General features: G+C 37.1%; 1 protein-coding gene across 2 annotated transcripts; it reads left to right on the top strand.

The window, feature by feature from the left end:
* Nucleotides 1-18,819: 18,819 nt before the first annotated feature.
* Nucleotides 18,820-70,231, top strand: top3b (DNA topoisomerase III beta). 2 transcript variants are annotated; one of them, XM_028824106.2, is made up of 18 exons: nt 18,820-18,939; nt 21,615-21,757; nt 37,016-37,147; nt 37,236-37,342; nt 39,739-39,813; nt 40,065-40,261; nt 44,047-44,203; nt 44,307-44,420; nt 48,059-48,149; nt 50,729-50,883; nt 53,188-53,293; nt 54,430-54,576; nt 54,879-55,052; nt 57,359-57,487; nt 64,114-64,263; nt 65,395-65,495; nt 67,945-68,146; nt 69,709-70,231. In XM_028824106.2, exons 2-18 carry the CDS (start codon nt 21,688-21,690, stop codon nt 70,188-70,190), a joined length of 2,589 nt encoding a protein of 862 aa, XP_028679939.2. In that variant the 5' UTR covers nt 18,820-18,939; nt 21,615-21,687; the 3' UTR covers nt 70,191-70,231. The 2 variants fall into 2 exon arrangements, with proteins under 2 accessions (XP_028679939.2, XP_028679940.2); XM_028824107.2 differs by lacking the exon at nt 18,820-18,939 and having other exon boundaries at nt 21,629-21,757; nt 37,020-37,147.
* The last annotated feature ends 1,858 nt before the right edge of the window (nt 70,232-72,089 follow it).

Below are 72,089 nucleotides of genomic sequence, written 5' to 3'. Positions count from 1 at the left end.
ATCTGTATCAAAGAATAAATTATATGATGGGCCGTCAACCCCTTTTTCTCTTTTTTATTTTTTAAACGGTTCCAAAGTTTTTATGTGCCATCATACACACACAAGCCACTGTCACTTCTGTGTGGCTCAGCACATACTCATATTTTTCATTTATCGAAATAATGGGCATGTTGACTCTAACCTCTGTAGAGGTCAACCTGGGATCTTCATTGCCATTGAAAGTACACCGAGGTGGGCACTGAGCTTGTTTAATCATTGATGGAATCCGGTGTGCATTTTCATCTTTCCTTTGAAAACAAAAAATAAAAAAAATCAACATTTATCTCTGCATTATTTTAGCAGCCATTCTCTGAAGTTTCAAATAAAACCTAATCCTCAGACACCATCATGATCTGAGCACAAGATACATTTGTAAGTAGTTTCATAATAACATAACATTCTCAAACTCACTTAATCTAATTCAGGGTTACAAGGGTCAAGGGCCAATTTCATCAGCATTAGAAGTAAGGTAGGAAGTGACACTGGATGGGGCTCCAGTTCATCACAAGCTCCGTTTTTGCAAATTTTTAATCCTCATACCCAGAGTGGGCCGATCTGACTGTTCAGTTAGGCTGACATGCATGTCTTTGGGAATACAAGAGGAAAACTGGAGTCCCAAATGAAAAATCCATGCAGACATGGGGAGAACTCCTTACAGACAATGACTGATTGTGGGATTCAAACCAAACACTGCACCTGTATGCCACCCATAATTCTTGCATATTAATTTAAGTTTAGTATTCTGTAAATATAGGTGTAAATATTAAACTGTCTTTTCTCAATGATTCATTTATTAATGAATTCAAAGTGAAGAGTCATTTTTGGTGTGTCATCGCCATGACCAGCATATGGCTACATCACCACTTCAGTACATTAAGTTTAATGGCAGTCTACAAGCTAATCTTTCATCTTGGCTACCTATTTTGAAAAATGATAGGAACAGGAATGAAAATGTGTATATGTGAAGTGACTTACTCATATGTCCATTTAGCTAGTCGCCTGTTCTTATCGTCTCGCAGTATCCTAATACTCATACTGTCAATCCAGTTTCTTACATCTTCAATCACAAATTGTCCATTGCATATCTTGCCATTATTGTTTTGCTGAGGTGCTGCATGTGTCCACAGACTTAGTTTACACAGGAAGGTGCAAGTCACAGTCACAAAGAAAAGCTGCTGAAATGACAAAAAATCAAATCAAAAGCTTATTTACTTTATTTGAATGATAAGTGGATACTGTGACTGCTTAATTCTATTTAAGGCAAGTACTATTTGAATGGTCAGTAATATTTCAAACAATTTGTAATGATTATCTTTGAGATAAAGTTGAGAAGTAAAAAATATTGAAAGATGAGACTTTAAGAAAAGTCAATTATCACAAGTAAACACTACCGAACAGTCTACTGAACAGAAAATCACCTAGCTAGTCCATAAGTAGCAATGCTATGACTGACAAATCCTGGCAGTGGAGAATGTTATTATGTCAAGGGAGAAAAGTTAGAAAAATATTAGAATATACAGTAAAATATTCTTGGTCCAAGTAAAAAAATATGTGAAATAAAGTTCTTCACATTTTCAAAGCTTTCTTTTTCTAATACTGGGTCATAGGGAGGACAGGTCCACTCCCAGAGATACTGCATGTATGTTAAGAACCAACCCCAGTTGGGTTGCCACTTAATCACACTTAATATAAATCAGTATCTTAAATAACTACAGAGATCAATGTAAATAGTCAAAAAAAATATCTGATTAGATATTTTTAAAAATAATAACCTAGTTTTTTTTTTTTTTAAAGTTGACATGTTTCTGCTTCTGGAAATAACTCTCTAAACTATATTTACATTTGAAACTATCAATCTCACCTTGTTTAACTTTCTTAAAAACTGTCGTTTTTATGTTTTTCTGTGTTACCATTTTCAATAATGAGTAATTTCTTCCCTTTACTTACATTATTTCTTCTTGTGAGATAAAAATAACTTATCTATCAAGTTGACTTTGCTGTGAATGCTTGTATCTGCCCTAACATACTTAACTACATCAGTTAAATACGACCCATTTCTTTCCTTCTTCATGCCACTCTCAACAAATTTCACATGATATTGGGTAATGAAGATTAGCTCCACTAGGTGGGTGAAGTCATTAGATCCGTCAGATTTAACAATGGTGCTGCAGTGTAGCAAAAATGGCAAACTGGTGAAATGATAAATGATTATTTGGAAAAATAATCCTACACAAACCATATTAGATGTTTAATGGTTTCATGTAAATAATGCACAGCATTAAAACGGTGAATAGATGCAGCCAGGAACATGTGCCATAAGCAAAATTAGCTTCAATTAAACCACTTTTTTTAAAACTTGGGAACTGATAGGCAAATAAAACGATCTTCCTGTTTATCCTTGACTGAACTATACAGGTATTAACAAATAATGTCCTCCTTCTCTACCAGTTAGTACTTTGCCTTTTTCAGATCTTACTTACTATAGTACAATTAAACGTATAACATTTAACATTTTGCATTCATATAAATCCACTAATTATTTATATGCATAGTTATGAGATGTAAACTACCATAAAAACAAGGAAAGTGCTTGGGAATTTCAGGATTACAGTTTTATAAACTCTAAAAATTAGATTCCCTGCTCTAACTGTAGCAGTAGAGATCAAACATTTGTAAAGAGCTATTGGAAATATTCAATGAAAGTTACAAGAGAAACATTGACATTACCCGAGTCCAAGAAGCCATTGGAGAGATTTTCTTCTTTGAATGATAGTTCAGATGTGAGGGTGTAGGTTAAATGCTGGTAGTCTCTTTATTGAGAGTTCTTATAGCTTCTTTCTGGCATATTTATATACTATTAAAATGGGCAGTGACAGAGGGAGTGGAAATAGGATCTTCTAGTTTTTTTTACTTGTGGCAGAATTTTTTAAATTTCAGTAATTTAGAAACTGACATGTCCTAAAATGCACTGCACATCTCTTCATGGAATACAGTTCAACAGCATTTTCAATATTAAGGGAAACGTTATCTACACAACTTGCTATCAGTTTCATTATAGAAAGAAAAAATATAAAACGCATCAAGAATAACAGGTGATGAAGATTTTTGATATGGAACGAAGGACCCTTATTAAGAAATGCTTACAACTTGAGTGGGATGGCAGCATTACCTGAAACCCTGCCAGCTGTGCATTTCTCTGTAAGTAAAACTGAAAAGCATACCAGTATATCTGTGCAATACTTCCAGTAAGATGCTGGTATGAAAATAAAAAACAAAACAAAAAAAAAAAAAAACACTACGTAACTCCTTTCATCTAACTATGAATGGCTTGGTTGACTTATTTTATTTTGCTTTTCAGTATTTAAATACATTTTTTTTATTTTATAATTTAAGTAAATACTTTTTTTCAATAGCAGTGAGGTAGTAATTAGTGCCACTGTTCCATGGCTCCCTGGACCTGTTTTTGATTTACAGTATAAGGGTAATAAAATGTAATATTATGGTATGTGTGATTGGAGGTACAAGTTAAGGGAGGTTATCCTTAAATCATATAATGTACTTATGAGGCCTCATCTAGAGTACTGTGTGCAGTTTTGGTCTTTTTATTACAAATAAGATGTAGCACCACTAGACAAAGTCCAAAGAAGTGCAATAGACTGATTCCAGGATGTCAAGGTATGAGTTATGGAGAAGGATTGAAAAACTTTTTTGATCAAGCAAATGGAGTTGAAATGACATGTTTGAATTGTTTGAATTATGAAAGGAATTATTACAGTGAATTTAATCTGTTACTTAAAAAAGAGTTCTTCAACAAGAATATAGGGACAAAGGTGGAAACTTCTTTCAATTAATGTCATAATATTTCAATTCACTACAAACGTTGATACTACGATAGCCCCATGTCTCCTGTAACACTTAGGCTCTGAAAATGAATGGATGAATGTCAATGGAATGGATTAAAACTAATTTTACAAGTGTTCTGGTTTGTACCACCCTTAATAAATAATATAAAATTTTGCTTTTTACCTAACATATAATTTAAATTCAAGTCATCTTTTTTTTTAATTCCCGCTGAACAGATTAGAAGTAATCAATGAATTTACAGATATAATCCAAAATCCAAAATTAAACTATTTGAACCAGTGTGACATTTGGTTTTCTGTAAATGAACCTAAGGGGTTTTTAGACTAGGAGGTGGCCGCACAAATGGGGTTTAACCAAAAGCATTGTCAAAAAGGAAGACATTGGTGACATGAGAAGTCGAAATACCATATACTGATAAACAAAGCCAAAATATAAGACAGAAGTTGTAGTCAGAATGGGAGCAAGTCTGTCCAATCTGTAACAAAACAATCTTTGCCCTAACTGAAAAAATGCACTTCTTCACAATAGAATTTTTATTTTATACTCAAAAGTTTGGATACTGTATGCTGCCATCTTTTGTTTACAGGGAGTGCAACCAAAAAAGCAATCTGTTAATAAGATATGTAATGATTTACTTCATGAGGAAGGTGCATGTAATAAACAGGAATAGCTGTGTCATATATTCTAAATATTAAAATACACTATGTGCTTCAATTTAAATGTTTTATGTCTAAATATTCTCAATTGTAATAGAAATTTGACATTTTCACCACCTGAAGAAGTCTATAGAGAGCCAGATCACTAGTAAAGGATCAACAATCAAAAATAACACTGTATCATACTCATAATCACTGACCTTGATATAGTCTAAAGCAATACCCTACGTGCTTATGTTTGAAATTTGTCATTTTTAATCTTCTGGGAGTGGCTTTTGGAGGACTAGGACCACTGGTCATGAAACAAATATCAAAATTATCATATTTGTGATCAGCAACCTCAAAACAGCATAAAACGATACTCCACATGCCTCAAAGTTTTGTGAAAAGGAGTAACATTGACCCCTTATATCCCATTAGGGGATCAACACCTGGGGTTGATTGATGTGGCATGCACATCATATCCTTCTGATTCATTTTGCTGCATACACCTATTAGTTGATTCTTTATCATAAGGGTGTAATTTCCTTCACAAAATATGGTCTAAAATGGCCTAAACATTAGGAGGTTTTAGGTTTTGAAGGCCAAACATGGGGGAAAAAAGCTTGACGTCTTGCATAACCAGACATCAAAATGAGTTGAACAGTATATCATATGTGCGGATTTTCTTGTTCCAGTGAGTCAGCTTCCGGAGAAAAAAAAAATGATTTGATTTCAAAGCGTGCATCAGTAATTCTTATGAGCATAATATCAAAGCAACAATAACACCTAATTTGTGTGTATATATATATATATATATATATATATATATATATATATATATATATATATATATATATATATATATATATATATATATACAGTATATATATATATTCACCGCATACGTACACACATGGTTGAAGTGGAAAAACATAACTGTTATGTTGTTATTGAAACAATTTCAGATAGTGGGTTTGGGGTTCTACATTGAAATTATAGATTCTTGTGCTAAGTACATGTTGATTGTGGGTAGAAGTGCTGCTCCACACCAGTTTTGTGCTGCCTATTTTGGTGTCTTTCCAATTGCACTCTCATGGTACAAATGATATGTTCTCTAGCAGCTCCAGGAGCATGTCAGTTTCGTATATATTGTTCTGCTAAAAATCTTGAGTGCTAGTTCTAAATGAATGCTTGTTCAGAAAATGTTCTTTAAAAATTACAAATGTTTTGTGTGTCTTTACCACATTTCTGTTTTATGTTTTACGATGGATTCAGAAAGTTGTCCCCTTCACTTTCTGCACACTTTATTGTGGTGTAGATTTCATTTTAAATACACAGATTTGCCATTTTTGTTCATCAATCTATACTCAGCAACTAGTAATAGCAAAGTGAAAACAAGTTTTTAAAAAGGTTTGCAAATTTATTAAAAATTAAAAATTGAAATTTCTAATTCATATAAGTATTCAGACCTTTAATTCAATACTTTATAGAAGCTACTTTGGCAGTAATTACTGTTTCAAATCTTCTTGTGTAAGTCTCTACATTGTTTGCACACCTGGATTTGGGACAGTCAAACTTGTCCTGAAGACATTCCAGTATTGTCTTGTCTGGATAGACAGACAGACAGACAGACAGACAGATAGATAGATAGATAGATAGATAGATAGATAGATAGATAGATAGATAGATAGATAGATAGATAGATAGATAGATAGATATTTGGTCATTGTTATGCTGAAAGGTGAATCATCACCCCATCTGACGTTACATGTGTGCTGGAGCAGGTTTTCTTCAATACCCTTTCTGTATTTGGCTTCATTCATCCTCCTTGTCCCAACCACTGAGAATCACCCCCATAGCTGAATACTGCCATCACATTTTACCATAAGGATGGTATTAGGCAGGTGATGACCAGTACCTGGTCTTCAACAGACGTAGAGCTTGGAATTCTGCCCCAAGTGTTCAATTGTTGAAAAAGAATCTTTTTTCTTATGCTCTCGTATTATTTTAAATATCATTTGGCAAACTTCAAGCAAGCTGGCCACTCTGCCATAAATGTCTGACTGATGGAGTGCTGCTGAGGTGATCATCCTCCAGAAAGGTTCTCCCATCTCAGCAGAAGACTTCAAAATCTGTTAAGAGTGATCATTGGGTTCTTGGTTTGGCCAGGGAGAGTCCTGGTGATTCCAAACTTCTTCCATTTCACAATTAGTGAGGACACTGTGCTCCTGGGATCACTCCAGTCTTTAGAAATTATTTTTTTCCCTTTTGCTCTGATCTATGTCTCAGTTTTAGTTCTACAAAGTTCCTTGCCCTTCATGGCTTGGCGTTTGTTCTGACATGCAGTGTAAATTCTGGAATGTTATATACACAAGTATTTTTCTAAATGATGTCCAGTCAATTAATTTTGCCACAGGTGGACTGCAGTCAAGTTTTGGACACACTTCAAGGTGAATTAAAGCAAGCAGAATGCACGTAACAAGAATTTGGAGTGCCACTGGAAAGGGTCTGAATACTTATATAAATGCAAACCTTTCTGAAAATGTGTTTTCACTTTGTCATTATGGGTTATTAAATGTAGATTGATGTAGATTACCATATTTTTAAATGGCAACTGTATCCATCTACAATAAATCTACAACACAATAAAGTGTGCAGAAAGTGAAGAGGTCTGAATATTTTCTAAATTCACTCAATTTTTTAACAGTCAAAAGTTTACAGGGTTCCAAGTAAGTCACACATTTCATGCATGGACTGAAAATTTCATGCCACCCAGATATCTCAGAAATGATAACACAAAGAAAACATAGATGCTGTAATGTGTTTTGGCATCAGTATGTATTTTAATACTAAGAAATCCAATCGACATTCCACAGTTTTCTCCCATCCTCCATTATTCTAATGAATCAATTAGGTCATCTATATTGTTCATTTTGACATTGTGAAGTTTGTTTAATAAACTGCAATAAAATGCAAGAAGGAAAATATTTCCACCTAAATTGTTGAAACTGAATGTATTACTTAACAGTCTCTAATTCTGACATGCATGTGGTTGATGGTTTAGAAATTCAGCACTAGCAACAATATTAGACACATTTTTTAATATAGTTTTACTGAATCAACCTAGACAGACTATTTTGTTTTCAATAACTAAAAAGAGTTAAGTTAATATGTTTCTCTATTATCTCCCTTCTTTGTGGGGCACAGTTATATATAATTATGAATTTGCTGATTTCTTGTAAAATGTAATATCACCACCTTCAATAGTTTCTACTGTTAGAAGAAAATGAATTTAGGATAACATCTAAGTCAAACTGCCTGTACATTATTATACTATAAAATCAGAATATATAAAAGAGCTCTCCTTTCCAATCTTCTACATGAAAGAATCAGTCCCAATGAATAGTTGCTTAAAATTCTGAGTAAGTAAGTAACAACAATAAATACTTTAGTGAAAATCTGGGCAGAAAGTAGAATATTTGGAATTTGAAAATTTTCCATTTTTGTAACAGATAAATCACAGTGTTTAATATAAACTATTTTGACTAAATCATGAAAGGTTACGAACTCAGAGATGTTTGTGATTTTACTATTATTCTTGATCATTTATCACAAAGGTATAAAATTGAATCATTCTCCAACCACTTCCAAGAAAATGTCTGTTATGAAGATCTCCAGGAGTTCATTGGAAATAATAAACATTCAACTTTGCTTATTTTAGTGTGTTTTTCTGAATTTTCTCAAGTCAGTATTGCTGGTTGGTAGCTTTAACCAGATATTTTTTAAGAGTACAGAGCCTAATGGAGATGTTGAAGATGTGGAATTACTGATCGTTTTTTAATTAACATGCTCGTTACTTTATATAATTGAACTTCTATACAATGGTATGTGGTATTTCATTTTGACAAACATCTTTCAGTATCTCAACACGCTGGATTCATGAGAGCTGTCATATCTGATTCCACATTTTCTGTGAAACAATATGAAAAGAAATGCTTTTCAGTAATACGTGGGATACAGTATGTTACTTGGTTGCTAACTTTTAACTGTTAAATCTTTTATTTGCATAGCATTATTTTTGCTGGGAAATGCAAGGCTATAAGTAGGATTAGCAGTTTACATTGATGAATCATTCACTTCATTTACATGTAGCTTATGCTGATTTGAAAGTGATTTTTTTTTGTAGACTGTTTTTGGTTCTGTCATTGTTGATGTTGAAGAACAACTTTCACCTTTTAATAATAAATTCTTCATTTGTTAATTCAAGTTAGTTTGTCATAATTAACTTTATGAATCACTCCAGAAGCGTTCTGAAAGAAACTGTTTAGAGTCAAATGTCTTACCAAATTCATCACTTCCATGATCCCTTCACCGTCCTAACAGGGTCACACAGGTTTTGTCATCAAGCCAATACGTTTCACTGTATACCTCCACATCATTCTGCTTCTGATCACTGACCATTCTGCCTGCGGCATTGAGAGCTAATACTGGTTGAATGGAAAACTCTTCCACCTACACAGCCTTAAAAAAGTGACTAAAACAATAATCATACACCTATGTTATGTAGATGACTATTCCATGGAACAACTCCAGACTACTCAAAATCAGCTTAATTTGCTGTAGCATCCAAAGGTTTAGGACTGTCACTCAGCATCTGGAAAACCAAGATCCTCCACTGAGATAGGTCTAAGATTTCCCTGATCAAGTAACTGAGGCCCCTGCTATCAACATATCAACAGAAGTGTAGAATTTTCTGAATATTTTTAGTGATTGATTGAAAGGCCATCAATTGAGGTCAAAGTTCAAAACCATATCAGATGTGTCAGAATTTTCTTCAGGAAACTGCTCCGTTGGCACAAAAAAATAACAAAAAACCTTCAAATCAATAAAAAAATAGAGTAATGATCTATAAGGCCATTTGTATCATCAGACTGATATGTGGTAGCAAAACCTGGGTTGACTGCTGTTGTCACTTTTAGAAGATTCCATTAAAACTGCCTCCAGATGTTTTTTTGGATCTCTTTGGAGGAATGGCATACCAATTCCAGCATCCTCACTGAGACAACAATGACCAGTGCTGAAGCCATGATTCTGTAGAACCAATTCTGTATGATCAATGCCGCTGCATCAGAATGCCTGAGTCAGTTCTCTCAGAGAAACCATATATAATCATATATAATCAGAAACTTTTCTCTTACCTCAAAACACAGAAGGTAGCTATAAAAAAAGTAATAAACGACTCGATTTCAGAAATGCTAGGCATAAAAATAACATCTTGAAATACAACTGTTACCCTTCATTTCAGAATACTTTGATTTTGGATTCAAAGCTTCAAGAAAACTATAAGTTGGGGAAGAAACTTTTACATATTATAAACATTTGAAAACAACACAGGCATGAGTGTATATTGCTGTGTGTGCATTTTGAATACCAGTTCATCCTGGGCTGTTTCTTTTTTTGTTTTTTAGCTCTGCACTTTGCTGTAATTGAAAATGTGTGTTCAGCAAGTAAATGAATAGATTTTATGACTAGTAGACATATTCATGAGTTATAAATCATACAAGTATGTACTATTTTACATAGTACCTTTCACAGTGAACAGCGTCTCAAAGAATTTTACACTCAGTACAAATGTTTCTAAGTTTACTTGGGTTGACTGGCTCCATTTTTACAAAGTAGATTACTCCTTTTAGTAATTATGCAATCACAAATAGAATTCTTTAAACATTTGCACACCAGGCATCACTAATGCTCAGAGATTTCATATTTTCTGATTAGCTAAGAAAGATTTCTCCAGCCTAAAAAGAAAATAGATGAACACTGGCAGAAATATCAGCTATCCAATAATTTTAAAGTGCTTTTTACAATGGCTCTGCCTTTCAGCAACTTAGCAGTAAAGGCAGAACATCAGCCAGGTAGATAAAACAGCAGCTTTTAAAAGAGGAGGTTGCTGGTTCTGTTCCTGCCTTTGTCTCTGTGAGACTCTGAGCAAATCACTTAACCTTCTTGTGTTCAACTTTATAAACAGTATGTTAAATATACAATAATAATACAGGCATTATTTAAATGGGGTGAATTTAATTTAAAAAAAAAAACAGTCAGTAATTTAGCAAAGCACAGTGATAGAGATTAACTGATCCCACAAAACTGGCACAGTATGACTGTCCTGAACTTACAGATTTAATGTCACATTTGGTTAGCTTAGGTTGAGTTAGGGAGACTTTATTATCACAGAGGGACATTTGTTTGCAGCAGGAAAGTACAAAACATAACACATTGTTACATAGATAAAGGAAATAAGCCAGAACACAACAAATGAAAAGCAGTGTTATCATAAGTACACACAATCAAGATTACTACAAAGAAGAGTAATTACCTTAAGCAGTACCCAAAATATTAATTCAGAATTCAACAGAATACCTATACAAAAATTCAAAATGCCTACAGCTCTGGGAATAAGCAAGTTCTTAAATGTGTTGCTTTTTACCCCCAGGAACCTAAATCTGCAGTCTAATGGCAAAAGTTGAAATTTAGATAAGATATCTACTGTCTGACAGACATCTAACCATTTGTGATGCTGCATCTCAGTGACAGGGGTCTGCTGAAAACCAATAATTTTACTACTAACTTTTACAATGTTACAATTTTACAGTGTTGTTAAGATATTTTCTTAATGCTGAGGTTGCCAAACCAACATATAAAATCAAGCATAACAACAGATTCAATAATAGACTAACAAAAAAAAAAAGTGTCACTATGATTTTGTCCACTTTGTAACGGCTGAGTTTCAAAGAAAGAATAGCCATGTCTTACTCTTACAAATTCCATCTGTGTTAAGGTCAATGTTTTCCTCTTATGAATGACTGCCCCTTGTAGTGCACTGTCTGGAGAGTGAGGAAGGAAATTCTTGAAAACCTACAACCATAGCATTTGTTTTAGGGAATTTTAGCTACAAAAAGGAACACTCACAATATTGAGCAACCTCATCAAAAAAGTCCACGGCTGTCCTCTTTTATCTTGTAGAAGACTTATGGTAGGTTCGCTTACATACACACACTTAACCGGGTTGACTAAACCTATTTAAGGCAGAAACCTGGTTTCTTTAAAAAAAAACAAAAAACGTTTACATGCGCAAGTCCACTTATGAAGTTCTCTTTCGGTAATGATGTCGTGTTACTTTAAAAAGAAATCATACTACATAACGCACGTATAACGCGTTACCCCCAACACTGCTCCCGATATTGTGCTGCTGCCCAGTATATTCAGCCCATCAACATAAATGTATCGATTTCTGAAATACTGAGACAGACGATTTCGGTCAGAAGGAATAATACGATCTCTCAATCATTTTTATCAAGGAAATTGATCTTTCTGGATGTTTTCACTGTTTTCTATCCGTTGCTGCTGGATGCGCGTTTGAAGAAGTTAACATATGCGCATGTTACGAAATTCTCAAGTGTATCTCGGTTAAGGATTTACATACAAAAAAAGCAGAGAAAACCGTGTCTGCTATCCCGGTTTCTCTACTTGGAATAAGGATGAACATGACAGTTTTGCTTTCTGTTAACAACCAGGGGCCTCATGTATAAACGGTGCGTACGCACAGAAATGTTGCGTACGAACCTTTCCACGCTCAAATCGCGATGTATAAAACCTAAACTTTCGTAAAGCCACGCACATTTCCACGGTAACTCATTCCTTGGCGTACGCAATTTATCCGCCCGGTTTTGCAGACTGGCGGCACCCAGTGTCAAAGCAGTGCTACTGTTCCTGTGTGGTTACCCTTTCTTAGATCCACATCCACGGCGGCGGCTTTATCAAATACACTGAAATTAACCGCATATCGTTCATAAATTTAATGCATCTGATTGTAATTAACCTGTAACAATATAATGGTCCACAGAATGGTCAAACTACTGTTCCTGTGTGCTCATCCTTTCTTTCTTAGCTCCACATTCCTGACGCGGCTTTATAAATACACTGAAATTAACTGCATATTGTTTATTAGTGTAATACATCTGATTGTAATTAACCTGCTGCAATATAATGGGCCAGGGAATAGCCATAGTATTCCAAATACCAGAACTGCTTTAGCGTTGTTACTCTCAATGCATCTTGTTTTTCTTTTTGCTGTTCCCGTTAAGGGTTGCCACTGCGGATCATTTTTTCCCACATTACTCTCACTGCACCACTCGGAGTATTTATATCACTGTATCTGAGTGTGAATCACAGCAGCAGATGATCGGAAAGAGAATTATCGGTATACAGTTTCAAGTACACAGTACCTCAACCACGGCAAAAAGCGTCAAAGCCTTTCCTGTACGGACCTCGCGTTTCAGAAACAGTTTCATCCCAAGAACTCTAAACGCACTCAATCACCTCACTGTAAACTTGCACTACAGTTATAATATTGCACAACCTGCGCTACTTTATAAAGCGCGTATGATGACAATATCATTTTTAAGATGAAATGCAGCAAAATATGTTGCTTATAGTATACAGATAAAACTTTAACTTCATTTAAATAATCTGTATTGTTAATAATTAAACATGTGAGGACACGGTGCCGCAGCGTATAGCTAGTTCACGGATAGCTCCTGCCTTGCGCTGTATTCTTGCTGGTGCTGACGCGACACTGGAAGGATAGACGAATAGAATAATTAAACATGTACTACGAAGATATTTCAATGTTCCTTAAAAGTTTTGAAGAATCGGCGTTCTAAGCTTACAAATGGCTTCACGTCTATTACAGAGCTGATTGTGTGGCGATTGGAGAAAGAAAAGTATGGACAGGAATTGGAGGTTAGTACGTTTGAAAGAGACAGTACTTCTGTAATAAATTATTTCATCGAAGGTCGCGCATGGCGCAGCAAGCCTCTTGCGTGAGATTTGAACAATCACTGCGCCACCGTGTTCCCATGTTTAATAACATGCTTTCATTCCTATCATCATGAAAATGATATCACGTATACATCTCAGTATTTTAATTATTCAGAGAGCTGTAATATCACGAATGCAATGCATTCTGTGTCCTGTCGGAGAAAGAGAAAGAACGGAAGCACGTAGTGATTCACACACACAGAGCACATAGAAGATCAAACACAGAAAAAAGCATTTAACATGCTACTTGAGAAACTAGTAAAATAAACGATTTTAAGAAATTTCGAAATTAAAGTTGACATTTCGTGCTTTTTCCCCACTGTGTGCCTATGTTTTTTCTCTGTACCCTAATAAGCTTTCATATGACACTCAGACGGTGGGCTACAACTCGCCTTTTCACAGCGACTTTGATATGTGATTTCTTTTTTATTTTGGGCACTGTGCGACTTTGTGAATTTGATCTTTCGAGTTTTTCCGACACTCTGTCACTCGATCAACTTCCTTTTGTTGATTATACCACTGTTTAAACCAACAAATAGTACGTTTTTCATTTGCCTCCACTTGGTATTCGCTGAAATTCTTATATTTTCTCCCGTGCTTTTCCCATTGTCTTTTCACAGAAGGCTATTTATATTGATTTGCATATTCAAAGAGGCGTAATTCTGGGAGGATTTAGGGCGGGACAGAAGGCGCGTGCACGTGCGTTACTTTTCACGCAAATCGGGATTTATGTAGTAGAAGAACGTGAAAGTATGCGTGCGCACAGATTCCTGCATCTGGATTTTTCTGTGCGTACGCACAATCCCGCTTTTGTGCTTACGCCATGTTATAGTGTGAGTTCTACGCACGGCGTTATACATGAGGCCCCTGATTATAGCGCATATAAACACACTCAATAGCTCATTCAAATGTCAGGGGGGTATTTTTCGTACGTCGCTTAAACCATCCGAGATCAGGTGCCTCATCTTGAATGAGTTAATGCCAGTGAAACTCATCCAGATAAGTCGGTTTTTCAAACGCAGCTGTGTATTAGATTAGCGTAGCTGGATCTAATCATACGAGATGAATGCGCGCGCCCGCGCTGAGTGAAAAGCCCATATATATTGAGTCTAGAAAACATGATCAGCAAGTCTTTGATAGGCTGTAACAAAATGACGAAAGAACGGGCGCATTTTTTTTCACACACGCGGCGCAAGACCTTTTATTCGAAGGACACGAAGAATTTCAAGATTTAATATGCACAAGGGGGTAACCACTGCAAAAGCAGCCCAGACCAGAAAAGACGGCTGGCAAAAAGTGGCCGAAAAAATTAAACGCTAAGTAGTGTACATTGTACTTACTGAATGCAGCGTTTCATTTCCTATGTGTCAGATTAATTATTATTTAATATGTCATAATTCCAGATCAAACGTGAGCACAAGGAGAACATGGGAACAGGTTAAAGTGAAGTACAAGAATATACTTCAAACTGGTAAATATTGGTATATAACTATTTAAAGAATTGTTGACATAAAGAATCATATATAATATAAAAAAATATTAATTTTAAAGCTAATAAGGAGGCAGACAAGCAAAAAACAGGTGGAGGTCCACGCAGTCCAGACCTAACCCCTGCAGAAGAGTTGGCTCTCCAGCAAATGCCCATCGCCCTGGTTTCTGAGGGCATTCCAGGGGGAAGCTCCTCCTCAGAACCAGTGGCAGGATGCAGTGGTCACTTCATTTCAGGTAAAGGATGGTCATTGCATATTTGTCCTCCATGTGTGCTATAGGTATGTTCCATATAGCCCTCTTTTTTGTTGGGCCAGTTGCAGGGAATGTCATATCCCTTGAACCTGTGTCTGACCAACGAGATATTAACGAAGGTCAAATATTTGATGAAGACACTGTGTCTGATTATTCATCAGGAGGAGAGGTACACTTTCCAAATAATGTTTGATCAAACTCAACTCTGATCAGTCCCATGTGCCCCAATCACATTTGGAAATCCTGGTAATGAGAATGTTAGGCTGATTGTGGGATTCTTCGTGGAACTGTGGGTGTTTTAGCCTGTGTATTACCTACCTGCAATGGCATGAAACGCCTCTTTTATTGTCTGCACACGCAGGTGTCCAGGAAACACAATGAAAACCTGAAGGAAATGTTTCAGAGCCAAACAGACTTTACGAATTGCCTGGCAAACTGCACTTTTCGATAGCTGTTCCGCATCGCCTACAGTATATAAAAAAGTGCCGCTTGCAAGAAACCTCAAAGCAATGCCTACTGTCTGTGTGGTTGTGAGAGCCCGGCTTCACCGAGTTTGACTTCGAATATACGGAGCTAATAAATCTTTGAGGTACAATATTCCCCCTCGGCTAAAGCGGTATCTTTCGTACAGAATTTCCTCCGGGGGCAATAAAGGATCTTGCCGATCGCGCAAAACCCTCTTTATATGAAATTCCATCCTTCCATCCATTTTCCAACCCGCTGAATCCGAACACAGGGTACGGGGGTCTGCTGGAGCCAATCCCAGCCAACACAGGGCACAAGGCAGGAAACAATCCTGGGCAGGGTGCCAACCCACCGCAGGACTATATGAAATTCTCTTCCTATAATTTGCACACCAATATCAATTGGTCGCTCATTCATGAACGGCGAAGCCCTGACTGGATGACTTCCACACCGTCACTGATCACGTGTGTAAACTAATCCTTGTTTACGCAGAACAAACCTGCTCCGAGCAGGTTTGCGGATTGGATGTGTTGCTATGACAACACTTCCAGCAAGAGTTTCAAAAAACCGACAGATCCAGGATCAGGCCAAATCGTCAACAATTACATCCGGCTAAGCGAGTAATCCACGTACGAAAAATACCCCCCTGGGGGGTATTTTTCGTACGTCGCTTAAACCATCCGAGATCAGGTGCCTCATCTTGAATGAGTTAATGCCAGTGAAACTCATCCAGATAAGTCGGTTTTTTCAAACGCAGCTGTGTATTAGATTAGCGTAGCTGGATCTAATCATACGAGATGAATGCGCGCGCCCGCGCTGAGTGGAAAAGCCCATATATATTGAGTCTAGAAAAACATGATCAGCAAGTCTTTGATAGGCTGTAACAAAATGACGAAAGACGGGCGCATTTTTTTTCACACACCGCGGCGCAAGACCTTTTATTCGAAGGACATGAAGAATTTCAAGATTTAATATGCACAAGCGGTAACACTGCAAAAGCAGCCCAGACCAGAAAGACGGCTGGCAAAAAAGTGGCCAAAAAAATTAAACGCTAAGTAGTGTACATTGTACTTAGTGAATGCAACGTTTCATTTCCTATGTGTCAGATTAATTATTATTTAATATGTCATAATTCCAGATCAAATGTGAGCACAAGGAGAACATGGGAACAGGTTAAAGTGAAGTACAAGAATATACTTCAAACTGGTAAAATATGGTATATAACTATTTAAAGAATTGTTGACATAAAGAATCATATATAATATAAAAAACATTAATTTTAAAGCTAATAAGGAGGCAGACAAGCAAAAAACAGGTGGAGGTCCACGCGGTCCAGACCTAACCCCTGCAGAAGAGTTGGCTCTCCAGCAAAATGCCCATCGTCCTGTTTCTGTGGGCATTCCAGGGGGAAGCTCCTCTCAGAACCAGTGGCAGGATGCAGTGGTCACTTAATTTCAGGTAAAGGATGGTCATTGCATATTTGTCCTCCATGTGTGCTATAGGTATGTTCCATATAGCCCTCTTTTTCGTTGGGTCAGTTGCAGGGAATGTCATATCCTTTGAACCTGTGTCTGACCAACGAGATATTAACTAAGGTCAAATATTTGATGAAGACACTGTGTCTGATTATTCATCAGGAGGAGAGGTACACTTTCCAAATAATGTTTGATCAAACTCAACTCTGATCAGTCCCATGTGCCCCAATCACATTTGGAAATCCTGGTAATGAGAATGTTAGGCTGATTGTGGGATTCTTCGTGGAACTGTGGGTGTTTTTACCTGTGTATTACCTACATGCAAATGGCATGAAACGCCTCTTTTATTGTCTGCACACGCAGGTGTCCAGGAAAACACAATGAAAACCTGAAGGAAATGTTTCAGAGCCAAACAGACTTTACGAATTGCCTGGAAAACTGCACTTTTCGATCGCTGTTCCGCATCGCCTACAGTATATAAAAAAAGTGCCGCTTGCAAGAAACCTCAAAGCAATGCCTACTGTCTGTGTGGTTGTGAGAGCCTGACTTCGCCGAGTTTGACTTCGAATATACGGAGCTAATAAATCTTTGAGGGTACAATATTCCCCCTCGGCTAAAGCGATATCTTTCGTACAGAATTCCTCCGGGGGCAATAAAGGATCTTACCGATCGCCGCAAAACCCTCTTTATATGAAATTCTCTTCCTATAATTTGCACATCAATATCAATTGGTCGCTCATTCATGAACGGCGAAGCCCTGACTGGATGACTTCCACACCGTCACTGATCACGTGTGTAAACTAATCCTTGTTTACGCAGAACAAACCTGCTCCGAGCAGGTTTGCGGATTTGGATGTGTTGCTATGACAACACTTCCAGCAAGAGTTTCAAAAAACCGACAGATCCAGGATCAGGCCAAATCGTCAACAATTACATCCGGCTAAACGAGTAATCCACGTACGAAAAATACCCCCCAGGTCTGTGAACCTCTAAAATCAATCGTGTATAATATAAACAGAAGAGGAGACAACAGCTGCAGCATTGAGGTGTCACTATGGATTTATCGAGGCCATCAGAAAAACAGCCATTAACACTCACTCTTCCTGAATCCGCAACACCAAGTTAGGGTCCAAACAGAATTTGTCAACTAAAATGTGGGGTTTGATTGTATTAAACCTGACGAGAAATCTACAAGCAGCAATCCTGCGACTTTTATGGCCCTTCCAAGTGCTCATACTGTAAATTCAGGGGTGCTGTTATGCCATCCTCCACTAACCGCTTTCCTCAGTACAGTATGCAAATTGGTAACATTTCAGATAAGCTTAAAAATATAAAAAACATATGACAACCATATCAACATATGTTATGTGGTTACTTTGTTTAGTATTTGCCTTGGATGCCAACTGACAACCTTTATCGATACTGTACAAAAGTAGAAAAAAAAATCGAGTTTCTTGGTCCCTCACATTGACAGATGGGCGCACTACATAATTTACAGTTAAAGCGCTTTCATCTGCTTTCCTTTTCGCTTGGCGAACAGAGTACGTTCATGATGTTTTGTCTTCTACAACCGTTAGCAGAAAAAGTCTATAACTGAAGTTCTGCATAGCCTTAGGATGAGCTGCGTGATCAACGGCGCATCTGTCACCCACAACCAGGCGGACCGCGTGAGAAATTGGGCGCGCAACCACCTCAAGGGCACGCATGACCCGGATGTAGAATCCGGCCCTTCCTGGCTGGCGCTTTCGCGCGATGTAGGTGAGCGTTTGGTGACCAGTGGAGTCTTTGGTACAAAAGGAATGGCTTTATGCACATAATTAGAGATATCCTTTCCGGTAAGAATGTTTTAACTTATTGTTTGCGTGCATGTATGTATATTTGTGTGAATGACTCGAGAAAGAGTTTAAGGAAGGCACAGTTTCGTTATTATTGGGATTAGAATATTGCAGATGTTTCTGTTAGCTGTTTCTCTGCTTCTGACTTGTTCGGTTTCATTTTCGTGTAGACGAACGCTGGGAAAATTGTCTTAAAGAATATTAGCAAGAAGTGAAATGTCAGCATTGGAATCAGAGATTAAGTTGTTGCGTGGTTGACAGAAATACTGTATATTCTAACATATCCTTTTTGAACACCCGAAGTGGTGTGCCAGTCTGTGAGAAGTAACCGTAATTATGGAATTTTATCCATGTTCTAAGCCGTATATCCAAATCTAGTCACATGCTGTGTGTGATGATTGATAGATTATAATCGTAATTGGAGACGCAGACCTACTGTAGACCTACTGTATTCTTGATGAGGGCAGTGCAGGAAAAAAACATAAGAATAGTGAATTACAGTAAGCCAAGGAAGTGCCCCCTAATGACTCGCGCACCCTCCTAAATCTGAATGTACTGTCAGATATTTTTGGAATTGTCCTTAACAAATTAACAATTTGATCACTGTGCATCAGTTTGCTGTGTAAAATAACATTTAGGCCCAACTTCAGACGTGAATTTGGCATCTCCTAATTTTATTAATCATTTTGCAAGGTTTTTTTTTTTATTTAGTCGTGTTTGCGGAAGAAGGCATGAAATTAGCTTTCTCCGTTGCATCCAGTAACAGGCAGAAATAAAATAAACAGAGAAGACAGATTTCCTCATTTGTAAAACAGCGTTTTTTTTCCTCCTACCTACTTTTATCAGTTTAATAGTGCATTTTAACCTACAAGGGTTAAGGGGTACTGTACATATGAAAAACGACACTTCTGGAAATGTTCATTGTCTTCGATATTCCTTATTAAAAAGGCATACAGAAGAAAGGAATTTCTGGAGCGATTTATGTGGGTTTTTAAAGAGACTATGCTTTCTGATTTCCTGAAGCTAAGGCTATCATGTAATGGGTGTCTGTCATCAATCGAGATGATGTCCAATGTTTTCAGCATTGCCTTGTGACGCATACTAAAATTATCTATGTCAGTCCTAATAACTTTAGCTGCATGTCTGGTAATCTGCTGGTACTTTTTCAGATTGTGATTTGTGAGACCAACTAAACCAGGCAATGAAGCCGAAGGGGATGACAGGTTGTATCACGTTTTGATAAAAGGACAACATGAGTTCCTTGTCCACTTTAAACAGTCTGAGTTTACATAGGAGAAATAGGCACATGTTGCATTTAGAATATATATTTTTAGTATTTGTATTCTAGTTAGAGTAGAACCTAAGTATGTACAGTATATCCAGTTACAATTTGTGCCTCCTTCCCCCGAACAATGACACATGCAGATTTAAATTAAGTGTAATTTCTTTTTGACATTCGGAATAAGAGAGTTCTTACTGTACCAGTTTTGTGGTGTTTGTTAAAATTTGTCCTAAAAATCTTTGATTGCAGAAGTGCCCTTCATCAGTTGTTTGTTTAATGGTTATATATTATGTCAAAAAGGTATTTTTTTTGTTACTTTCATTTTCATTAAAAGATTAACAGTGTTCTATAGTATGTTTTTTTTTTCTTGCTAAAAATGTATTTATATTTCAATGCACATTCTGTGGATTCAGTTCAATTCAATTGCTCATTGAAATTTATAAATTTACTTAAGGATTGTTAGGCCCCCAGTGACCACTGGTCTTAATCTTATATGATTTGCTACACATTTTTGTCAGTTTTGACGCTGGTAAAGTTTTATAGAACAAACGGAGTACAACCACACTGAAAATTTATAGGCTAGTTGTTTTATTTGAAAATTTTTGCAAAATGTGCTGTTGGTTTCCTTAACTCTTTGAGGGCTGAATATATTTTCTAAAAAACAGTTTCTGAAAAGTAATGGTTTCACACAGAAATCAACATAAAATGTCTGTTGCTGCATGTTGTGGCAGCCAGTTTAACAAGAATGTGCAGCAGGCTTGCTGCCAAGCTGTCTTCACGTGGCTGAGGCAGCAGCAGCAGCAGCGATCAAGGTTTCTACCTCTTATCATTATTAAGTGGCACTCCTCCCTGGCGAACATAGGCATATCAGCTACATGAACCCATTTATCACCTTGATTAGCTGGGGACCAGTCAGCTGAAGCTGGAACCTCACATTCGTTTTCGATCACTTGTATCAAAATCAGAGTCCAACAAGTCATAGTCCAGTTCAGAGATAATAGACCAAATGTCGTCCACAGAGTAGTTTGCATTATGCATTCACTTTGATCTCTCGCTACATGTCAGTGCCATTTTTGCTGTTGTTTGCGCCTTGCTAGTCACACAAGCGCAGGAAATCTTGGTCAAACCAATGAAGCTAACTTTCCTTCTAGCAAGGAGAGTCTATCTAAAACATAACAGTTGGTTTTGTCACAGTTTACAGTCGATTACCATCGTCAACTCCTCCTTTTGACAAAAGTCAACATCAGCCCTGAAAGAGTTAAAGTCACCAACACATTGCTGTTGGACAGTTTTAAATAAAGAACTAGGAAACTTGGAATTTTTTTTTTTTGGTTAAGGTAATGTATTAAACTCTTTTGGAAATTAAAGGACTTTTATTTTTTTCTGTTTGCAGCCTTCAATAATATTCACAAAGAGGACCACAAACTGGCTCATTTCTTAGCCTGATCAGTGAACTGCTTGATAAAATGAAGACTGTCTTTATGGTAGCAGAAAAGCCATCTTTGGCACAGTCTATTTCTAAAATCCTTTCGCGAGGTAGGGCTGTAAATATTTTCTTTGTGCATTTATTTATTCTGTGTGATATTTGCATGCTGAATCTTGAATTATCATAATTATTTTATTGTGGTGAAAAATGTGTTTATACAATGTTTGATGTGATTTACCAAACCAAAAATATTAAATTTAAAATATAAGCTTCTCTGCAGCTACGCAGAGGAAAACTAAGGGCTAATATATACTGTACACTGTTTCACATTTCCTTGGTCTTCTACAAAATTGGAAAGCCTAGAAATGGACTGGTCAAAAATCCCTCCCAATATAAACTGAAATAAGAACCCAAGAGCGATTCAGGCTAGAACAGGCCCTTCATCTGAACATGGCTTGTAATCTGTATTCGTCTAACTTTGAAAAATGTTGTAAAGTCAAGATTTTCAGATCAAAATATGAGTTCCTAATGTAGAGGAACTACTTGACCAGAGCCTAATCAAATCAAATGATGCATGCACATCTTCACTTTGATCAGCTAGCCCTGATATCATTTGCCCCACCCCAAAGTGCATTAATAGTCCTACTCAAAGAGAAAGGTTAATGATATTTTTTGTACACTAGAGTGTGGGTTTTTGGTTGGTTTATTGACATTATGCATTTCACAACATTTGATGTATTCCAAAAAATGTTAGATATTGTCTTCGACTGGATTGATGCAGTACAATTATGTTTTTAAAATAGCAGAGTAATGGTTTTTGTGTTCAAGACCTTCATGTGGTGTTAATGGTCACATCCCATTCAGGGAGTATATAAAAATGTTACACTCTCACTCCAGAGATTTTCATTTCACCTGTTAAGAGAGTGATGGCAGTATAAGAGTTTTAATAATTGAGTACATACCTGAAATATACAATAACATTTAACAAATGCTGTTTTGCATTGTAGGTTTGAATGCGTGTTTCTACCATCTATCAGCTGTCTAAGTCACCAAAAATGAACTTTTAGTGAACTTGTCATGTATTTTTTATGGTGTGCTTATATGAGATTAAACTGCAGTAGTTTTGCTGTCTTCATAACCAATGAGTGAATGATTAATATTTTTTGATATTATTTTTGACTTTTTACCTTTGGGACAATTCTGTTACTTTTGTCAGTTAAATGAAAATAACCTGATTCTTCATTTGCTATAGTGCAGACAACTAAGCTGTTTGCAGAATATATTTTTTTTGCATTTTGTGACCTAAACTTTTATTTTTGCTCGGTTTTTAATTAGAATCATTTTGAAACTTTTTCTTGACTTCCAGCATCTAGTGATTTAATGAAAAACCAATCCCTTTATAAGGTGTGGTGTTGTATATAACTCATTCTTTGTAATTGGTACTGATAACATATTTCTGGGCAGTCTGTCCAGGAAAGGCATAGTTTGTTGTATTTGTTGTACACTTATAGTGTCTAAGAACAGTTTAAAGGCAGCCATCCTAGATGTGAGGAGGTAACAGATAAAATATCCATGAAAACAAAACAATTACATTATTTTATATAATGGTAAACTGATTTATTCAAGTTATTTTTAGCTTTTTTTAAATACATAAATAATGCTAATATTTCTGTTAAGGTAAATATAAATTCTACATACAGACTGATTCCTTCAATCAATGATACATTTGTACATATAAACAACATAAAGTGAATTAGCTTTTAATACTTAAGTTAAGAAAAAAAAAAGTAACATTTAGTACATCAGTTGGGTAGAAGTTCTAAAGACCCCTAAATACATACTTCTTAGGTTTTTATATTCTCAAATTCTAATTTTATTCAATAAAAAAACTTGTATAAAGCCCTTTCAAGGCTTTAAATCATGCTACTTGTGCAAAACAAACAAGGGATAACCTCATTTTTACATATTTTTTTACATTTTTTTATTCTCTAAACAGTTTACAATAGCTTCTAATCTTTCTTCATTTGGGTTCCTCGGGATTACACAGAGGCAAGCAACTTTCACAGTTTCAAACTCCAGGGTATATTCAACAGACTATGAACTCTTTTTCCTCAGGACAGGTATTTTTGCCTTTATGGGAACTGATTCGAGGCTGTAAAGGCTGCTTGTTTTGTTCTTGGATCTGATCGTGCAGTGGTGGGATGTGCTGCATTGTGCCTCATATATGACCTGTGGCACTCTCTCATTGTCCTGCTTTTTCCTGCAATGATATTATTTGTATTATTTCCATTTTCCACAAAGTTGCTCAGTCCATAAACAGGATATTTTGTCAAGTAAGAAAAACAAATTTAGCCTTATTCTGTTTCACTGTTGCATGCATGGACCAATACATCTTTAACTGGTGTTTATCAAAATGCCATTTGTCCCAAATAATTCAATACTATACAAGGTTTTATTTTGCAAAGAATTACTCCATCAAAGTGTAGACTAAAAGTGCATAAAGAACTACACTAGGTAATTGAATAGACGTAAATGTCACTTACAAATTCAGTTCATATATCTGATCCCAGTTAATGCCACATACAATTCTAAAGCTTTAGACCCTCTGAGTGTGTGTAAAACATTTCTGCGAGGTACAGCAGAAGAAAGCCAGAAGCTTGGTTAGCTTCACAATTATTATTTTTTTCTTTTAAGAATATATAATGAATTTCTTTTGTGTGATACAGTAGTTGTTTGAAATGACATTATGTGTTAAATGTGTACACCATAACTATGAGCTTTCTGAATACAAAGTAAGTATTGTATCCAAGGTAATTTTTTTCAGTCTTGTGCGACATTTTAAGATATTTCTTTTCATATACATTGTACAAAATATTGGTTCTTTGATCTAGTTTGGTTGGAGATGTAAAACAGAAAATGATGACCTTACTGGATGAGCTTTTCAGAAATGTTTTCCTGCATCTGAGCACCTGTGGCATTGTCAGCAGAAGGCAATAATAAAAGTACTTACTCATAAGTCCAGGGAGCCAAACTTCTTTCTTTCAGTAGTAGCTCGCTATTGTAGTCTTGGGATAGCTCTAAACTGAGATTGCCTTTTATTATGTTGATAACTGGATTGCAATTGCATGTGCTGACAATCAGCATTGTAATGCACAATATTTGAATGAACTGGAAGATAAAATGGAAGATATGCTGATTAGAATATTTGGATTTATTTCACAAAACAGTCCCTCAAGTGACTTGTATTTTAATCAGTTCAGTTTGAACATGCTGATTGTCTACCTTTCATAAATAATGTGTTTTAAAATGTTGTGTAAGTGCAGTCAGCTTGTAGTAAGTAGTTGCTTATCTACATTTCACAGAGCCTAGAAACATTGATACATATTATAACCAGCTTTAATATTTTTTTCCATTTGATTTTAACACAAACTCCTTTTTGTCTTTCTGCTCAAATTTTCTTTTTGCTCATTATTAACCTTGAATATATTTTTAAATAGCATTTATTTATTCACAAGAGACTCTTATTTGCTAGACTTAAAGTGTACAGTAGACTTCTTTATTGTTTATTCATTTACCATTTTGATCATCCATGCCCTCTGTTTTTAGAAGTATTTACAGTTTCAGAATGACAGGATTGTAGAATGGTGTTAATTTGATTGAGATCATCCAAGATAATCAACTTGGTGAATTTTAAGGTCCAATCACACCAAAAAACCTGGTTGTTGCTATCATGCTGTTAATGCCAAAAGTTTGAAGATGAAGCTATCCTTGTTCGAAAGTGCTAATGCAAAAGATATGTCAGCTCTCATGTGGCAGGCAAGGGCTAAAATACCAATTCAGAAAAGATGGTTTGCCACTGAGCTGCAAATGAACTTTAACAGATGAGAACTTTAAATTACGTCCATCAAAAGATCAAGGTGTAGAGTACTTTGAAGGTATTGGTCTAGCATCTACAGGCCTCTATTGAGTACTGAAATGAATCAAAGCAGAAGTCAGCCATTACATTCATATTGAACAATAGTGGCCTGCATGGGAGGATACCAAGATGAAAATTGTGGTTGTATAAATGTATATTGTGGTCCTAAATTTTCAAAGAGCACTAGATTTTAATGTGCACAAATGAAGAAAATCAAATTTAATGTTGTAAATAAGAAACATTGGGCTTAGCAAGAACAAAACACTGCATTCAAATAATGAAGAATTATCCCATCTGTGATGCCTGGCTGTGGGAGATGGACGTGTAATAGTTTGGAATCACGAGCGAGCCTAGACAGCTTTCAAACACTGATAAAACAATAAATACAAGAGTGTATGTGAATGCAAAGGCATACATCTATAAGCTGAATCTTAACAGTATATTTTATGTAGAATATCAAAGATGCTAAACACAGAAGTAAATTCATAACTGAAGGGCTATTTGTGACTTATTGACAAGTTCTTATTATTCAAACTTGGGTCAAGATTAAAGCCTATTTTTAATGAAGCTTATTTAGAAATACACAAATCACAAGGTATAATGTATATATGTATATATATATTGTTCATTATCATATGAAGTAAGCATAAGAGTCTGAGCAAGTCGGCAATTATAACCATAAATATTCAGCTCATGAAAGGAAACTCGGTATTGCAATGTACAATATTTCAACAGAATTGCTTACAAATTTGATTTTATTATTTATTATTTCATGCAAATAATGCAATTCAGGTTTCATAAAAATGTAACACATTTTTAGAGATTTTTTTAAATAAATGTTAGATAGAAAAAAATATTTTCAATTTTTTGCATTTCTGAAATAATATAAGTGTCTTACCTTATGGTGAAGCATTTCTCCTCTGCGGTGCCAAGCTCCTAAGTTTGAGAATTCTTGATAGTAAAGTGCTTAGAGTTGCATACTGTGTGTATTTCTGTGCTCATATTTATATAGAGGCAGACACATAAATGGGCTCTCCAGGGAAACATTTTTCATCACGTCACAAATGTGTATTACAAATAAATTCTAGTCTCATTACTAATTTTTTTCACTCACTAGATAGCAGGCTGCATCTTGTCATTCATAGTATGCCTTGTGGGCCTTAGCAAGGAGCTGAACATAAAGCAAACCAGCTAATTGCAAAATAGATATGGCTGCCTCATTCCAAAGTTCTTAAATGAATGCTTTATTTCATGTATATAGTTATTTTGCTTCTCTCTTTATAGCCAATTTACTGTTTTCTTTTGTGCCATTGGGCTTTCGCCTATCTTGCTGCTGACTAACCTGTTAGCACATTATTTTATATGTCTGTTCATTCATTTTCCTTACTCACTTTCTCTAAGTCATTTGGGAGCCACTTCTTTTTTTTTTTGTCAGCAGTGAACTTATACATATTCTTGTCATTTATATTGCACAAATGTACACACCATCATAAATTAACTTGATCATTCCCCAGAAATGTTAATTGACTTGACAGCATTATAGGTTGATAGATAAGAAACCCACAGATTTGTTTAATAATAATAATAATAATACATTTTATTTATACAAGGTGCCTTTCAAGGAACTCAAGGACACCGAACAATAAATAAATAAATAAAAGACACAATTATAAAAACTTAAAACATCAGAAAATCTAGAAATTAAAACCAAACAAAACCACTATAATCGGGAGGAAAAAGAAAAAGCCATTTTAAACAGATGCGTTTTAAGTTTACATTTGAAGGATGAATATGATTTGATATTTCGGAGATCCGCAGGCAATGAATTCCAGAGCTTGGGAGCAGAACGGCTGAAAGCTCTGCTCCCCATGGTGGTTAGACGGGCGGGAGGGACAGTCAGATGGGTGGAGGAAGAGGATCTAAGGTTACGGGATGGAATGGCAACATGAAGAAGGTCAGACAGATATGGAGGGGCGAGGTTATGGATGGCCTTAAATGTTAATAGTAGAATCTTAAAATCAATACGAAACTTGATCGGGAGCCAATGAAGCTGTTGCAAGACCGGAGTAATATGGTGAATAGATGGGATCTGAGTGATGATACGTGCTGCAGAATTCTGGACTAACTGAAGCTTATGAAGAGATTTATTAGGGAGACCAAAGAGGAGTGAATTGCAGTAGTCCAGCCGAGAAGTGACAAGACTATGAACAAGAATGGCAGTAGTATGAGGAGTGAGGGAGGGGCGAATGCGATTAATATTACGTAGGTGGAAGTAAGCAGACCGGGTGATGTTATTAATGTGACATTGGAAAGATAGAGTACTGTCGAGGATGACACCCAGACTCTTGACCTGAGATGATGGGGAAACAACAGAGTTATCAATAATAAGAGAAAGATTATTGGTTTTGGATAATGATGATTTTGAACCAATGAGGAGAAATGTAGTACGTCACATAGAGTACATGGTACCTCATGCCTGATCTAAGCCAGGGACCTGAGCACTGTTAATTGCAAAATTGTTACTACCAAACAATATTGTAATTCATTATGACTGCCTGCATGGATGTTGGGGTTATAATGTCCTACAGCAGTCAGCACTGCTGGGAATGAATCCAGACTTTAATCCAGAGTTTAAATGCTTTTTCCATGTCTGCATAGATTTTCCTTCTGAAAGCGCATTTAAGGTTGACTGGTAACTCAAAATTGTTGCAGTTTGAATGAAGAGGTTTGTGCAGAAGTGTGACTTGTATTGGAGTAGTGCATCATCCAGGTCTGGTTCCCACCTAATAGCGCTGGAATATGCTCTGCCCAAGAGACCCCAGAATTGGATTAGATGGGTTCAGTGACAAGTGAATGTGTGAATATAATAAAGAAATAAAGAATGCTTTAACTGTAGGCTTTGTTTTGTTATCAGTAGCTAAATCTATCCAGACCCATGCAATGCCTTATTTTCAAGTCTATCATTCGGTTTTGAAGGTAACTTTAGAGTTGCCAGTAAATGATACATTCTTTTTGATTCCTGCTTGAAATGAACGCTAACAACAGAAAAAGAGAAGCTCTAATTAGTGTCATGTCTCCAGTGGAGTGATGCATTTTGTCAGTACTAATAGTTCTGTTTTGCAACTCTTTATAAAATCAACTTGACGAAAATAATAATCCTTTGAATTCTGAATTATTATTAAACTGACAAAAAAAATCATTTGTTTAATATTTGCACATATCCTGTTTTTTGTTAGATGTGTACTAAATAAAACATGATGAAAATGGTAAATAAGTTGTCTTGTCCTTTTGGCAGGCAGTGTGACATAACGGTTAAGGCTTCGGACTTCAAACCCTGAGGTTGTGGGTTCAAATGCTGCTATTGAGAATGTGTGACTATGAGCAAGTCACTTAACCTCCCTGTGCTCCAATTAGAAAACCAAAAAGGAATGTAGCCAGTTGTAATAAAAATGTTGTAAGTCGCCTTGGATAAAGGTGTCAGCCAAATAAGTAAATGTAGTGTACCGAAGAAATAACCTTTACATAAAAATAATATATTTATTAAACATTATGCATTTTATTTTGAAGGCAGAATTTAAAAATTAAAATATTCATTGAAATGGTCTTGTAAAAAGGAATCAAGTGTACAAAATTTTATTCAAATTTTGATTTGATTTTGATTCATTAAAGTAGGTACCTTGTGCTTATATAACAGCTAAACACACATGTGACATTCTTTTTGTAAGGAAAATCAAATGTTGGTCAGAAAGATCTACCCAACGCTGTTGCAGAAGTTCCCACAAAAGTATTGCATTTGTATGTTGATTTCCTTTCACCCTTCTGTCCAGTTCATCCCAAACTTACTCAATGTGGTTTAAGTCCGGAGACTGCTAGCTATTCTATGTTTTGAAATGTGCCTTCTTGTTCTTTTCTTTTAACATAGTTCTAACATAGTCTGGAGGTATGACTTATTAGATGCTGACCAGAAGGTTCTGTGTGGTGCTGCAAAATGCTGTGGTAACCCTTTTGATTCAGAATGTAAGTCATCAACTCTGCCTCCAGCAAAAGAACCTAATGCCATCACACTTTCTCCTCCATGTTTAACAGTTTGTGTCACACACTGAGGAGCCATCCTTTCACCAATTCGACTGCGTACAAGCACTCTGTGTGATGAACCAAAGATTTCAATTTTTGATTCATCGGCCCCACAAAACTTTCCTCCAGTCTGCAGTAGTCCACAGCCGATATTTCATGGCCTAGGTAAAGCCTCGCTTTATTTTTCCCTTTAAGAAATGGCTTTCTTTCTGCCACTTGCCCTGTCAAATCTGCAGCACAAAGTCTCCCCTTCACAATAGAAACTAAGACTTTCTGTTTTCGACCATTGTTAAGCTGTGCTTTAAATTGTTGTGCTGCAAGGCACCTGTCATTCAAGCTAGTGACCCTCAGAAGCTTGTCTTCTGACTGGGGTGTGACATTGGGTCTGCCAGATCTCTTCCTATTGGAATTTCTTACAGTTTACAATGGACTGTGTAGGACAACATGCTCACTGACACTTTGATATATATATATATATATATATATATATATATATATATATATATATATATATATATATATATATATATATCAATTTTTCCCCCCAGTTTCTCTAAATGAAAGGCCTACACCTCTAAGGGTTATAATGCTCTGCCTCATGGCATTTGTTAATTGCTGTTTTCTTGCCATTATCACTGGAATATTGTCCAAGTAGTACTTCAGAGCGTGTAGTAACACAGTCTGTTCTAACTCTGCTTTAAGATAGGCAGAGGGTCTTTAAGTTTTCAACAGAATTTGGGACACCTGTGCAAATGATTTGCTTGAAAGGCTTAATTAACATTTATAGCTGCAGAACATCAATAAGTTGTAAACTATTAGTTTTTCCTGAAGAAGGCCCGTTTGTAATATTCTGAAAATTCCTTTTTTATTTGTGGTTTTTGCTAACATAAACTTTAAAGTTAAACCTCTGGCAGCTTACCTTTACACCATTTTAGGTCATTCCTTCAGCTGATTAAATCTGAAGAAAAACTAAGATGTTGTAAAACATTTGACTCTATGTGTGTGTGTGTATGTATGTATGTATGCATGCCCGGCCGGGACGCCTTTTCTACATATGTTTCGGGGGAGCAACCATGGGCGTCTCAGTACCTCCCCCGGTATGCTTGGTGGCAGCCTCCCAGGCTGACGATAGCGCCTCAGTTTCCTGCAGGGCTCCATGGGAGAGGGAGTCCTCAACAGGCTGGTTGCGAGCTGGGGTGGCTGCCAGTGGGTGCTGCATGTATTCCACAGACCAGCTGGACAAATCTTCAGCTCCACCTGGAAGTGCAATTGGAATCAGGTGGTCATGCACCTGGAACACTTCCAGGTGGGCTATAAAAGGGGCCAGCCACCACCACTCAGGGCCAGAATCGGGAGGAAGAGGACGAGGTTTCCTGGGAGGAGTAGTGGTACCAGAAGAAGGGTTGTGTTGTGGTTTAAGTGCTTTGGTACTGTGTATTGCCTGTGGGGTTCACGGGGAAGACGTGCCCCACAGGTGAAGAAAATAAAAGTCTTGTTGTGTTTTTACACGTGCCTCTGTGTAGTCTGTGTTGGGTCGGGCGCTATATATCATCTAATTCACAATATTTGTATGTATATGTATGTATGTGTATATACAGTGCATCCGGAAAGTATTCACAGCGCATCACTTTTTCCACATTTTGTTATGTTACAGCCTTATTCCAAAATTGATTAAATTCATTTTTTTCCTCAGAATTCTACACACAACACCCCATAATGATAACGTGAAAAAGGTTTACTTGAGATTTTTGGAAATTTATTAAAAATAAAAAAAATTGATAAAGCACATGTACATAAGTATTCACAGCCTTTGCCATGAAGCTCAAAATTGAGCTCCGGTGCAACCTGTTTCCCCTGATCATCCTTGAGATGTTTCTGCAGCTTAATTGGAGTCCATTTGTGGTAAATTCAGTTGATTGGACATGATTTGGAAAGGCACACACCTGTCTATATAAGGTCTCACAGTTGACAGTTCATGTCAGAGCACAAACCAAGCATGAAGTCAAAGGAATTGTCTGTAGACCTCCGAGACAGGATTGTCTCAAGGCACAAATCTGGGGAAGGTTACAGAAAAATTTCTGCTGTTTTGAAGGTCCCAATGAGCACAGTGCCCTCCATCATCCGTAAGTGGAAGAAGTTCAAAACCACCAGGACTCTTCCTAGAGCAGGCCGGCCATCTAAACTGTGCGGTCGGGGGAGGAGGGCCTTAGTCAGGGAGGTGACCAAGAACCCGATGGTCACTCTGTCAGAGGTCCTCTGTGGAGAGAGGAGAACCTTCCAGAAGGACAACCATCTCTGCAGCAATCCACCAATCAGGCCTGTATGGTAGAGTGGCCAGACGGAAGCCACTCCTTAGTTAAAGGTACATGGCAGTCCACCTGGAGTTTGCCAAAAGGCACTTGAAGGACTCTCAGACCATGAGAAAAAAAATTCTCTGGTCTGATGAGACAAAGATAGAACTCTTTGTTGTGAATGCCAGGCGTCACGTTTGGAGGAAACCAGGCACCGCTCATCACCAGACCAATACCATCCCTACAGTGAAGCATGGTGGTGGTTTATACCTGCAAATAAATTCTTCAAAAATCAGACAATGTAATTTTCTGGATTTTTTTTTCTCATTTTGTCTCTCATAGTTGAGGTATACCTATGATGAAAATTACAGGCCTCTCTCATCTTTTTAAGTGGGAGAACTTGCACAATTGGTGGCTGACTAAATACTTTTTTGCACCACTGTATATGTATATATATGTGTGTGTGTGTGTGTGTTTTCTTGTTCTTGATTGGCCAGCAAACTCGCCTGACCTTAACCCCATAGAAAATCTATGGGGTATTGTGAAGAGGAAGATGCAATACGCCAGACCCAACAATTCAGAAGAGCTGAAGGCCACTATCGGAGCAACATGTGCTCTCATAACACCTGAGCAGTGCCACAGACTGATCGACTCCATGCCATGCCGCATTGCTGCAGTAATCCAGGCCAAAGGAGCCCCAACTAAATATTGAGTGCTGTACATGCTCATACTTTTCATGTTCATACCTTTCAGTTGGCCAACATTTCTAAAAATCCTTTTTTTGCATTGGTCTTAATTGATATTCTAATTTTCCGAGATACTGAATTTGGGACTTTAATTAATTGTCAGTTATAATCATCAACATTAAAAGAAATAAACATTTGAAATACATCAGTCTGTGTGTAATGAATGAATCTAATATACAAGTTTCACTTTTTGAATGGAATTACTGAAATAAACCAACTTTGTCATGATATTCTAATTTTATGACCAGCACCTGTATATGTATGTATGTATGTATGTATGTATGTATGTGTATATATATATATATATATATATATATATATATATATATATATAATATTAGCAGCTGGAGATCCACAAAGGGAGAAAACGAATCGCGTATCATAAAGTAGTTTTTATTCCTGAGCTTTCAGCCCCTGCCAGGGGTCTTCATCAGAGGATAATGCTTAGACCTACAAGTATCAAAGGCAATATATAGCAAAACATTACGTGGGGGGGGGTATTGGGTGTACAGTTTATTTATTAGGAACATGTTCTTCTTAAGTTTGTCCCAGTTAAATGTATGTCCTGTTGATTTAGTATGCGTGTAGATCAATGGAAGTGAGTCCTTTTTTCTGACGGCGTTGCGATGTTCCTGTATACGTGTTGCAATTCTTTATGAAGTTTGTCCTATGTATACTGCTGAGCAAGAACTGCATGGAATGCTATAAACTGCGTTTCGTGTTTCTGCTATCGATTTCTTGTTTTTAACATTAAACAGGACCGTGCGCAGATTGTTTGTGGGTTTGTGTGCTATTCTGACGCCTGACTTGGCCAGGATGCGCGCTGTACCTTCAGATATATATACACTTATTATTTTTAAAATATGCATTGTTCAGGAAAACATAACCAACAAGATTCCTATCTATTACTGAGTTCTTGACTGTTCAGCTGTGTTAATGTGGTTACATGGCAATGCTGACTGATAGTGATATGTTAAGAAGAGGTTGTCTAGCAGCTGCCTATATCATCATTTTATTCAACTTTTATTTGTAAAATTTGTCCCATAAAAGATGCAGTAACTCAACATAATAGTTTTCTCTGTGCTTACCTCTGTAAACTGCAAGACCTTGGTTATACTATAAAAGAATCTTGTGCTTGACTGTTGGGCTTATCTGTTTGGATGTATGTTCCTTTAAAGGAGCTTCTTGTAAAACCAAAAGTTATCCTGAAAATCATTCTAGTTTGTGTATAAATATGTATTCTAAATCCATGCACAAATATAAAAAATGTATATATTATATGTAAAGTTCCAGTTTGCAGCAAGTGACAATTTTATTTCTGCTATTATTGACTGATGCCTTACACATGTTTTCCCCTGGCTATCTGTTGATGTAATTGTGATACACTTGTACAAGTAAAAATATGCATCAACATTCATGGTATTGATATTGTTGATTGGAAAAGGCAAATTTTAAAAACTGTCAGGGTTTTTTTTTTTTATATATAATGTAAAGTACAAGCACTTGTATGAATAGAAAACATGTTGAATTAAGTTCCTGTGGTATAGTGATTCTTGCTTAAACTGAAAGTCCAGTAGAGAGTCTCCCCTTGCCATTAAAAAAATTGTAGCTTTTGGAGAACCTTCGGGACAGGAAGAGTTAGGAAGGCTTACGTCCTGCACTATAGAAGTTTCTGTGCTGACAGAAATTAAGCAAGAAATTTCATCTGAAAGATGTCATTTATTGATTCCAGTACTTTTCATTGACCTCTGCGTGTTGTTATCCCCAGTCACTGTATGTATTGGTTAATGTAATTTTTAAATAAGCCTTTCTATAAGGTTACTAGTCTGACTTATAAAATTTTTGTTCTTTCTTTTACACTGATATAATTTTAAATAACGTGACCAACTATTGACCAGGGCACATGTCCCTCCTGTTACCTAAGTGGAGATTGTGTGTTCTACCCAAGTCTGAATTGGTTTCATTCAGGTGCTCTGATTTCCTCCCACGCTTCAAAGACAGGCAGGTTAAGTGGATTGACATTTATAAATTGGCAGTGGTGTGTGTTCACCCTGTGATGCAGTGGCAACCTGTCCAGGGATTGTTCCTCTCTTCCACCTGATGCTTGCTGCTTGCGTCATCTGCCCTGTGACCCTGCTCTGGATAAGTAACTGGAAAAATGGACAGGTGACAGACTTTTGAACTTTAGAAATTTTACGCATTTCAAATATATTTTCACTTTTTAAAATGTTTTAAGATGATTAGAAAAAAGAATCATTTTTGTTGAGAAATTGAAACTCATGCAAATATTGTTTTATTCATTGCTAGAAATCATCATACCAGCCCATGTTTTCTTGGTAAAATAAGGCAAGTAAATATTTATGCAAATCTTTTTTAGCTTCATGGAATATGAGAGCAGAGACTTACGACACAGCTGTAATTTGAAAGAGAATCCCGTTTGATGTAATCCACCCACCATGTGAAAGGTGCAGTTATGTTGCTAAAAGGTGTTACGTGTTGTGACTTAGGAGCACACCCATTTTTCCTCTGAGTAAAATGTATGGATTCACTTTTCAATATTGTTTTTTTTTTTGGGGGGGAAACTACATTTTTGCCATGACAAATAACCTGTAATTTCTTGTGCTGGGAATTTCCCAGTTGGCATGGTCCTAACTAAATTAATTGTAAATCTTTACATAAACTGTAGCTTCTCTACAAGATAATTTGAGGTTCATGTGTCCAGCAGGAGCTTTTCCTCCCTAAGAGTCAGTTATTTTAAAATTTCAGTTCATTCTTACAGCAATAAATTCCTTTCCCTTAACACTCCTGCCAACAGTGTCTACATAAGGCACAGAAAGAAAGTTCTTATAACTAGTTTTTAAAGCTGGCTTTTACTATATTTAAATGCAAGTGCTAATCTGTTTTGTCACCAGTAGCTCTTTGTCCATTGCAGCCTCTCATTTCTTTGCTGCTTCGATGCTTGACTGCTATCCTGATTTGGTCATGAACTATGAAGTGTGAGGCCACAGCATATGCCATTCACCTACCTACCTGGAAATAAATCACTTAGAATTACAATTTTAATTAAGCTACCCATTGTTTAAATCAAAGTAGTAAACTTTTGCCAGTCCAACAAACTTCAGATTATTTATAAAATGTTTATTCAACAATTTGAACAAAAAATAAAATTATCAGGGCGGCACGGTGGCGCAGTGGTAGCGCTGTTGCCTCGCAGTTAGGAGACCCGGGTTCGCTTCCCGGGTCCTCCCTGCGTGGAGTTTGCATGTTCTCCCCGTGTCTGCGTGGGTTTCCTCCGGGCACTCCGGTTTCCTCCCACAGTCCAAAGACATGCAGGTTAGGTGGATTGGTGATTCTAAATTGGCCCTAGTGTGTGCTAGGTGTGTGGGTGTGCTTGTGTGTGTCCTGCGGTGGGTTGGCACCCTGCCCGGGATTGGTTCCCTGCCTTGTGCCCTGTGTTGGCTGGGATTGGCTCCAGCAGACCCCCGTGACCCTGTGTTTGGATTCAGCGGGTTGGAAAATGGATGGATGGATGGATAAAATTATCATAAATGATGAACAGTTACAGACAAGTTCAGAGAAGGGTGACAGCAAACAATTACAAAAGCCTAGGTTTGCTGCTGTGACAAGAGTCAGATAATCCCCCTTATTCTATGGTTTATCTCAGTTTAGCTTCAACTATTGCATCAGAAGATTTGAACCTGCTTCTGACAGAAAACATAATTGTTACCTCTAATGACTTTTGCCTGTAATTGCAGCATTTGTATCTACCTTCACCCCAAATTAGGAAAAATGAAATTTGACACAGTGATTTGCAAGTACACACTGTTGAATTTTGAAATGAACTACAAAGCCATTCTGACATTTCACAAGAAAAAAATGTGCTTTATTTGTGTATGTATTTCATTTCAATTTCATTTTAAACATTTTTGGTCCTTTTGTCAACTTCCAAGGGGGGCATGGGTTAAATGTAATGGTAAATCTCATTCGGTTTACATGGTAAAGTAAGCAGTACATGCAACCAGTTTGTTAAAGCTTGTAATTTTTTTCTCAATCAGCTTTAAAAACTTGATATTTGGTTACGTTTTCTAAGCTTTGCATTTGTTGATAGTATCAAAAATTCTGTATTCTTTGTTACTGCCCTGAGTATCCTTTGCATAAAGTGTATTTATTGGTGGTCTATGTTTTAATGGACTATTCTCCAAGAACTAATGGGTATGCATTTGAAATATAGCAGATTACCAGCATTTAAGGATAAAGGTGAAGATTAAGTTTGCACAACAATAGTGTGATATTTTTCACATTTGCACTTTTAATAATGCTGCTGTAATCATTTTTTTAAAGGCAGCTGCACATCTCGCAAAGGATTCAATGGAGCCTGTTCAATTCATGAATACAGTGGAGGATTTTCAGGACAAAATGTGCGCTTTAAGATGACCTCTGTCTGTGGACATGTCATGACTCTGGATTTTATAGGTATTATAATATAAGTTTCAGATGTTAGCAAAAAGACACATTTTTTTAATTTATTTACAAATTTATATTTGCTTGTTTAATTCCAAAGGAAAGTATAATAATTGGGATAAAGTAGACCCTGCTGAGCTTTTCAGCAAAGCACCAACAGAAAAGAAAGAAGCCAACCCCAAGTTAAACATGGTCAAGTTTTTGCAGGTAATTTTTTTAAACTACTAATTTAAAATATTTAGTATCAATTTGGACTGTACATTTGAATCATAATGCATTTATTTCCAGTAATTTAGGGGTGTGGAATCTAAAATAATATTGCTTAATATTTATAAAGATTAATATAAAGATGTAATATTCTGTGCACAATGAATATCATGATTTAAAACAATTATCCCCTGAGAAAGCACTTCACATAATGACTTACAAATATTGTATATTGTGTGTCTAAGTTCATTGTATGTTTTTGAATGCAAAATTAATTTTATAAAAGATCTATGCTTAATAAAATAATTAAAAAACAAAAAATTAACAATCTATGAAACAAAACAGATATGACTACCATATTATTTTAAGCAATTTAAAATTTGTACATGCATACAAGGTTTCAAAATGAGATTTTGTTCTATTTCAGAAAATAATCGTTTTGCCATTGTTAAAATAATTCTGAAGGCAAGAGGTACCACCTCAGTGGTTGAAGTGGGAGATCAAATGTTCTGTTTTTTCTGTTGCATTTCATCAGATGTAGTCAGTAAAAACATACTTAAGCAGACATTTCCATGTCTGCTTTCTAACAGATTTAAGTATGTTTCTGTTCTATACTTGATTTGCTTGTAAATTTGTTTTATGTCAGTAGAAAGGGGACCTGCATCACTGCCACATTAACACTTGAGACAATTAAACATTTGATTTATTTCAAAGATACAGTTAGGTCCATAAATATTTGGACAGAGACAACGTTTTTCTAATTTTGGTTCTGTACATTACCACAATGAATTTTAAATGAAACAACTCAGATGCAGTTGAAGTGCAGACTTTCAGCTTTAATTCAGTGGGGTGAACAAAATGATTGCATAAAAATGTGAGGCAACTAAAGCATTTTTTTTAACACAATCCTTTCATTTCAGGGGCTCAACAGTAATTGGACAAATTAAATAACTGGAAATGAAATGTTCATTTCTAATACTTGGTTAAAAACCCTTTGCTGGCAATGACAGCCTGAAGTCTTGAACTCATGGACATCACCAGATGCTGGGTTTCCTCCTTTTTAATGCTCTTCGAGTCCTTTACTGCAGCGGCTTTCAGTTGCTGTTTGTTTGTGGGCCTTTCTGTCTGAAGTTTAGTCTTCAACAAGTGAAATGCATGCTCAATTGTGTTAAGATCAGTTGACTGACTTGGCCATTCAAGAATTTTCCACTTCTTTGCTTTAATAAACAAACTCTTGGGTTGCTTTGGCTGTATGTTTTGGGTCATTGTCCATCTGTATCATGAAACGCCACCCAATCAATTTGACTGCATTTAGCTGGATCTGAGCAGACAGTATGTCTCTGAACACCTCAGAATTCATTCGGCTGCTTCTGTCCTGTGTCACATCATCAATAAACACTACTGTCCCAGTGCCACTGGCAGCCATGCACGCCCAAGCCATCATACTGCCTCCACCGTATTTTACAGATGATATGGTATGCTTTGGATAATGAACTGTTCCACGCCTTCTCCATACTTTTTTCTTGCCATCATTCTGGTAGAGGTTGATCTTGGTTTCATCTGTCCAAAGAATGTTTTTCCAGAACTGTGCTGGCTTTTTAGATGTTCTTTAGCAAAGTCCAATCTAGCCTTTCTATTCTTGAGGCTTATGAGTGGCTTGCACCTTGCAGTGCACCCTCTGTATTTACTTTCATGCAGTCTTCTCTTTATGGTAGACCTGGATATCGATACACCTACTCCGTGGAGAGTGTTGTTCACTTGGTTGGCTGTTGTGAAGGGGTTTCTCTTCACCATGGAAATGATTCTGCGATCATCCACCACTGTTGTCTTCCGTGGATATCCAGGTCTTTCTGCATTGCTGAGTTCACCAGTGCTTGCTTTCTTTCTCAGGATGTACCAAACTGTAGATTTTGCCACTCGTAATATTATAGCAATTTCTCGGATGGGTTTTTTCTGTTTTCGCAGCTTAAGGATGGCTTCTTTCACCTGCATAGAGAGCTCCTTTGACCGCATGTTGTCTGTTCACAGCAAAATCTTCCACATGCAAGCACCACACCTCAAATCAACTCCAGGACTTTTATCTGCTTAAGTGATAATAACATAACGACGGACTTGCCCACACCTGCCCATGAAATAGCCTTTGAGTCAATTGTCCAATTACTTTTGAGCCCCAGAAATGAAGGGATTGTGTTAAAAAAATGCTTTAGTTGCCTCACATTTTTATGCAAGCGTTTTGTTCACCCCACTGAATTAAAGCTGAAAGTCTGCACTTCAACTGCATCTGAGTTGTTTCATTTAAAATTCATTGTGGTAATGTACAGAACAAATATTAGAAATAAGTTGTCTCTGTCCAAATATTTATGGACCTAACTGTAAATGTGTCTTTACTTCCATAGGCTGAAGCAAGAGGATGCGACTATGTTGTTCTTTGGCTGGACTGTGACAAAGAGGGTGAAAACATTTGTTTTGAGGTATAGTACATGGCAGTTCAATTTACTTCTGTAACTGTTGTTTGAATTTGTGGAAATAGGTTAGTATGCCAGAAATGCAAAGTTGAGTTTTGCTAAACAAAGAATCAGTACAGTTATGAGGAACTGTCTATTTGATAATGTTGAATAATTTTTAGTACAAGAAATATTGTTACATAACAATATAATAAACGTTTTGTGTAAGTGTACCTGTATGTCATTAAATGCACTTGTTGAATGTAACTTACTTACAGGTTCTTGAAGCCATCATGCCTGTCTTGAATAAATCATATGCAAATGAGAAGACAATTTTTCGTGCTAAATTTAGCTCTATCACTGATACAGACATCTGCAATGCAATGAATCGACTTGGTGAGCCAAATCGTAATGAAGCATTGTCTGTTGATGCCCGGCAGGAATTGGATTTGCGCATTGGCTGTGCTTTCACAAGGTAAATAAACCAGTAGAATACTTTAAGTTTCAAGAATTTTGAGTGTCCTTCAATTAGACAAATTTGAAGCAGATAAAAATACTTAGATTTTCAGCTTTCAACTTTTTTGATTAGTCCACACACATTTTTCTTTCTACTTCAAGCACACATTTGGAACTGTACTAACATCTGAAAAATATGTGACACCACTGTGTAACACAGTAGAATATGTCATATGTGCACATCATTTACACAAGTAAGTTAATCATTGTTTGGTTGGATTGCTTCTATTTTCATCAATGAACTGGACAAGATTCTGTACAACAGAACAGAGTGTCCTTTTCTTTTCAAACACAGGATGGTCAGTGCAGTTCTTATTTCAGCTAGTGAAGCTTGCTGGCAGGAGGGGCTTCAACGTCTAAACTTAAGGCTTGCTTAAAAGCCGATGTTTGATTGGTATATCATGACGGGGTGAATCTCATAGCTAAAGCTGTCAGTGAGAATGTCATACTCTTGTGCTATCTGTTTCATTTGCCTGTCACAAGAATGTTGCTAAGAAAAAATGTCTGGAAATACTCCCTTGTAAATTGTCATACACATTACACACAGTTGCATTTGTCCTGGTGCTAGAGTTTAAAACAAAACCACTGCCAGTTCATCTGGTTTGTCAGGTTCATGCAAGAGTTGTAGTATTCACACACATCTTTCAATCAAAAACATTAAAAGCATAAGTTCTTAATCCTTTGCTGATGCTTGAGTTGCAGCTTCAAAAAAAAAAAAAAAAAACAGGCAAGTGTGGGAATTGACAGTTAGATACATTATTTGGTGGTGGTTAAATAACATGGGATTTTTTCCTGTATTGGTTTTGTAAAACTTTAATGATTTATAGTGAAATGTTATATACCACATGCAGGCCCACGCAATTTTACCTCACAAACTTGGAAGTATTCCACTGAGTACATATTTTTAATACAATACTTTCAGATCTTAATTATTGGTTCAAGTGAGTGCCATGCTGTACACAAATCACCTCAGTCCGGAATGAGACAAGGAGCTGCACTATGAAGCAGTAATCCAATTTACTCTGTCGTCATCTCCTGTGTTATTCTTTGTTAAACTAAAAAGGTTTAAACATAGAATAGGACATGTACTGTAGTCAGTTACAGACAGAGCTCCACATTTCTTGGGCCAGTGCTGTGGCCAACAAGGATGGCTTCCTTTAACATAAGAGACAACAAATTGTTTTAAGTAAGAAACAGTTATTCAGTTGTCTTTGCTGATTCATCTAACAAGATTACAGCTAGGCATCAGAAATTGAGAAATGATGGAAATGATTAAAATTTGAAAGAATGAAGTTTATGTTGCACATAAGCTTTTTAAATGTATTAGAAATTTACCTCCTTTAAAAGATGACTAAGAAAAAAATAAAGTCACTAATAACTAGTGGGAGGATCGCCAATTTTGGAAATGTGTAATGATTTTTAACTAACACACCAGCAGTTTATTTTCACAGATGGGCTCTTAAATAAATCAACACAAATACTGAGATGCTTTCGCTTAATTTAGGATGAGCTTGTGAAGCAAATTACTCATGAAATTTATAAGTCATTTAGTAACATTCTGCAAAGCATATTCTTCCTCCCATACTTCTTGCCTTTTTCAAGGGTGCTGGTGTCAAGTAAATGAGTTGATTACGGTCTCAATAAGCCATTTGTGAATTGTAAAGGTATTGTAACTAGATGCTGAGTATTTGGTTAGAGAATTGTTTATCCTCTAATCTCCGAATTCCTGGAACTGTTAGCCTTGCTTTAAAATGTAATAAACAGACTGTGTACAGATCCACTGAGGAGTGGATAGGACATTTCTCATTAATTGGTTTTAGCGTTATTTGAGACATCAAGAGACATATTAACACCTTTAATTTAAAATGGTGATGCAGTAGAATCCCCATCAGTTGGCTAGCATTAAATTATTTAATATAATTCATTACATTGTTTGATTATTTTTTATACAACTGAAAGTTTAAAAACAGCATTTATGTTATTGCATGATTTGAATATAACCTGGATATAGTTATTGGCAGTTTATTTTTGTGCATTTTAGAACAATTCCTGAGAGTACTTAGGTGGCTAAGAACCAAACCTGACTGTTAGCTTGACTTCAAAGTTTGAAAAGGTGGGAATAAAAAAAAGAGTAAAGAGAGCCTGTGAAGAGAAGAGTAAGCAAGTGTATCTTGATCTGCTCTGACAGGATAAACCTCTTTAGTCTTTAATGGAAAAAGTTTTGTGGGACCTACTGTAATCCTGCACTTAGAAATTGTCAAGGGAATCGATAAAATGGATTCAGCAGCATACTTCAATTTTAATAGTGAGTCAAGTACCTGGGGAATGGTCTCCTTTTGTTTGGTAAATGTCTTATGCTTTTGTGTTGTAAAGTGGTTTTTGCAGAATTTTGCTGTACTTGGTGAATTCTACAAAATCCAATGAACTGCATTTTTTGGTTGCAGTACTTTAGATGAGCTTTTTCCAAACATTTTGACAGCACAACCTGCTTTGGGATGAGGATTTATTTCAACTCCCAATCACTAGAATGGTAAGCCTGGTTGAGTTTTAATAGGCATCTCACCATGTATTGCATAATAGTGGAACTTTTATTCTTCCAGCATTATGAATCATGTTTCGTTGCATTGCAGTTCTGGAAATCTGACAGCAAAGTTATATTAGTAGAACATCATGGCAGGGTGGTATTCTTGAGTCAAGTGTACTCATGTGCTTGTAAGTACTCCCAACTTGTTGGAGAGTAGTACTTTGATGGAAAAGTTTTTAACAAGACTATGGGTGGCTTCTATGTCCAAAAGTAATCGGAATAAAAAGCAAAATAGACTTTGCCTACAAGAATGTCTTGAGTGTGGTTTCTCAGTTATTTCTGATAATAAACTGCAGTGTATAGTTTATAGTGAAGTGCTATCACAAGAAAGTATGAAGCCGTCAAAATTACTTCCGACTTTTTTCAAAGCAAAACATCTAAATGAAAAAGACAAGCCTTTAGAATTCTACGAACAATAACAAGAAATCTTCAAAAAGAACAAGTTAATTTTACTTGCCTATCCAGTGTTAGCAAAAAGCTATTATTTGCAAGTTATCAAGTTGCGATACACATTTCAAAAGCCTGTAAGCCACAGGCAATTGGCAAAGATATGATTTTTACTGGCAGCTCTTCACATGGTCCAAATAATGATTGAAGAGAGAGAATCTGACCAGCTCAAGACTATAAATCTCTCGATAAAATTTGATTAAAAACAGAGTATACAAGAATATGCAATAAGATTAGGCAAGAATATTAATGAATAAGTAACAAAAGAAAAAACAAATTGATGTGATCTTATAAAACAGATAGATAATTAGTCGAAGAGTATTGTTCTTATATACAATACAATATTCTTATATTGATGTAAAAGTGTTCTTTTCTCTGTGAAAATAATGGCTGTTTGGGGGCATCTGAAAACAACAACAACATTTATTTATATAGCACATTTTCATACAAAAAAGTAGCTCAAAGTGCTTTACATAATGAAGAAAAATAAAAGACAAAATAAGAAATTAAAATAAGACAACATTAGTTAACATAGAAAAAGAGTAAGGTCCAATGGCCAGGGGGGACAGAAAAAACAAAAAAAACCTCCAGACGGAGAAGTGTTGTTGAGGAGAATTACTGTTTCCCTCCTTTGTTCATCAAGGTGAGACTCAAAATGTATTGATTAAAGTGTACTTTTAAAACCTATTCCACTTTTTTTGTTGTGTTTATAGGTTTCAGACAAAATATTTCCAAGGAAAATATGGTAATCTGGACAGCTCTTTGATATCATTTGGACCTTGTCAGACTCCAACTCTAGGTTTTTGTGTAGAACGTCATGACAAAATTCAGTCTTTCAAACCTGAGCCATATTGGATAATTCAAGCAAAGGTTGGTAGAAATGAGTGAGTACTATTTTAGACAGTGTTAGCTAATGCACCTTTTCTGGGTAATTACTGTATTAATAGATTGCTTACAATACAATTTTCTGCAGGTGTCTAAAGGAAAAGACTTAGCACTGACCCTAGACTGGGACAGGGTGAGGGTTTTTGACAGGGAAGTTGGGCAGATGTTCCTTAATATTGTCAAAACTGCAAGAGAAGCCAAGGTAAGACTATTTAGAGCTTGTTAGTGCATGAGAATATCCCAGTTTTTACTTTGGAATTTTAATACTTGTCTGTGTGACTTAATCTCATTAAATGCCAAAGCCTACCTAATTTGCAGCAGAGTTTGATCACTCGATGACTCTGTAGTTAAGCATTAATATGTGAAAAAGCATTTGAAGTTCAATAATGGCAGTTACAATTAAGACGCACCATTTGTGTGTATGTTTTTATTAGTATTAATTCAATTACAATTTCAGAAAATAAAAATAATGCATACAAATGGATTATCATGCCTAATTTTATAATGCCTTTTCTCAGGAATTAGTTTGGATTAATTGATTAAGGAAATGTTTAAAGCCACTTACAGTAACTACAGTCTACAAGTCTGTATCGGAGGCATCTGGGTATATTCTTTCTGGATACCTGTCAAAATATAAGATTGTTGTAAACTTGTAAGAGCAGTACTAGATTGCACACTGTTTTATTTTGTTATTTAAGATTAAGGTTCAGGGAGCTGAACCTTGTACATTGTGTATTTTGGTTTTGCTGCTTTTTTTAAGGTTTACCTTCCTGGTTTCAGTGTGAATTTACCTTAACCTGCATTTTGACTTCAGATCATGAGGTGGCCTTAATCTGCTTGGCTACAGATCTCCCCAGACTTAGTCTCTTACACCAGACATACTTGACTTAAGCATGTCAAGCATAAGTGAAAAGTTCCTAAATTAAAGAACAAGCCATATAATAATTCAGTGCAGAATTTGATGATCCATCTTAGGTTACTGAAAACTGATCCTTTGCTTTCACATCATGAATTTTTTTTTCTTCCCTATACCTGCAAATGGTTAAATATGTACAGTTTTGAAATTGGTCAATCAAAGTGCAGATGTAAACACCATTGAGATGTTCTGGCATGATTCAAAAAGTACTCATGGTCAAAAACCCTCAAAAGTCCCTTAGTTGAAGCGGTTTTACAAGTGCTGTTAGGGACTGATCATTAATTATAGGACATGTCAAGCTGTAGTTATTGCTGCTAAAAGTGGCAAAACTACTCCATGATATTTAGATCAAGGGTACAATTTATCATTTACACAATATTGCTACATTTTTTTAAATAAATAAAATGTTTTTTTCCCTAGAGAACTCTTGGGCCTAATACTACATTTTAGCTGAAGATCTCATTATATGGTGTATGAACAAAATGCAGTAATGCAAAAACTAGAGGATGCAATTAGGTTTTTTTTACTTTTAACATGTTACCTTTTTGTTTCTGAACTTATTTACTATTTATTTTAGTACCTATTTATGTATTTATTTATTTATAAAGATTCTGTAAAAAGCTAAATATACCCCTGGGGACAAATAAAGATCTATCAACTGTATACTATCTAAAGAGATACATTAAATATTTGTGCAACAGAAACATAGGCCTGTTCTAATCCTTCTGTATCCTTGATAACTGGTCTGCATTTAGAAACAGACATGTAGCTCCATTTTTTTCCTGCACAAGCAGAAATAAATTCACGATTTACCTTTTTTGGCATAACAGGCTCTTAACCTACTGTATATGGTGCTGAAATGAATACTGAGATAAATAAGTGATGCCTCAATATACACAATGAGGGCTGCAATGAACAATTTTGATAATCAATTAATCTGTTGATTATTTTCTTGGACTTAAAATATATATACAGTACTGTGCAAAAGTTTTAGACGGGTGTGAAAAAATGCTGTATACAAAGAATGCTTTCAAAAATGGAAATGTTAATCATTTATTTTCATCAATCAACAAAATGCAGTGAATGAACAAGAGAGAAATCTAAATCAAATCAATATTTGCTGTGACCACCCTTTGCCTTCAAAACAGCATCAATTCTTCTAGGTACACTTACACACAGTTTTTGAAGGAACTCGGCTGGTCGGTTGTTCTAAACATCTTGGAGAACTAACCACAGATCTTCTGTGGATGTAGGCTTCCTCACATCCTTCTGTCTCTTTATGTAATCCCAGACACACTTGATGATGTTGAGATCAGGGCTCTGTGGGGGCCATACCATCACTTCCAGGACTTCTTGTTCTTCTTTACGCTGAAGATAGTTCTTAATGACTTTGGCTGTATGTTTGGGCTCGTTGTCCTGCTGCAGAATAAATTTGGGGCCAATCATATGCCTCCCTGATGGTATTGCATGATGGATATGTATCTGCCTGTATTTCTCAGCATTGAGAACACCATTAATCCTGACCAAATCTCCAACTCCATTTGCAGAAATGCAGCCCCAACCGTTCAAGGAAGCTCCACCATGCTTCACTGTTGCCTGCAGACACTCATTATTGTACCGCTCTCCAGCCCTTCGACGAACAAACTGCCTTCTGCTACAGCCAAATATTTCAAATTTTGACTCATCAGTCCAGAGCACCTGCTGCCATTCTTCTGCACCCCAGTTCCTATGTTTTTGTGCATACTTGAGTCGCTTGGCCTTGTTTCCACGTCGGAGGTATGGCTTTTTGGCTGCAACTCTTCCATGAAGACCACTTCTGGTCAGACTTCTCTGGACAGTAGATGGGTGTACCTGGGTCCCACTGGTTTCTGCCAGTTCTGAGCTGATGGCACTGCTGGACATTTTCCGATTTCTAAGGGTAATAAGCTTGATGTGTCTTTCATCTGCTGCACTAAGTTTCCTTGGCTGACCACTGCATCTACGATCCTCAACGTTGCCCGTTTCTTTGTGCTTCTTCAAAAGAGCTTGAACAGCACATCTTGAAACCCCAGTCTGCTTTGAAATCTTTGTCTGGGAGAGACCTTTCTGATGAAATATAACTACCTTGTGTCTTGTTGCTGTGCTCAATCTTGCCATGACATGAAACTGTCTTCCACAACCTCACCTTGGTAGCAGAGTTTGGCTGTTCCTCACCCAGTTTTAAGCCTCCTACACAGCTATTTCTGTTTCAGTTAATGACTGTGTTTCAACCAACGTGTGACATTGATGATCATTAGCACCTGTTTGGTATAATTGGTTGATCAGACACCTGACTATAATCCTACAAAATCCCTGACTTTGTGCAAGTGTACCTATAAGAATTGATGCTGGTTTGAAGGCAAAAGGTAGTAACACCAATTTCTTTTGTTCGCTCACTTTGCATTTTGTAAATTGAAAAAAATAAACAATCATTATTTATATTTCTGAAAGCATTCTTTGTTTACAGCATTTTTTCACACCTGCCTAAAACTTTTGCACAGTACTGTGTGTGTGTGTGTATGTATGTATGTGTGTGTGTATGTATGTATGTGTGTGTGTGTATATATATATATATATATATATATATATATATATATATATATATAATGAAATAATTTTAAATTGAAATTAAAAAGTGCATGATATGGATCTTTTCACCAAAGAAAAACAATTTAGTATAAAATTTTCAGTGTTTAAGGCAAACTTCTAGGAATGAAAAAACAGTAGTAGTGTATTATGATGCTCATTACAGACTTTTTGTGCTTTTTTAGGTTTAGATTCAGAGACAATTCTTAATGTGTTATGGTACCAACCTTGTTGTTCTGGTGTCAAAAGTGTTAAGTAGTGTTTTGACTGCTTAAAGTTATATTTGGAAGCTAAATTAGACAACAATATCATTTTTTCAGGTTGAATCTGTAATCAAAAAGGAGAAGGCAAAGCAGAGGCCACTGGCATTGAACACTGTGGAAATGCTACGTGTTGCAAGCTCAGCTCTTGGTGTGTACTGTAGATATTTCTGTTAACATAATAAACATACTTAACATGGTCCTAAATATTAAATCATTGAAGCAATTCCCCACTTTAAACTTAGCTAGAAGTTGTCATTCTGTCTGTCCAAATTATTTAATCTCTATTGTATTGTTCTAAGGTAGTTTTAAATGAATGAAACATAGCAGTGCCCTCAGGAATAGCACTGTAAAGAAGAAAACAAAGCTAATGCTTCTGTTTCTGAGACTGTTTTATTACCCTCTAGATGAAGAAATTATTAAAACTAAGTACCGAATTATTGTAAGCATGGCAATAATGACACCATAAATGCATGACCCTATGATCCAAAGTTTGCATTTCCACATATTTTTGCATGTTTTATTTGAATTTATTTTTGAAGTTGTTCAAATTTAAAAAGGTACTGTTTTCCTGTTTTTGTGTTTGTTATATTTTTATTGATGGGTATGGATATCGGGGGAGTTTCTTTTATATGGGATTTTAGTTTTTATTCATACATTTAAACATATTTGATTTTAAGATTGTTCTTGCATTTTGTACATGTATTCGTTTGTTCCAACTCTGAATAAAACATAAGACCAAATGTTAAGATTTTGGATAAAATTTAGTTGGATACTGCAATACAGAGTGCAGTATAAACACATATTCTAATAAGCAATTATCGCTTTTTCTTTTAGACTAGGTCTTTTGCTAATAAATGTCTTAAATTATATATTTGATAAATATGTTCATTTTAGACTAAAAAGTCTGTTTTCATTTTTGAGTTTATACTAGTAGCCCTTTAATCTTTAAACATACAGCCTTACCCTTATAACACAAACTTGTGTTTAAATATTGCAGTTAACTCATTGCAGGATAATAAATTGTAAATATGTTAAAAGGTCATATTTGAATAGACAGTGCATCCAGAAAGTATTCACAGAGCATCACTTTTTCCACATTTTGTTATATTACAGCCTTATTCCAAATTGGATTAAATTCATCTTTTCCTCAGAATTCTACACACAACACCCCATAATGACAACGTGAGAAAATGTTTACTTGAGATTTTTGCAAATTTATTAAAAATAAAAAAATTGAGAACGCACATGTACATTAGTATTCACAGCCTTTGCCATGAAGCTCAAAATTGAGCTCAAGGGCATCCTGTTTCCCCTGATCATCCTTGAGATGTTTCTGCAGCTTAATTGGAGTCCACCTGTGGTAAATTCAGTTGATTGGACATGATTTGGAAAGGCACACACCTGTCTATATAAGGTCCCACAGTTGACAGTTCATGTCAGAGCACAAACCAAGCATGAAATCAAAGGAATTGTCTGTAGACCTTTGAGACAGGATTGTCTCGAGGCACATATCCGGGGAAGGTTACAGAAAAATTTCTGCTGCTTTGAAGGTCCCAATGAGCACAGTGGCCTCCATCATGCATAACTGGAAGAAGTTCAAAACCACCAGGACTCTTCCTGGAGCTGGCCAGCCATCTAAACTGAGCGATCGGGGGAGAAGGGCCTTAGTTAGGGAGGTGACCAAGAACCTGATGGTCACTCTGTCAGAGGTCCTCTGTGGAGAGAGGAGAACCTTCCAGAAGGACAACCATCTCTGCAGCAATCCACCAATCAGGCCTGTATGGTAGAGTGGCCAGACGGAAGCCACTCCTTAGTAAAAGGCACATGGCAGCCCGCCTGGAGTTTGCCAAAAGGCACCTGAAGGACTCTCAGACCACGAGAAAGAAAATTCTCTGGTCTGATGAGACAAAGATTGAACTCTTTGGTGTGAATGCCAGGCATCACGTTTGGACCAGGCCAATACCATCCCTACAGTGAAGCATGGTGGTGGCAGCATCATGCTTTGGGGATGTTTTTCAGCGGCAGAGACTGGGAGACTAGTCAGGATAAAGGGAAAGATGACTGCAGCAATGTACAGAGACATCCTGGATGAAAACCAGACTGGGGCGGCTGTTCATCTTTCAGCAGGACAACGACCCTAAGCACACAACCAAGATATCAAAGGAGTGGCTTCAGGACAACTCTGTGAATATCTTTGAGTGGCCCAACCAGAGCCCAGACTTGAATCCGATTGAACATCTCTGGAGAGATCTTAAAATGGCTGTGCACCGACGCTTCCTATCCAACCTGATGGAGCTTGAGAGGTGCTGCAAAGAGGAATGGGCGAAACTGGCCAAGGATAGGTGTGCCAAGCTTGTGGCATCATATTCAAAAAGACTTGAGGCCGTAATTGCTGCCAAAGGTGCATCGACAAAGTATTGAGCAAAGGCTGTGAATACTTATGTACATGTGATTTCTCAGTTATTTTATTTTTAATAAATTTGCAAAAACCTCAAGTAAACTTTTTTCACATTGTCATTATGGGGTGTTGTGTGTAGAATTCTGAGGAAAAAAATGAATTTAATCCATTTTGGAATAAGGCAGTAACATAACAAAATGTGGAAAAAGTGATGCACTGTGAATACTTTCCGGATGCACTGTAAATATACTTCCAGAGCGAACACTATCTTAAATGGCTTAACATTTGTGTCACTATTTTCCAACAAGATTCTTCCTTTATCCTTATAGGAATGGGCCCTCAACACACCATGCAAGTAGCAGAGCGACTCTACACACAAGGTTATATTAGCTACCCAAGAACAGAAACCACCCATTACCCAGAGAATTTTGACCTGAAAGCTGCTTTGAGACAACAAGCTAACAATCCATTTTGGTCTGAATCGGTAAGATGCATAAATACTTTTTTGCCACATTTTTCCTTTTCTTTTGCCATAAAGAACTGAAACATGATTGTTAAGCATGGAGTGTGATTTTTTTTTTTTTTTTTTTTTGTGCTTTAGGTATTTCTATTACAATATTAAGTTAATAACAGTATAAATACATTTTTTGTGTTTTTTTTTTGTACATGTTAAACTGCATATGCTGCTCTAGCTTGCAGAGAGTATACACTCTGTGATACAAGGCATAAAATAATAAAATACATGTTCAAAAAAGGTGCCTTCCTTTTGGTTAATGGACAATATATACAAAAAAATGTATTTTGGCAAAGTTGATTTGTTTGTAAATTTTGCCAATTCTCTTTATCTGCATGTTTTTCCTTTTTTCCCCCAGGTACTCTGTTTTCCTTCCATATTCCAAAAATATAAATATGTGTGTGTGTTTGTGTGGTTATTGATGATTCCATATTGTCACAAGTGTGAATGTGTGCATATTTGTGTCCTGTGATGGGTTGCATCCTGCCTTTTCCCCACAGTTCATGGAATTAAGCTCAGTTCGTGGCCACCTGGAATTAGATTGAGATCGATTTTATGAAATGTTTTCTTTGCAAAAATTTTGCATACCATTTTGTAGTGTGACCTTTAGGGGGTGTGGCAGAGCCCCAAACCCTTAATACAAGTCCCAGGTTCAAATAAATATTTTTTATTTGATGAAATGGTATATACACTCTCACTTCCGGATTCCACGTCAGCCAGCTGCCGTACTTCCGGCGTTGATATCAAAACGGACTAACTATGGCATTTCTCACCCATTCGCTTCAACACGTGCCCAGAGTTGTGGTAAACAATATAAGTTGCATTATTCAAACATTGTACGAAATGTCAGGAGATAAAAAGAAAAGGGCCTTCAAATTATATGTTTCAAGCTACATCAAGCTAGATCCGAACATATTCACATACAAATATGTGATTACATTAGGCTTCTTTAAAAAATTAGAAATTCAATAATTAGTCATTAAATTTTAGTCAGGGACAGGTGAATATGTATGTAATCTGAATATATAATAACATATGTCTGCCTGACATCTTACCTTTTAAATAAAGCAAATGTCTCTGAGCCAGCAAAATGGTGAATGTTAAACTACTGCTTCATTGTAAGGGTCTCAATTTGTTTCCTCATCTGGAGGATCTCATCTCTGAGAGATCTGTTTTCATCAAGCACTAGGTTGGCAACTGCTAGATCCGGAGCTGAAGGCTAGTTGTAGTCCTTGAGGATTTTATCATCCTCCGCCTTGCCCAGTGTGTCATCTTTTGTCAGTCCCTTTCTCCTCTCCCAAACCCTTTTTTGTCTTGGAAGTGGAACGGAGAACTTGTTCCACTCAAACAATGCAGGAACTGCTCCCTTTTTCAATAGTTGCTACCCAGTCTCAGACCCTGGCTTACGAAAATTCTCTTTTTTTTAAAATACCGTCTGCAAACTCGGATGGGGGACTAACTATTACGTTCTTTCTCCGGATAGCTAAGATCCATTTAGATTGGTTTTCTGCATTGGAGGGAAAAATGTATGCAAACTAAGTACCTTGTTGTACTTACTGGAACCACGACATAAAGGTATGCAACAATGTTCAGCTGTAGAGCTATCTCTATGCTGAAACTTAAACTTCTTTTTTTTTTTTGGACACATTCTTGCCACTAAACAAAAATCACAACTGCAGTATGGACAATGGGAGACACGTCAGCACTACCCTGTGCATATGGTGAAGTTAAGCACAAACAAAATTCTTTCTCTTTCTTATTCCTTCCCATTTACTCTTCCCCAGGCAAGCATTGTCCTTCTCCTCTTACAGCTTGCCTGGGTGAGGCTGAGTGGCTTCCTTTATACCAAACCCAGGAATACTTAAGTGTGACCACATGACACCCTGGAAGCACTTCCGGGTCAGGTGGAACCACAATTGAAAAAACGAATGCTGCTTCCTGCAGCTCCACCTGGTAGTTCCCAAGTAATCCTGTAGGGCCACCCATTGTAACTACCACTCCCATGCAGACTTGCAAGTGCTTAGATGGGAGATCCACCAGAGGAAAGATACCACTTATCTCATTGGGAGGCTGCTTCCCATCTTTCATCCATTGTTTCCTCTGAAATGCTTTTTTTTTTTAATAATAATAATCTTTTCACTAAAGTAACATATTTATACTTCATAATAGAATACCCATAAAATGCATAGGTTATTAATTGTAGCTCAGTAAATGTGTGAAGTTACTTGTTCTTTAGATGGAACTTGTTTTATGTGAGATTTTATTATCTTATAGGTGAAAGCTTTGCTTTCTGAAGGCATTAATCGTCCCAGAAAAGGCAATGATGCTGGAGACCACCCACCTATAACCCCCATGAGATCTGCTACAGAAAGTGAACTAGGTATGAGATTTAATTTTGTACACAAGTTACGTACTGTACTGGACTTGATCTGCCTATCATTATTGTTTGTGAACTTGTTCTTTTATTACATAAAATGGTAACTTGAGTTTTACATTCTTTCTTAATATAGCGCTTCTGAATTAATCATGCTTAATCTTAGCATGTGAAATTAGTATGAACAAATGCAGTGTGACATACTAATAAAAGGAGCTATACAACAAGCAACACAACTGCAGATTGATTTTCTTGATACTGTTTTACTGATAAGATCACCTGACATTCCAATTCACATATTTCCTATCACACAGAATAAATTTACATTAAACATTACTTTTGTGATAGTGTATCACTCTAGTATTTACATCAGATTTAGAAAGTATTCAGACCCCATCAGATTTGTCGATTTAATTTTAAATAGATAAATTTGCATGTTTCCTCATCGATCTATACATAATAACCCATAATGACAAAGTGAAGGCATTATTTTGGGGAAACCAGTTTTGCATAATTAGAAACTTGCCTAAAAAGACAAAGTTGTAAATTTCAAAGTTCTGAATTTCATTATTGTGAGGAAATGTTTTATGACTGTTGTATTAAAGACTGCGTTCTACATTGTCTTCTAGTGACTGTTACTTTAGATTTGAATGTTTTGTCAAATCTGTTGATACTATATGCTAAACAATAAGGCTTGGTTCTGTCACAGCTTCAAGGACCCGAGTTGAATTGTAGGCTCGGTCACTCCGTGTCTGTAGAATTTCTTTGTATACTTGTTTTTCCTTCCACATCCTAAAAATGTACATTTTAGGCTAATTAGCAACTTTAAATGAGTCTGTTATAAGCTAGCCTGTTTGTTTTGTGCTTTCCTGCTTAATGGAGTAGCATCTTGTCCATTGTAGTTGGGTTCCTGTATTATGCATGATGGTGTTTTGCTTCCTGTTTCTTTGTAATGGAAAAAGTGGGTTCAGAAAATAAATGGATGGACGAATCTTTGTTTTAAAATTAGAAAATTATTTTTTCTGAACCTGACTTTGGTGGTTACTTTATTCCTGTAATATCCTGAGTTTTCCCAGTGTTGTTCTAGGGAATTATAAGTTTCTTTAAATGTACTATTTTTTTGGCACCATTGTATTTTTTAGGAAGCGATGGCTGGAGACTGTACGAGTATATAACAAGGCATTTCATAGCAACTGTGAGTTATGATTGCAAATACCTCCAAACCAGTATTGCCTTCAGTATTAGTAGTGAGAATTTCACCTGCACCGGAAAAACATTGCTATCTGCAGGTAAGAATTTATTATTTTTGTCCTCATGCAGTCCATTTGTATGACTTTGCTAAATGGGGGTGGTATAGATGAAATGAACATGTGAGCACAAAAACCTAATGTTACAGTAGAGACTGGAACATTAGTCATTTCTCCTTGTAGAAACTCTAGCATGATTAATAGTAAACATTCTTTTCAAAATGAACATCTTTTTGAGTTTTATGGACATCTTTTCTATTATTTTTGTTACATTTAATACTTTTTATTGTTTTTTAGAATGGGTCACAGTGAATAGCAACTGCTAAAACATGTATTTGTTACAGGTTTCACAGAGGTCATGCCCTGGCAGAGCATAGCTAAGGAGGAGAGCCTTCCAAGCTGTGAAAGAGGGGAGGTATTTGTACTAGATGAAGTGAAGCTGTTGGAGAAACAAACTAATCCTCCAGATTATTTGACAGAGGCAGAGCTAATATCATTAATGGAGAAACATGGAATTGGTAAGAAAGTCCAAATTAGTTTTGCCAGTGTCAAACAGTACTAAATGGTATTGACAGACGGTGTTAGTCTTACGAACTTTAACTCCAACTATTGAAAACATACATATCAGTAGGGAATAAATAAAATATGACTGCTTATTGCAAGTAATGGATTTTTTACAGTTGGTTAACAAAGCATTTTATTCATTTGCTACATCTGTATTATAGTTGTAATTGTTACTTTAATGTGAGTTTTATTAAATATTAGATTAAGCTATTGTAAACGTAATAGATTGTATGTGTTACGTTGTGTCATATTACACATACTGAGAAACATTGTTCTGCAGAATCCAACAGTGTCTATATTTTGGCCATATTTGTTACAAAGCAAGATTTTGCACAAGCAGTTGACTTTTTATTTTAATACTAACTACATTACCTGTTGATTACAGGTAATATAATACATTTTAAAATATTTGATATCTCTTACCGTACATGTACCATCAGTGTTTCTTCCTACACTTTTCATTGGTACACCCAAAAAAAAGGCCTGTCTTGTCCAGTACTTCCTCTCTCGATCATGTTCCTGTAAAGCCTGTTTCTCAGACTCTGTCATTTCGAGGCATGTTGTTCACCTCCACTCTACTTTATAACTACCACCAGTAGGAGATGGCCCCGCCCCCCTTACCTGCTATGAAAACAACATTCATATTCTTGTGAATACTTCCCATATTTGAAGGCGACTTTCCAAACCAACTGAGGGCACAACTCCTGAACTAATAAAATCATTGATGATGGCTAATAAGGGTGGGCCCAACACATCAAAGGCTTCCACTAAGAGACATGGTGGTACAATATCCAGAGGACTGGGGGCTGGTTTAAGGGTGTCAATAGTTCTTTTTAGCTGTGAAAGTGAGACTAGATCAAAGGATTCTAAGACAATGTCATGATTAACAGTAGAAAGTTCATAGCCCGTTTGAACAATGCCACGGCGGATAGTATCGATTTTGCAGACAAAGAATAATAGAAACTGGTCACATGAATGAACAATGCTATTTGATCCCATTGCAGAGTTGGGGTGAATAGCCGCATTAATTGAATTTAATAAGACCCTAGGATTCTTTGAGTGACGGGATACTAAATCGGCAAAGAAGTTTTGTTTCATTATCTTAACTTTGGCCTGGAAATTGAAAAGAGAAGTCCTAAAAAATCTGTTTAGAGACAATCAGTCCATCTTTTTTCCAACACCGTTCAGCAGTTCAACAGGCACGGCGCAGTGATCGTGTATTTTCATTAAGCCAGGGAGCAGTTCTACGCTTATTACTGCGTATCTTGGGCGGAGCAATTGAGTCTAAAATCGTTTTATAGGAAGAATTAAATTTTACAACAGACTCATCGATACCATTATTTTGGTCATGCACATAAAGACTAGAGAAAATGGTTTTAAAATCAGATATAATAGAAGAATTTAAAAAGCGCGAGCAGTGTGGAGTCCTGTCAGTAAAACAAGAAGAGTCCCCATTTAAAATCCAAGTCTCAGTGATTAAGAAGAAATCCAGATTATTTGAGGTAGTAAAGTCTTGCAGAATAAAAGTTTTATTAGACACTGATCTCACGTTCAAGAGAGCAGCCTTGATTGAGGTAGAATAGCTCGTTGCAGGATGAGCATGAGTGAGTGTGCGAAGATTAGCAGTGTTTACTACTCGATTGCATGCCAAGGAAAAGTGATGCTGTTTTGAAATGGAGAAATTAAATCCGGTGTCCAGCGCCCATGAACCAGTGATGGAGTCCTGAGCAGGAGAAGATGGGTCATAGATGACTCGCAGGCATCAGGAATCAAAGCTCTGGGACTTGAGTCGTCGTCGTTTAACAGCAATTCCGGCTCTTTTCCCACGACAGCGGCGGGTGCGTTTGCGTCTCCGAGGGACATTCAACTCACTGATACAGGTGAACACCGGCGTCCAGGTGAAGAAGTCAGGAGATGAATAAAACAAAGGTGGAGGTTCACAAAAAAATCTAACCAGGAGATGAAAATTGAGAGGAAAGCAAGCCAGAAAATATGTTTAGTAAAGACTCACAATCATAGGACAGTGGCCGTTGGGATAAACTAAAATATAAAAACAAAGTTAAAACATAGAGTAGAGAGATGAGCAGACGGCCAGCCACACCAGTCGGCACCATCTTTGAATGGCTCTACCCATGTATACAGTTTCAATTGTGGTGCCTAAACAAACTGCCAAATCACATATCACTCAATATTCTATACTCTATACCTTGAGGGTAAGTGTTTAAGAAATCTATCTATCAACCTATTTATTTATTTCCAGGTACTGATGCCAGCATCCCAGTACATATTAACAATATCTGCCAGAGGAATTATGTGACTGTTGAAAGTGGGCGTAGGTTGAAACCAACCAACCTGGGGATTGTTCTTGTCCACGGCTATTATAAAATAGGTAAGTAAGCAATAGATTTGATAACAAAAGAGACACAAGAAATGTCATAAGAATGTAAACTGACCACACCCAAGTATTCAGCATGGATACTTTAAAAATACACATTACTTTTAATTCTGTAACCCTTTAAATCACACTTCCATTAAAATATGTGACATTAATTGTGTGTTTCGTTCAACATGACATTCAAGCTTATGCTTGTAGAATGCTGCTCTTTACTTTATGATGCTTGTAATGTAAGAAATATCAATCTTTATGTGATCCTGTTGTAATTTGGGTGATTATAGCTAGACACTAATAAGCAGTTATTGTGGCAGTCAGGATTAGGACCTTTTTAGATGTACATTCAGTCTAAGAAAAGGCTGTTTCCAATGTATTAGAATTGCACAATGAAGGTAGAAAAAGGTTTCCCCTTTTGACACTGTGTTTTTGTAATAGTTGTAAGACTTGGGACAAATCTGCACCTCTGAGGTCAAGTACCCTTGGTTTTAACTTTTCAAGCCACTTGATGTAATCACAGATATATTGCCATCTGAATTCATTGTATTGTTTGTAATGGTATAAATAATTCACTTTTTTTTCTATGAATAACTTGTAATTTCGTTCCATAATTTTCTGGATGCAACTTCTATCTTTTTGAAAAGTGGTCAGCCTATCACTCTGTCTATTATGGTCTGTTTCCTAGAGTCCGTCCTTTTAACACAAACACTTCTCCAATTTATTTGAATGTATAGATCCTTATTTTCTGCATGTTTTAAAATTATGACTTTTTTATTGTGCTGTAAAGTACTAGGGTGTTGCACCGTGTTAGCCATTATGAATGTAGAGAAAAGCCTAGCAAAATGACACCTTTTATTGGCTAGCTAAAAAGATTACAATATGCAAGCTTTCGAGGCAACTCAGGCCCCTTCTTCAGGCAAGATGTAATATAGAAACTAGAGTTCCCTGTGTTTATATACACACTCTAGGACAAGAAACAACATTGGTAAATCTTTAAATGAGAAATTTTAAATGTAAAAAATTAATAGATTCATTCAGGCTAGGGTTAATTTAACAAGAGAGAGAACAATGTATGGTCAAGATCTCTGGATAAGATAACTGTCCACCAAAGTCTTTTGAAGTTTGTAATGAGTTTTTCAAAACAATGTGGATCTGTAGACAGGTTGTCAATCATTCTGAGAGATGTAAACAATCCTCATATCTGGCCATAAAACTCTTGTTTTTATTCAAGCCATGTTGTAATGTATTAAATTTTAGCATGAGTTTAACTTCCCATTCTTTTCTCTCTTGCTGTGTTTTGAAGTTGCCCATAAGCACTGTGACTTTAAAGTCCCTCTCACAGTGTCCATGGCTGTTGAAGTGGGCCGCTACAGGAACATCTGTGTTGCCATGTTTAATGTGGAACCTGTGTAAATTCATTCTCTGGCGGAGTGTTTGTCCAGTTTCTCCCGCATCCCCATTGTTGTCACCTATAACCCACATCTTGAAACACTTTGAAAAATTATAAAAGAACTTCAGCCAATACTAAACAATGACCAAACACTGAAAAATGTATTTCCTGAACCTCCCATCCTGGCATACAGACAACCACCAAACCTTCAGCAACTAATTGTCCGAAGCTCCCAAAGTGAACCAACAGAAAATGGCACATCTCCATGCCTACAGAAAAGATGCAAAACATGTGCAGACATTTATGATACAGACCGTATAGTTATACCACACTGCCGACTTGAACATCACATAAAGGGATCATTTTCCTGTAGATCATCTAATGTAGTCTACCTAATTCTCTGCATGAAATGTCCTGACACTGCACTCTATGTGGGAGAAAGTGGACAAACACTCCGCCAGAGAATGAATTTACACAGGTTCCACATTAAACATGGCAACACAGATGTTCCTGTAGCGGCCCACTTCAACAGCCATGGACACTGTGAGAGGGACTTTAAAGTCACAGTGCTTATGGGCACCTTCAAAACACAGCAACAGAGAAAAGAATGGGAAGTTAAACTCATGCTAAAATTTAAAACATTAGATAGAGATAGATAGATCTTTATTGTCATTGTCACTTTTACAAAGGAACAACGAAATTGAAGGTGCAATCAACTCAGTGTGAGGAATAAGGGTTAAAATGACAAAAAGACAGAATATAATAACAAACCGAATAGTAATAAATATACAAATTGCACTTGTTGACCTAAGGTATATATTGCACATTGGAAGAATAATATAGAGCAGTTTTATTTTGAGTTCAGGGCCATGATTGCTTTCGGATAAAAGCTGTTTTTAAGGCGGTTTGTCCTAGTTTTCATAGCTCTGTATCTCTTGCCCGATGGCAAAAGCTGGAAGAGGCAATGACCGGGATGTGATGAGTCCTGCAAAATGTCTATTGCTTTTTTGCGGCTTCGGGAGGTGTAGATTTGTTCCAGAGTGGGGAGGGTACAACCAATTGTTCTCTCCGCTATCCTGACGACCCTGTGTAGCGCTTTCTTTTCTGAGGAAGTGCAACTGCCGTACCACACACACAGTCCGTACGTGAGCACACTCTCAATGGAACAATGATAAAAAGCAAGGAGCAGATTTTTTGGGAGGTGGTTCTTTCTGAGAATTCTCAGAAAGTACAGTCTCTGCTGTGCCTTCTTTAGCAGCTCCTTGGTGTTGGCACTCCAGGTCAGGTCATCCTCCAGCTCCATACCCAGAAACCTGAACACCGGGACCCTCTCCACACATGCCCCGCCAATGGTGAGTGGCTGGATGTCAGTTTTGTTTTTCCTAAAGTCAATAACAAGCTCCTTTGTTTTTTTGTTGTTGAGGAGCAGGTTATTGACTGTGCACCACTCTGACAGTCGCTCCACCTCGTCCCTGTATGCTAGCTCACCCTCCTTGCCCGAGATGAGTCCGACCACCGTCGTGTCATCCGCAAACTTTATAATCTTGTTGCTATGGTGAGTGGGGACACAGTCATATGTGTAGAGGGTGTAGAGGAGCGGGCTGAGCACACAACCCTGCGGCGTCCCGGTGTTGAGGCTGAGAGCAGTGGATGTGTGGAGACCCAGCCTGACCCTCTGGGAGCGACCCGACAGGAAGTCCAGTATCCAACTGCAGGTGAGTGATGGAAGTCCCAGATCTGCCAGTTTGGACACCAGTCGTTGTGGGAGGATGGTGTTAAACGCCGAGCTGAAGTCTACAAAGAGCAGTCTGGCGTAACTCCCCTGCTGCTCCAGGTGGGTCAGGGCAGCATGAAGGGCTGTGGCCACAGCATCCTCCGTGGATCTCTTTGCTTTGTAAGCAAACTGAAATGGGTCCAGGTCTGCTGGCAGGCAGGCGATGATATGACTCCGCACCAGTTTCTCAAAGCACTTCATGATGACAGATGTGAGTGCCACTGGGTGGAAATCATTCAGACTGTTCATGTTGGATTTTTTTGGCAGCGGAACAATGATTGAGGACTTGAGGCAGGATGGGACAGTGGCCTGGGACAGGGACTGGTTGAAAATCCTGGTGAAGATTCCGGCCAGTTGATCTGCACAGTCTTTCAGCACCCGTCCAGCCACACCGTCGGGTCCTGCAGCCTTCCTCGGGTTCACTTTCCTCATCACCCGCCTCACCTCACACACTTCCACTGTGAGTAAATTGCTGTTGTGAACAGGCTGTTGTGATGGAGCTGCTGTTGGTGTCGCCTCAAAGCGGGCAAAGAAGATGTTCAGCTCCTCTGCCAGAGAAGCGTCTCCCTCAGCAGCCAAGGAGTTGCTGGATTTGTAGCCGGTGATGTGCTGGACACCCCGCCACACCTGCCTGGTGTTGTTACTCCTCAGATGATCTTCTATCCTCCTTCTGTATGCTGCCTTGGCCTCTCGGATGCCTCTCTTCAGGTTCGCTCTGGCTACACTGTAAAGAGCCCCATCCCCAGACCTGAAAGCAGTATTCCTAGCTTTCAGCAGACTCTGGACATCCCTCGTCATCCAGGGCTTCCTGTTAGGATAAATCCTTATGCGTCTGTCCCTGGTGACGTTGTCCGTGCAGAACCTGATGTAATCCAGGACTGCAGTAGTGTGGTACTCCAAGTCTTGGTGATAGAAAACCTCCCAATCGGTTCTCTGGAAGCAGTCCTGCAACTGTTGGGAGGCCTCCTCGGGCCATATGGTAACAGTCCTGGTCATAATGGGAGCTTGTTTCCTGAGGGGAGTATATGCAGGGATTAGAAGCAGAGATGTATGATCAGACTGGCCAAGGTGTGCTAGGGGTTTAGCCCTATAGGCCTGTCTGATGTTTGTGTACAACTTGTCCAGTGTTTTTACTCCCCTGGTTGCACACTTTATGTGTTGATGGAATTGAGGGAGAACTGCTTTCAGATCTACATGATTAAAGTCCCCAGAAATGATGTGAACAGCCTCAGGATACTTGCTCTGTTTACTGCTGATGGTGTCATGCAAAAGCCCCAGAGCCGAGTTAGCATTAGCATCAGGTGCTATGTACACAGCAGTTAGCAGTATAGCATTGAATTCACGGGGGAGGTATATGGGTCTGCATTTAATTGTCATAAACTCCACGTCTGGAGAGCAGTGTCTGGTGACTATGGTGGAATTTGTGCACCAGCTATTGTTCACATAAATGCACAGCCCCCCTCCTCTCTTCTTACCGGATTGCTCTGTCCTGTCTTGCCGGTGTGCTGTGTGGCCTGCTATCTCGATCGCCGTGTCCGGTATGAGTGGATTAAGCCACGTCTCCGTGATCAGCAATATGCAGCAGTCCCTGATGATCTTTTCCGTTGCAATCCGCAGCTGCCACTCGTCCAGTTTGTTTGCCAGCGACCTCACATTTGAGGAGAAAATGCTTGGAAGCGGTGGTTTGTGTGGCTGCTTCCTTAGCCTCACTAGCACGCCGCCTCGGCACCCCCTCTTTTGTTTACGTTCTTTGCGCCGCCGCCGGCTCCTCGAAGCTGGGATTGTAATCCACGGAGAGCCCGGTGTTCGTGCGATGTCGTCCGGAATGTTGTGGACGCGGAGAAACTCGGAGGTCGAGCAACTCTCGCTCCGTAAACCGATAGATAAAATATCCTGCCGGCTATACGTGTATTTATCCAGGCAGGGTGGAAAAAACACAATCTGAGTCGGAGAGCATTACAACATGGCTTGAACATGGATTACATCTTGCCTGAAGAAGGGGCCTGAGTTGCCTCGAAAGCTTGCATATTGTAATCTTTCTAGTTAGCCAATAAAAGGTGTCATTTTGCTTGGCTTTACTCAACATGGCTTGAATAAAGACAAGAGTTTTATGGCCAGATATGAGGATTGTTTACATCTCTCAGAATGACAGACAACCTGTCTACAGATCCACATTGTTTTGAAAAACTCATTACAAACAAACAAAGACTTTGTTGGACAGTTGTCTTATCCAAAGATCTTGACCATACATTGTTCTCTCTCTTGTTAAATTAACCCTAGCCTGAATGAATCTATTAATTTTTTACATTTAAAATTTCTCATTTAAAGATTTACCAATGTTGTTTCTTGTCCTAGAGTGTGTATATAAACACAGGGAACTCCAATTTCTGTATTACATCTTGCCTGAAGAAGGGCCTGAGTTGCCTCGAAAGCTTGCATATTGTAATCTTTTTAGTTAGCCAATAAAAGGTGTAATTTTGCTTGGCTTTTCTCTATTGTGCTCTATGAAATCAAAAAATTAAAACATAAAATGTAATGAATACTACAGCATGTTCTGTATGCCTGTCTTCAATGTGCTGATAAACATTTAAAATTCAGGAACACTGTGAGAATAATTAATAAGAAGAAAATGCAGAACAGCTTCCTGGCATCTTTGTATACCCAGTATAATGCAAGAACACAGAGGTACTCCTAAAATACTTTTTCTTTTCAAATCAGGCCTAAAATGGAAGGTAATATAAATTAATAAAGGAAAATAACAATGAATCAAAACTCATTAAATTACAGACAGAAATTTGTGAGTTTAGATTGTCTACAAGGCCTCTCATTAATTAAACTGGAGATATGTGAGGTTCATTATTTTTGTAAAGTCTTCTTCAAATATGCTGTTCTAGGAAAGAGTTTTTACTTAAGAATCCTTGCATTCTGGGTAGCAAGCTGAAGCTTGTTTAGGAGCTCATTGGCATGTGCTGCTTTAAGTATGTGAGCAGCGATTAAAGTACAATGAGTGGATCCGTTATGCTTGAATGGAAAATTACATCTTAAAATGCCTGCTTATTTTGATTACTGATATAACATCTTAAAATGCCTGCTTATTTTGATTACTGATATAATGGACCTTGGTCTCCTTGTGAACTTTTTCTAAGAACATTTGTTTTCCTAGGTAAACCACATAGCATTTCCCAAAGCTTATGTACTGCTTCCATATCCCTTGATGTCTTAGATAAACATTCCTTCCAGTGCCTACATGATGTAGGGAATTTCTTCATATGTATGTTTTCTTCCTTTGAAATTATTTTATGGGGAATTTAATTTGTGATTTATTTAGTATTTTCCTTATCTTGCATTTCTTTGCTTCATATTTTTGTTTTCTTTGTAAATCTCCTTTTATATGGTTTGGCATCAGGCATCGTATGAAATATGATTAAGTGAGAAAGATTGCTATATTTCTTGCCTTCTCAGATGCGGAATTGGTGCTGCCTACTATCCGAAGTGCAGTAGAGAAACAGTTGAATCTGATTGCTCAGGGAAAGGCCAACTTTAAGCAAGTCCTGCAGTTTACTCTTGACATCTTTAAGAGAAAATTTCATTATTTTGTGGATTCTATTGCAGGTAAACACCTTCTCTTTGGCCATCACTGATTTCTTTTTCCTTGTGTTGTACAACTGCATAAAGTGAGCCACATTATTGGCTACCACATTATCTCTATTTACAAGGACAATTCTTATTGATTTTAAGGAAATCATCTGTTTAATTGAAATATTTTGGTTTTACATTTGCAGAAGCTTAATACTAGTCATATTACAAAAATCAAGATGAAGGACAAAAAATATATTTTTCAAATCAACAGAAACATGCATCTGGTTAAATTTTGGCATACATAAGTTTATGCATAAATCATCCACAATTTACCTCATTATCTTGAGATGTTGTCTGATAATTGTACACAAGATTTTGTGTTTTGTATCTCAAAGTACAAGTTAAAGTTGACCCTAAGATAAAGCCAGTTGGGTGAGTTGAATTCCAACTTGTGCAGTAATTTACACTTGTGACCTAAAGGTTGTGACTACAGAGGCAGCAATGGATGGAAGTTATTATGTTTGCAATATATGGGGTTGACATGAGACTAAATTAAAGCGTTGGGTAGGGCTTTTGAGATGCACTGGAATAGAAAGCAGGACTTTCAGCATACAATAACAGGTGCATATGCAACTGTAAATCTGGGCTTTAATCAGGGAGGATGTTTGTGATCTCACCCTGCTTGTCATTCATTTTGTCTTTTGCTATGATGTCCTACTAACAGGTGGTGTGTAGGGCTGAACACAATACATTCACGCTTTATTTCATCATTTGCAATGTTTGTTTTTGTGGTGAAATTCACCTGTGCCACAGTGAACTGCATGGAGCATAACATATTTACCCACCACTTTCTGTGAACAGCTTGTGCAGTGCTCTCCCATTTACAAGATATGTAAAACTCTTTAGCAGCAGTGTAAAATAAAAGGGTCAGTGTTTGAAACATCTGTGTAGAGTACAGTGCCGCTGTTTTCAGTGATAAATTATTGGTTAGTTTTGCATCTTTAAGGAGAATGTTACATTCTCTGTAACATTTATACTTTGTTACCTGCACTGTTAAGAACAGTCCTTGACCTTTATAAATTTGATATGTAAATGAAATGTCCTTTAATATCTTATATCATCACTGCTATTGATAAGATGTACTGCTTCTTTCACTTTCCTTAGGGTTGGATGAATTGATGGAGGTCTCCTTTTCTCCGATTGCTGCAACAGGAAAGCCACTCTCACGCTGTGGAAAGTGTCACCGTTTCATGAAATACATCCAGGTGAGCACTTACAAACATTTTAGCTTAATTTCATTGTCTAAAGAAAATATTATATGTGTTACAAATCTGGAGTGGCTACAAAAAAATTCACTTAATACTAGTTGTGTAGTTCTAGAAAGACTTGTATACTTTGCAGATAGCAGGGTGTGAAATTCCAACAAAATCCATGTTTTCTTGTGGGAAACACAGCATATGAAGCAGCGTGACTTGGGGTGAGAGAGAAATGATTTTTTTGAGACTTCGTGGCAACTTTATCTTTCCCTTGCTTGTTTGTGTATTCAAGGAAATTTGATCAGGTTCTGATAGGGAGAAAAATTCAAGTGAAATGCGTTTGTAGAAAAACATGGTGGATTTTTTTTTCTTTGAATTGTTGCTATTTCATTAGTTTCACTTTTATTTCAGAACTTCTGTAAAAACAATATTTGTAATCTTGCAAGTCCCAATATGCTGAATCTTTTTAATGAGGTCAGGACAGGTTTCTCTGTTTGGACTTTCAGCACAGACAAAACAATCTATATCATCAGCAGTTAATATTTTTTTTTACAAAGTAAAAAAGTAAGTAGAGTTCTGCATTGGACTCCTGTCTGTAAAGTCGTGCTATTTTCCTCTCACAGTTCCAAAGGTACATGGGGTTACCAAGGTGATACCCCAGCTTTTGTCTAGGTTTTTGTGCAAGGGCTAGACAGAACGTTTTTGACTCCTGGGGTAAATGTAGCTTTTTAAATAAGCAGACAGATAAATATATATTCATGAACAAAGTAACCAATAAATGCATGTGCGGTAAACTCCGTTTTTGAAATTCTCAAGATTCTTTATTTGTCACATGCATAGTTATACAGGACAACACGCAGTGAAATGCATCCTGATCCGCTTATCAAAAACTGTGCAAAGTTAGAAGAATATCAGTTAGATTAACAAAAAGTCATAGATTGAAAGATAATAGTATAGTAGAACATAATAAATAAGTAAAATTATGTGAATAAAGTAGAATTAAGTGTTAAGGTGCAATAGTGTAGTAATTATTGTGCAAAACCAAAGTTAGACTGGTGCATAGTTAAATGAGGCAGTTTGTTTGTTTGCGCTACTGTGATCTTTACTTTCTTTTTTTTAATATTTTCTAATTTTCCTATTTTCATATCCTTTCACTTTCTCCACATGTGTATAGCGCCGTTTTTTTTTTTTTGTTGTTGTTTTTTTTTTGAGCCTTTCTAATTTCACTGGTTTCATAGTCTCTAACCTGCTCTGCATGTGTTTAGCGTCAACGTTTGTAAACGTCGTTATGAAGTTCTAGTTTGTCATTTTACTCATTGTCTTTTAATTCTGAGCCATACAGTACAATACATAGAACAGAATAAATCCTCAATACAGAATAAAAATAAAAATTCTAGAAGTACAGAGTAGAATTTCACATTAGATGATATCACATAATATGATTCGGATTTGTTTTAAGTCCTGGAGACCTCATTCAAGCTGCCTCCCCCATTTTGCCATTCCACATCTGAAATAGCGCTAATCCAATGAAAGAACCCCTCATTCCCACGTCCCCATTCATCAGGGATGACTTTACCTTAGGCAGGCAATCTACAATTTAAAGAGATTGTTATTTTCTTGTGAATTGTTACATATGCATTATTTTCACTTTTACTTTAAAAACTTTTGTAAAAACAATACTTGTTCCTTTATTTCTTGCCCGGCACATGGTTACATCTCTTTCTTCCCAGACGTATAATACTGCTCGTGTTGTGAAGGGTGTTGCGGCTGAACGTACGCTAAGGATATGCCTTTGGATCATTTGCTGTCTTTTTGCTGCTTGCTAGCTGCCTCTTCTGCCTGTCGCATGTCATTGTTTTAAGAGCTCGGAGCACATGATGCTTGCCTTCCAAAAGCAATCCAACAACTTAGAGGTCTGTTGACTTGTTTTAAATGATGGCTCACTGCCTGGTCTTGCGTGACGTTGTAAAAGCAATAACTGTCTGTTATTACTGGCCCCGGGCGTGTTTGAATTCTTTCTTGCAGGATGTACAACGCTGCTCGCGTTCGGAGGAGGAGGGAGGGGGTTATAGCTGCTGTCGTGCTGCCCTTCGATCTCTTTAAAGCCTTAACAGCCGCTGTCCTTTTTGCTGCGGCCCTGGGACAATCTCTTGGCACCAAGTCTCATGTTTACGGTCCCCGCGAGACGCACCGTGGCAAGTCTCCTTGGTCTCGCGGGTCTTTTAAATGTCTTTCGAGATTATCACGTATCGTAGCCTTGCATTTGCTTTCCATTCCAGGATTTCCTTTTATATATAGAGAGATTTCTTGATGCAAGTATGTATAATTATCTGACATATCATGGATGATTTTTACTTATTTAATAATATTTCACAAAGTCACAATATTTTATTTCTTTTTATATAACTAGAAACACCAAATATTGCAGATCATCTTCTTTTTTTTTTTTTTTGAGCAGGCCAAACCCAGCAGGCTACACTGTTCTCATTGTGATGAAACATACAGTTTGCCACAAAATGGAGCAATAAAGCTTTACAAGGAACTGCGCTGCCCATTGGATGAATTTGAGCTAGTACTGTGGTCATCTGGATCAAGGGGCAAAAGTTATCCACTCTGTCCATACTGTTACAGCAATCCACCCTTCAGAGACATGAAGAAAGGTAGCAATTTCAGCCTATACTCAAAATTTATCCAGCTTTTTAAATAAATTTATGCAGTAGAAGGTTTTTGTTTATTATGATTTTAGTACAGTTTACAGAGACTGTCAGAAAAAAATTACTTCAAAAACATTGCTCTGAGGTTGAAATGAATCTTAGGTTTGTAATACCCTACTTTATTCTCAGGGTGTAACAATTGATGGCTGTGTTTTAAGTTTAATATTTTACCCAGTTGTGATACAATTTAAACCAGTCACATCCTTTGAGGGTCTTTTCTATAACAAAGGTGTACATTTACTATTGCCTATATACATTATACTGTAAAAACACCCTGCTTTATCCTTTGAGTGTAACAATTGACGGCTCTGTGTTAAGTTTAGTATTTTACAAAGTTCTGACACAATTTAAAAAGTCGCATCCATTGATGGTCTCTATTACCTGTATATGTTATATAGTGAAATAAGCCTGATGTTCCTCATTATGTCCACAAGGTAGCAGCGATTTTTTTTTTTTTTATTATTATTTTATTATAAAATTCCAAATCATTTTTCTCCCTGGTAAAGTTACATGTACATATACATGTACTTGTATATATTCTGTTTTCATGGATAGAATATCTTAAGTGATATGTAATATTGCATTTGGACATACCAATATACTTGGGAACAATCACAGTGAATAGGCAAAGAATAAAATACAAGAATATAGTGGGCTGACTATAGTATCCTGTACAGTAATGCCAGGATGTAATGACTATCCTTTTTAGAAAACTGGACTGTTGTCTAAAGATTCTTTTTGTATCTGCTTTAATTAACTTAAGTTTAACTAGGCTTGGTTAATTTATAAGTGAGCTCCAGGATTCTGTGTTGTTGAGTTAGACCATGTTTACCACCAACAGGGCTAACATCCGTTCATTATCCAAAAATCTAATTGTGCTGTCCTGTTCCCTCCTATAATATCAGGTTATCCATAAATATGGACATTCTAATTTTTACAAGAATTAATTTATTATGATTTGTATCTAATTACTGCAGATATACTGACTAGTGAAACAAACTTGATGCACTTCTTCTTGTCCACAAGGTGGCAGCAAATTGATTTTTTAAGGCATTAAATGCCAAATCCCTTTATGTGGAACTTTGTCATTGAAAACTATTTTTCAAAACTGATTATACTGTTTTATAACTCAAAAAAATCACTTTGAGAAGATGAAGTTGTTATAGAAAGCAATTTTCTGTCAGGCTTCTCATAAAATGCTTAGTAATTTTAAGATTGATCACTCGATACCTTTTGCTTTAAATTCTTTGTAGTGCCTGCAGAACTAGGGTGTTGTACTGTGTTAGCCATTATGAATATAGAGAAAAGTCAAGCAAAATGACACCTTTTATTGGCTAACTAAAAAGATATGCAAGCTTTCAAGGCAACTCAGGCCCCTTCTTCAGGTAATATATAATACAGAAGCTGGAGTTCCCTGTGTTTATATACACACTAGGACAAATTCCTGCTTCCTTTTATGTGTATATAAATGTGCTTTACATTTTTTGTTCCTCATTGATATTTTTCAGGTATGGGGTGCAATGAATGCACACATCCCACATGCCAGCATTCTCTAAACAATTTGGGAATTGGACAGTGTGTGGAATGTGAGCATGGAGTGATGACTTTTGACACCACTTCTGGTCCCAAGTGGAAAATGGCCTGCAACAAGTGTAATGTGGTGGTACACTTTTTTGAGAATGCCCACAAGGTACGTGTGTCTTCAGACTGTTGCGAATCCTGTGAAGCCTCGTTAGTCATAGTTGACTTCAATAAAGCAAAGTCGCCTCTCCCAGGCGATGAGACCCAGCACACAGGTTGTGTCTTCTGTGACCCAGTCTTCCAGGACCTGGTCGAACTGAAGCATGCTGCTATGAAGCACCCCATGCACAGGGGAGGACAAGGTCGGCGGCAAGGACGAGGACGTGGGAGAGGGCGACGTCCAGGTGGAAGAGGTGGTTTGAAGAAGCCCAAAGATAAAATGGCTGCTTTAGCTGCTTACTTTGTGTAGGATATTCTGTTATAAATAAATCAGGATTGACGGAGTCAGTACAGTTTTATTTATTTATTTATTTTTTTACGATACTTGAATCTAAATATATAGTATGTTAACACACGCAGAGTAGCTTGGTGACACTCTGCCCATATCATCTATTTGAATCGAAACTTGTTAAAGTGCCCTCCTAGATTTTCTACAATATTATAATGTGGATTTAAATATTTCCAAAAACATAAAAGCTACTAGTACCTTGAACTAAAGAGATTTAAATTCCTTGAACGAAACAATACAGATCTCTCAATAAAAGACTGACAGAATTTCAAAATGTAATATTGCAAGAGTGAACAGAAGTTAGTTATATTTTTTTAGAAAATGGGTGCAAACTCTCTTATGGTTAAAGCAGTGGTGTAGCAATAATAATAATTCTTTGCATTTATATAGTGCTTTTCTCACTACTCAAAGCACTCAGCAATTGCAGGGTAAGGGCCTTGCTCAAAGGCCCAACAGAGCAGAGTCCCTATTGGCATTTACGGGATTCGAACCGGCAACCTTCCGATTGCCAGTGCGGATCCCTAGCCTCAGAGCCACCACTCCGCCGTTAGCAGTACTAACGATTCAAGAATATGATCCCCCTCCAGCTTTTTTGTGGAACATTGTGGTATTTTTGTGATTATTTTCAATGTGCTGTGGTTATGTAGTGTTTGTGCAGCTCTGTGCTTGTCCTGGGAAGTCCCCCATGTGCACCACCTCACAACTAATTAATTTCCTATCTTGCACAAATGTGAGGATAAGAAACCATTTTGGTGCATTTATGCACTGTTATCAATCCTATTCTGAAAAGAGCAACAACAAGAAGCCGTGCCATACCTGTACAACTGTAAGTCCTGTCGACACATTTGGCTGTTTGGCTATTGGGACATTTCAGTGGGAAATTGTGACCCAGAGTCATTGGTGCAATAGACTGCACAAATGTACGAATCATAGCTCCATCCAATCGTATTTCTATATGTATAGCAAACACTTCCATTCTATCGATGTTCAGCTTCTATATGATGCAAAGTATGTGCTGCTCAAAATTGTTGCCCAATGGTCCAGTGGTACACACGACAGTTTCATTCTGCATCACAGTTCTGTTGGCACGTGTCTGGAACAAGAAGCTGTGCAAGATGACCGGCTTCTCGGTAACAGTAACTATTACTCCTATAGATTAAATTTGTATTTATTTGAGAGTTATAAATAGGCTATTTATATCCATAAAGGACAGGGGTTACCCATTGACACCTCTAAACAATCTACTGATGCCACTCGAATGGTCTTAAAATAATGCATACACAACAGTGCAGACTGTTGTTGAGCATACCAATGGAATTTTGAAGGCACAATGGCTGTGGTTGGATACAAAGGATGGCACTCTTTTATATTCACCTGAAAAGGTGAGCAAAGTAATATTAGCCTGCTGTGTTTAACACAATATAGCAACCAAGGAGGGATGTCCTTAGAATACCTGTAATATACCAAGTGAACCTGACCCACAGCCAGTGCTTGAAGAGCCTGAGCATGTGTGACAGGCAGAACTTCCTTGTATGGTAAGATTTGGGGCGTTGATGGGTGTGGATTATGTTAATGAACTAACAACATGCATGTGCCTGACAATTTACAATTGACTGGTATTTATGAACCTCGGTTTATTAAGAAAAAGTCGATTTTACTCATGGCTTGTGAATTTGTTGTAAGATTTTAGTAAAATTGCCTTTTACGCGCAAATGTTTTTATTAATTCACACACGTTTCGTGAATGAGACCTAAGGAATGGAGCTTGTCAGGATTGCTCCTGCTATACACTGAAGAAATGAGAGGTGGTGCCAGGTACACACCTGGTACAATTGCTCACTTTAATGCCAAGTTTCAGTTT

This window comes from Erpetoichthys calabaricus, chromosome 18 (assembly GCF_900747795.2).
Source record: "Erpetoichthys calabaricus chromosome 18, fErpCal1.3, whole genome shotgun sequence".
NCBI classification, from domain to species: Eukaryota; Metazoa; Chordata; class Cladistia; order Polypteriformes; family Polypteridae; genus Erpetoichthys; species Erpetoichthys calabaricus.
The sequence above is the reverse complement of the archived record's forward strand: the minus strand, read 5'-3'. Positions and strand labels throughout refer to the sequence as shown.

What these genes read in the sequence shown, in the direction of transcription:
- top3b (XM_028824106.2), top strand. Translation starts at nt 21,688, where the DNA reads ATGAAGACTGTCTTTATGGTAGCAGAAAAGCCATCTTTGGCACAGTCT. An exon ending in ATTGGCTGTGCTTTCACAAG is followed by an intron (nt 40,262 to 44,046) that starts GTAAATAAACCA and finishes TTGTGTTTATAG; the next exon opens with GTTTCAGACAAAATATTTCC. An exon ending in TGTTGCAAGCTCAGCTCTTG is followed by an intron (nt 48,150 to 50,728) that starts GTGTGTACTGTA and finishes TTATCCTTATAG; the next exon opens with GAATGGGCCCTCAACACACC.